This window comes from Hesperophylax consimilis, chromosome 1 (assembly GCF_061612785.1).
Source record: "Hesperophylax consimilis isolate HC1 chromosome 1, BYU_Hcon_1.0, whole genome shotgun sequence".
NCBI classification, from domain to species: domain Eukaryota; kingdom Metazoa; phylum Arthropoda; class Insecta; order Trichoptera; family Limnephilidae; genus Hesperophylax; species Hesperophylax consimilis.
The window spans coordinates 16,786,485-16,849,613 of record NC_142836.1 but is presented as its reverse complement, the minus strand read 5'-3'; the positions used below and the strand labels follow the sequence as shown (position 1 = coordinate 16,849,613).

The following is a 63,129-nucleotide window of genomic DNA, read 5'->3' as shown; positions in this document are numbered from 1 at the left end:
TAATTAAAAGAAACCAATAAATTATCAATCATACGAACATAATCTCTGAACAAATTTAAACATTGCATAATAATATTATCATTGTCTTTATTTTCTGAAAATAATAATATAATATCGTGATATATTTTTCTCCTTTGAGATAAGATTGGCGTGGCTAATTTGAATATATTTGATAAGTCTCTATCGTTAAACTCAGCAGAATATATTTTTACATCCCATGTACTTTTATCATTATCTGTTATAAGAAATAAGAGCCGCTGAAAGTTGTAACTCAATCCACTATTATCAATATACAAATCAGTATTGATTCCATGCTTAGTAATATATTTAAATTTCTCTTTGGACATAGTGCAAGATGAGGTTTTATTTTTAGTATAAAAATTACAAACGCTGTCAAACATGAAATTTAACATGGAAAAGGGATTGAGGGGCAAACAGAATCCATACTCAGTTAATAATTTCAAATTGCCATGCTGTCCGTAGGAAATAAATATTTCATCAAATTTAGAATAACTAGACAAAGAAGCCAATCTAAATATCAATGATCCCTTCTCAGTAACAATATTTGGAACAGTTTTACTATGAAAATTAAATGAATAAATAAGTTTGGCATCAGTCCCAGCTTTCGATGAATGATTAAACATATCTAAAAAGGGAATTAAGCCTAAATTTGGCAAATCACTAAGCAAACTTTTGAAACGCATTGAATCGTTATTGTTAAATGGAAGGTTATTCATGATTTCTGGATCTAAATAAACACATCTGCTATTCACTGCAAAATATGCCCAAGTGTAAAGTTCCAGAGTAAATAAAGAAATCATATTTGAAAACACATTACTATGAGAAATCAATATTTTTTTGAAGTAGTGATAGGCTGTGTGGACAGACAGCCTTTGGGTTTCTACAATAGTTTGAATATCTTCATCTAAACATTTCAATTGTTTATCGGTGCAAAAGTATGGCACAGTGAAATTGGTAGGAATTGTGTCTATATAATATGACCAAAATGAAGATGAACTTGACATTTTCAAAAACGATACATAAAACGACAAGAAAGCTTGGCAACTTTGAGGTTGGTTTACATTATTGTTTAGCACATGAGTAAACAACAGTTTAAAGTTTTTATCGTTTTCTAACGTGTTCATATTAAGAATTAAATTAAAGGGAATCTCCATCAAAACATCGCCAGGATGAATCTTCTCGGCGGCCATCACGCCGCGTCCACTCTCTGTAAAATTGGCGAGTCGTATTTTCTTACATTTTTGGAATCCATTCAATTTTATCCATTTGTTAAGTGATATTATTTCTGCGGATTTCTCAATGACTGAGTTTTCTGTTTTCTTCAATAAAGATTTGCGATTCCGGTAAGTTCTTCCCATCGTGAATTAGTATTTTCAGATAATGCACAAATTTCAAGACACACATTTTCAAAAATGCAAGTAAAGATAACCTAACAAGCCTAACATATTTGACATGACATTTGGCCATACCTTTGACATGATTTGACAGTTGACTCCAGTGTTGCCAACTTTAGTTTAAAAAGATCAACGCTGAAACCAAAATATTTTTTATTATTCTGGCAATACTCGGCTAATGTCACCACTGTCCACTCAGCCAAATTTAGTGAGTGGTTTATTTATGGTAAATGGTTTATTTAAGCTAGCTCTAAATTGAGGTCATCAGCTCCATAAAATTAGGTTCTCACTCCTTTTTCCAGATATTTTAGCTGTTTTTGAAAGAAGGTCAATACTTGTCGATAATATCTATTAAGACGTTTCAATTTTAGTTGATCAACTTTCTATCGAATCACATTTGAGAGCTTATCGACAAGTTTAGTGAGAACCCCTCTCAACAGAGTTGAGAGTTTTTCAAACTAAAGTTGAAAGCCCGTCTACTTTTATTTTCACGTATAAGCCATCGTCCGATTTTCACGCCAAATCAACACGTCTGCACACATGTTTCAACTCGCTTGCGATTTTTAGTTCCTTGCGTCCCTTGGTGAAAGGCGATATCTATGTGGATCATGGCATCTTCGGGAAAAATGTCTGTAGTGGTCAAATAACATGATGTTCAGGTGTATCGACTTCTAATAAAACGGTGCCTGTGCCTGTCTTACTTCAAAATATTCGTGTCGGAGGAGATGGTAAAAGATGCATTGATGTTTCATTTTTTCTGAATTAATTTTGAAGGTTTGGAAATACGCTTCAATTCTTTAAATAATCCAAAAATAAACTACTTATGCACGTATTTCCATCTGTCCAACTCAAGTAGTGGTTTCCAGTAGTAATTAGTTGAAATAAAATTTTATTTATAAAAAATTGCGAATTATTGTTATTCCGAAATTCGTAAATGATTTCGATAGGTACCCTTCAGTATTTTCTAATATCCTAATGCTATCTCTCTCAAAATAATAAACCTTATTCAATTATTTTATAGTAACAATTTTCTAACCTTTTTCATGCTTTTTATGCACTCACATTGATCAACTAAAATCGAAACGTCTGAAAAACGGCTATTGATTATTTAAGCTAGGTATATCCATGGTTTTTTTACCATAGAAAAAGAAAACACTTTCTTCGTTTTCTGTCAATCTTGTCAAATTTGATGTTTCGTAACTAGCGACAAAATGAACGAAATTGTCCGCCAAATTACTAAATAACACTGACGAGATAAATGTAGGGAATATTTCCATTCACTTTAAATAATCATTATCACTCTTGTACAAAATGTCTTTTCAACTTACCGTGCATGGAGCCAGACGGTATATCTCTCGTGGTTTAAGACAAAATTACAATTTCGTAAATAAAAATAAATATTTAATGCCCTATATTTATTGTGGACATCCAGCTTGTTTCAACCACGTTTTACGGGTAAGAAATCAGTGTTATTTTCATCCTAAACAACAATCATCATGACATGTAATTAATTGAAACTTTTTAGAAATACTGTCAAGCCTCTTGTCAATGGTTGTAGGAAATGTTTTGTATGATCTTATTTCACTGTGTGAAAATCTCTTGTAGGGTAAAAGTACGACAGCACCTACACCTGCTAGTATTCCAGGAGTTGATTCAAAGTATGGAAATAGTGTTTTGGCAGCCGTTTTAGGAAAGAAAAGAACAGCCTTGAAAATTCCGTCAGGTAAATTAGGTCACAGTTCTTTAAATTTGTAACATATTCATTATGGATATTATTTATTAATTTACCTTCCGCCTCATTCGATTTTACTTTTTTTATTTCTATCATTTATATGAACTCCAAACAGTATTTTTAATTTAATAATGTTTATTCTTCTCTCTCAAATTATTGCCAATATATCAATTTAATCAATTAAACTTTTGCCGGAAAATGTGAGCACCGCATAAAAGGTATTCGTCATAATAATTTGTTACGAAGAGGCTGACATCTTATTTTTTCTTAGTTTACAATCGTAACTTGAGTTTTAATTTGCTCCAGCAACTAATTGATCATTAAATTTAAATAAATAAAACAAATTGTTGTTAATTTAAAATTTATATCTAGAAAATTTTGATTTGTGTTTTGGTATCATTGTTTCATTTATCCAATTATCATTCTATTCTGAATTGTTATTCACGTCGTTCATAATTAGTTTTCATTGCCCCTTGACATATATATATATTGTACCTATCAGTATCTACTTGAATTACTCTTGCTTGCTCGTGTTCTTCTTGGGTTCTTTTTATCTTTGCTTCTCACAAATCATATTACCTATATTCAAATCAAAATACATTATTTATTTTTCGGAATAACTTTATTGAGTAAAACCTCAAATTGTAATATTTAATTATAGAAGACAATATTAGCGATTTCTAAACGAAAATCTGAAACAGAAAAATCAGAAAAGGATACGGTCACATCTAGGACACGAACCCAGGACCCGTGTCTTTCCGGGACACCGGGAGTCCTAGGTGTGACCGTATCCTTTTCTGTTTTTTCTGTTTCAGATTTTCATTTAGAAATCGCTAATATTGTCTTCAATAATCAACAAAATACATTAGCATCAAGAGTGGAATTTGCAATACGCATAAAATGAAAGAATATGCTTGTACTGAATATATTTCTCTAAGAGATGGTACTCCTTGAATATTGTATAAACCTACTTCATGTTATAATCTCATTTGAAATGGATGATATTTTGAATGTCAATAATTATTTTTCTAATGCTTGTATAACTGTTTGTGTTGCTATATTTTTGTTTTAACAGTGGATGATTGCAGTGCTTTGTTCCCTCGTTTGTGTAGTCCTTCTCTCCTAGTCGCTTGCACACCCCCTCACCCTTACATCCTGTGTTCCGCTTCTATTCCTCCCACTAAGTTCTATCCCTTCGTTAGGAATCCATAAGCGAGACTGCTTTCATCCAGGTGCGTCTTTTTTATCTCGAGAAGAAGTCAACCTCGGGAAAGATGTGAAACCCGTAACTTCGACAGACATGCTGCGAGGGATGATGGCCTATATTTGGCCTAAGGTATGTGATACTATATTCCTTTAGTTATATTCTAGTTCAGAGGATTTTAGTTGGGTCTCTTAACTGGTTTAGTGCCAATCACACCCATGGGCGGACCAATCATATGTAACTTTAATGGTAGCAAAATCTCCTGGCAGCGAATGTAACAGGTTTTGATATATGCATTGCAGTCCAAAACTTTCTTGGCAGCAATATTTTTTAAACAGATGAATGTTTAACATACATAACTGCAAAACTGCACTACATATGGTTTAAATGCGGGTGCTAAACAGCAGTGTGAGGTTTATCTTTCAATGTAAGCATAAATTATCTGGGAACATTGCTTCTAAATAAGTTAAAAAAAATTTAATATGTATTATGTACTTATTTATGTGAGATTAAGTGACTTCATATATGATTCATAATTAATACCTTTCTCGACAATTCTAGGATGATGAATTCATAAGATCTCGTGTGAAACTAGCAATGTCTCTTCTGGTGGGTGCCAAGATGTTGAACGTTACCGTTCCATTCATATTCAAGTACGCTATTGATGGCATCAATGAGGCGGCAACAGTCAACGGAGAGGCCTTGATGGGAATGGCCACTGTTCCCCAAGCGCTGGGCACCGCTGCCTTCAGTCTTCTGATTGGATGTTAGTCAGAACGTTATTTATTTATCTTACTCATGTTATATTATTTTACCTAATTTTTTAAAGATTATCTGTTTTTAAAGATGGCATCGCAAGATCAGGAGCGGCAGGGTTGAATGAATTACGAAATGCTGTTTTCGCAAGAGTTGCTCAACATTCTATCAGGAAACTTGCTTGCAATGTTTTTACGCACATTCACAATTTGGATTTGAACTTTCATCTTTCGAAACAAACTGGTGCTCTCTCCAAGGTATTGTAATAAAATAAACACAATTAACAACATAAATATAAAACTGTATGTCTAAGTTATTGGGTACTTATGTTTTTATTTTTAGACCATTGATAGAGGCTCCCGCGCGATCAATTTTGTGCTTACGGCTATGGTGTTCAATGTTGTACCAACCATATTTGAACTTGCCCTGGTTTCTACAATACTTGGCTTGAAAGGTGGCTTGGCGTTTGCAGGTAGTTTAAAGATTAAATATTTATATTAATTTAATAAAGGAAATCAAATTTAATAATATTAAGAATTTTTTTTTCCAAAACAAGATATTTATTTATTTTTTATTTTATTATTATTATTTTAGTGTGTATTACAAATTAATGTAATCCTATTGTAGTACACATGAAACAGTTTGCATAACTTTTCAAATAAAAACACAAAAAAATTGAGTTCTTATCTAAAATGACTCTTGAAACTTTCGAAACCTTGTTTTGAAATGTCAAGAGACCTGAAGACATCATTTAGCAGCAATACATTCCGCCGTGCTATTCTGGGCCAGCATGAGGATTTACAACTACAGAATAAAGAAGAACATAAGAAATGCCATTTGGATGTATTTCATGATCAAAATATTTGGCCAATCGGGCCTTAAATTTCCAATACAAAACTGTGTTTCGCCATGATTATCAAATTCAAATGGGATTTAGATCCACAATGTTAGGCTAGTGTAAGTGAGACAGAGCATGTGTTAAATGGTATAGAACCAAAAGGTACCAAGTCAGCAATGACATTTTTTTCCATTAAAATTTTGTATGGAAGGCACTTCTAGTTTTTCTTTATTCTATATTTACAACTATGCATGCCTGATGAATGTTCCACGCTCATACTGCGAATCTTTGGGGGGTAATTTTATTCATGAAAATCAAAAAATGTTTTTTTTTTTCATTGCTGGTGCCAATAAATTTTTTTGTTAAATTTCTTATTTTTGTGCTTAGAATTTTGTTATTAGAGCTGCTGTGTTTAAAAAACTTTAATAAGATTTTTTTTAGATTGTCATGCATAAGTTACCCCTCAAAGTTTCACTGTACAAGCGTGAAACATGGTGTATACATAGTCAATTTAAGATTTATAACAATCTCGGCATTTAAAATAATTTCTGTAACAAAGTTCAAGTGTTTATCAGTTTTATATGAATACAAATTATGCATTGTTATGTAGATAATTTTAGAACATGATTCTTTTAAAAATATTTACATTAAAACACACTTTCAAGATGAGCATAATATTTATTATGATAATGTACTGAGTGTATTTTTAAATTTAGGTGTATCATTTGGCTGCGTTTTCATATATTCTGCGTACACTCTTGGAGTGACCCAATGGAGGACCAAATTCCGTGTTCACATGAATCAAGCTGAAAATGACGCTGGCAACAAGGCAATTGACTCTTTGATCAATTATGAAACCGTCAAGGTAAAATCATAAATCCACATGATAATCTTCAAAAAAATCCTATCAAAGTTTTTTAACAAAAAAATTTACACAATGAGTATTTCAATCAGTATCATTTATGATAATGAATGTATTTTTGCTTCAGTATTTCAATAATGAAAAATACGAACTGGCCAGGTACGATGAAAGTCTGAAGAAATATGAAGATGCGTCTCTTGAAACGTCCTCCAGCTTGGCCTTATTGAATTTTGGACAAAATGCTATTTTCAGTATTGCTCTTAGTACAATCATGATCATGTCTGCCAATCAAATTATTCAAGGTAAGAGAGTTCAATGTGTAGTTGTAATACTGAATTTGTATTTCATTAACTCTTTAACAGTCGTCTGAAAAATAGGATTTAACTAACTAACCATCATGCCGTCTCCGCAGGGGTAGGCGGTCATTCAGTCTTATCACACACTCCTTACCTCATTAACATCGTCTCATGTTATTCTAATGCTTGAAATGGCCCGAATTGAGTATTTAGTTCACTTGATAATGCCATGCCTTCCTCAGGCGTCCCCGACATCTTCTATCATCCACATTCCCGTCATATATTCTCCTTAAACTCCTTTCTTCATTCATTCATCAAACCATCTAAGTGTCTCTTTCTTAATCTTACTATTATGCTTCCATCAGCTTTGCATTCTGCTATCAAATACGTATCGGGATCATTGCATTTCAAAGGAAGAAATTAACCTTTTGAATAATAGTGAACTTGACAAATAATGACATCCATCCGATGACATTATAAAAATACAAAACACTTTATATTCATACTAATTGAACAAAACACGTAGCTCCGCTTATGAAAAGGATAGCCATTCAAAAAAATTATTGCGTGTACAAATTAAATAGCTGTATGAAAGGCCTGCTAAAACATGTCCACTGGACCTAGTTGAGTGAAACATGACGCCTTTGAACCAAAAAATGAAAATTTTACGAAAAATCTGTTTTAATTTTTAGCATAATATTTTGTATACATATAAGCAGTATAGTCCGCCGCTTTTACTAATTGGATGCTTGCCCGGTTTTTTGGTAGTGGTGAATTAGTGAGAATGTACTGTATTATTATTACTCTCTCTATTAAAAATGGACTGGTGTTCCTTATTGATCAATAACAGACATAGAAAAATTCTAAACATGGTATACATTCATAATATTTGTATTCACACAATAATACTTGCATATATGTATGTATTCGTTTTTTAGGATCTTTCTCAATAGTTTTTTCAAATGTAGATAGGCGGTTGAATTGGTAAGTTGACCGATGTTGTTTTTTTTAATTCTCCTCGATGACATGGCTTTCCAATTTTCAAATATGATGTATGATAGTATTTTGCATCCCCATTATTTTTTTGTTGCAGGACATATGACTGTGGGAGATCTGGTAATGGTGAATGGCCTACTTTTCCAGTTATCAGTTCCTTTAGGGTTCCTGGGTTCAGTCTACAGGGAAGTACGCCAAGCACTGATTGATATGCAAACTATGTTTACTCTAATGACAGTAAATAGTGCCATTCAGGTAATACTACTTAAATATTATGAATACATTACCGTATGTATGACTTCTGGAAATTGAACTAATCTTTAGGAACTAGATTTCTTTAGGTTGCCAGGTTGTCTAGCACTGAGAAATCGATAACTTTACAATGTCAGATCGATTGGCCTAACTACCAATCCCTATAGCCCTATGTCAAAATATTGACGAAATCTGTCATCTATGGTCAGTTAGCGTTGTTCACGAACACAGTCAAAATATGATTCCGACAGTCGGTAGACAAAAATCACTGCTTTTAGCGAGGTATTCATGTATCGGATAAGCTTTCAATATGCAGGACTTTTTGGATACTGTTTTTCGTTATGCAAAATAACTGGCCAATTAATGAATGGAGGTGAACTAACTAAGCTTTTAGGATTGAAAGATATCATATACACAATCCATGGACGGTCGAGACGCGATCAATTGACTCCGTTCCGACTTGGAGGAACAATAGTTATGTGAACAAATTTCGTTTCTGCAAGCTCAAACAAATATAGTATCATTGGCCCAAACTGAATATCGCCGAGTATACAAATTCTTTTAATTCTAAGGGCTCCATTCGTTAATAAGCCAGTAATTTTGCGTAATGAACGACATTAAATAAGATGTGTATATTGACAGCTAACCGAAGCTTATCTCAACTATGGAGGCCGTGCTAAAATTTGTATATAGTCAGTTGTAATATTTCTTATCAATCGTTGACTGTGCTCACAAGTATAGCAACTGAACATAGATGACGGATACTCACAAGTATAGCTAACTGACCATAGATGACGAATTTCATCTCGATTTCGTGCCGAGATTCCCAGAATATTTATAATGATGGTACACGGTTGAACTATAATAATGGTTTATTGTACTTATTATGTAGTTCTTAACTGCAAGCTGCGAACAGAGAGCCTTACTATCTACTACAAAAGCTTATATAGTTGCTTCTGTCTCCCTCATCCTCTGTCTCTGTCATATACTGCGGGAGTCCATGTAGACGCTAAAAAACCTATCTCACAATCATATTGATAAAGAGCTTTGTCGATCGTCCATGCAAGACCTCCAGGACTCTTAAGAATTGTAGTTATGTTGATAATAATGATAAGAGCAAAATCAATACATATATGTATTACATTTACCTAGTAAAATAATATGAATAATTGGTTATTCGGAACATTTGTCAACAACTTGAATTAGCATGGTGTATGTACAGTTGATTCCGCTTAATTAGTACACCGGTTTATTGTGACAGTCAATGGGTCAAAATTCAAGAAACAGAAACCAAATAACTAGAAACCAAGGAACTAATACTAATTTACTTTAATGGTTATCTGGGACACCATTCTGTTTAATCAGGACAAATTCCGAACTAAAGTCATTGCAAAATGTGTCTCGGTAAACGAATTTTAGTTAAGAACAGTGGCGGTTCGTGGTCTTTTTAACAGGGGGTTCAGAAATTCAAGAGAAGATAAACATATCTAATTAAAATTTACTTACTGTTGTCCTTCGTCAAATAGTCGAATACGGCAGCAGTCACACAACTTAAATAAAGTTAGTGGGAGGGGTACCTACATATTATTGTTTTTAAATCACTTTACACTAGACACAAATATTAGATAATGAGAAAAGTTTTATAGGAATTAAATTGTTTAATGTTTTTATAGCACTCAATGTATGTTGCTAATTATTATTGTTTTTTCGAGAAGAATAATTTCGTAGAATATATAATAGATATTTAAAACATTAAAAAAAAAACAAATAAAGGTGGCACGAAATAAATTTACTAAGTCTACTTCAATAGGTAGTAGATTTGCAAATGCCATAAGCAAACGGTTGGAGAAATGCAGAAACAAGAAAACAAAAATATGTACAAAAATGACTACAAAGTTAAATACCATAATATAACATAAAAAATAACACTTGCTTCCCTATGGTTCAAAGTTCAAACGTCGACCGCGAAGTTCTCGGGTTTCTTCGGTTACATTCGTCAATGTTCGGAGGTCACGTGATAACATAACGCGTGTTCGGCGCACACAATTTGTCTTACTTTTGCAAAGAAAGACCAAATTTTGTATATGTCACCGTCATAGGGTATGTACCGGCTAAAATTCTTTTGTATGAAGAGTTTGGCGCGGATTACAACTCGCACAAAGTTGGAATATGTATCGTATTTTTCGGTGGCGCGGGTTTTGAAGGCGAAATTTTAATAGCGTGCTATCTATAATGTGCTTATATTATTATAAAACAAGTTTGTTTTATTTTCTCATCTTTTTAATGGGGGTTCGCCGCACAAACGCACTTTAGAGAAAACCGCCACTGGTTAAGAAGGAAGGGCAGATGGAATGTGGTGCGGGTGAGGGGAGGGGATACTCTACGGGAGTTCCAACTTCATTCGGCAGTAATTCGGTAGACTTCGCCTTCCGCCGACGTTCCGATGTTCTTCAGTTACAGTATTATTATTATTTGTCAGTTTAGTTCAGTACATTGCCGTGCGTCAGAAAAAAAAGACATTTTTGGGTTAATGTTATTATAATATGTAATTGATCGTTCATGATTTTTTTTCTTCTTATCTTATTTTTTTTTCATGTTCATTATGTACATAATTATTTTTCTGTAATTAAAATTTTATTTAAAAATTTTTATGAAGTGTAAAAATATATTCGAGAGAACTAAATAAATGTAATATGAATAGCTCAATAACATTTTTAATTAGCTTGAACTTCGCTTATTTGGAACAGCCGCTTGTTTGGGACAAAATGATTGGGCCTGATGTGTCCCAATTAAGCAGAATCAACTGTATTTTGTAAAAAGTCAAATTATTCTCTGTATTTTTTCGAGAACCATACAAAACTGAGATTATTATAGGTTGTTGGGTTATTTTTAATTTTCTTTATTCATTGCAGAGCCTCCCCAAATCACCATTGCTGGCGATTGATAGAAGCAATGCATCAATCACCTTCAAAGATGTCAATTTTCAATATGAAACTGGCAAACCAATATTTAAGAATTTGAATTTTTCTATAACTCCTGGGAAAAAAGTTGCCTTTGTCGGAGGGTCAGGTTCAGGGTTAGTATATTCATTATTAATTATTACCATATTCATGAATATTGTTTTTTTTTGTTTGTTTATCATCTGCCATTATGTATTATTAAAGGGTTGGCAGATTACGCTATAAGTTCAAAGCGTTTTGTGTAACTCCATATTGCTCTCCATACAATCCCATACAGACCTATCACACCTTAAAATAGGATGTGTTATAAGTGTGGGCGTGGCGACAATATGCGCTGTGATCTGCTAGCCAGGCTATATTTGAAAATTATGCGACTGGAGCGAATGGAGAGGCTGCCTTCTTTCTATCAAACTGGCTGGTCAGGGGTGGATATAAGTTCTGGTTTTCAGTGTGGTGTTTGTTAGGTGCAGTCAATAAAATAGGGTATGTTGACAGATAGCACGAGATAGCTGGCACAATGGTACATAAACAACAGTTCCTAATTAGGGGTAGAAGCTCAAAAAACTACAAATAATACCTTAAGAATACAAACGCTAGATAATGAACGTATGTTAATACCGAATGTATGTTAATATCAATGTATGATGAAAGATGACAGGTCGTGGGGCTTAAGCCCTTATTTGGTACCATTGTGAGCAAGGTAAGAGTGCTGCTGTTGCGGCTTGCGCTCCTCGGGATCCTGAAAACTTTGTTCATCCAAGCAAAAATACACCATTAGCGGGAGTTGGAGCTAGTGGTATGAGCTATCGGGTGGTTCATCATTGTAGTGAGGCGACGGAGGGTGATCTCCAAAATTCTTGTCAGAACTTGTCCAGGAAGGTACTGACTGATATTGTTTTTTTTGTAGAAATTGCCGAAATGGACCATAAGAGTATAATGCATAGCAAGTTTTATGTATTTTATTTTACTTTTGTCTTTTTCTTTTAGTAAATCTTCCATGGTTCGATTGCTGTATCGATTTTATGAACCACAATCGGGAGAAATTTTTGTTGGGGACCAGAACATAAAAGATGTTGACATGGAAAGTTTAAGAAAAGCAGTTGCAATTGTACCACAGGTAAAATTTTTGACAGATTGATGTTAATCACAAGCTATTAACTTGAAGTATTAAAAAAATTATCTATTTTTGCAGCTATTTGAAGATGATTGTTAAAACTTTTGTATAATATCTCATTAAAGGACTTTGCAAAATTTGCTGTTTTAAAAATTGATTCCTAATAAAATGTGTGCTTCCAGGATTCAGTACTCTTCCATGAAACCATCTTGTATAACCTCCATTACGGCGATCTATTGAAAACAAAAGATGATGTTGAAGTTGCAGCTAAAATGGCAGAGTTGCATGAATCAATACTCAAATGGCCTCTCGGTTATCAAACCAAAGTTGGCGAAAGAGGCCTTAAGTTATCAGGAGGTGAAAAGCAAAGAGTAGCGATTGCGAGGGCCATCTTGAAAAATTCTCCCATCTTAGTATTTGATGAAGCCACCTCTAGTCTTGACTCAATCACTGAACATGTAAGTTTACTGAACAAATATAGCTCCTTTTTCAATCACAAAAATGATTTAAATTTAATCTCCGTAAGGACCGATGTTCAAACATCAAGGGGATGAAAGTCATTCTTTGCTATCTTCTATCTGATATATATGTTTACCTATGTGTAAACATCTGTGTTCTGTTTAAGTTGCATCTGATCATGACGCATGATAATCTATAGATTTTTTTATGTACATTGATGCAATATGGCGTATTAAAATCACATAAAAAACTTTCATTGTTTATCAGAATACTAATTAGTGCATTTGCTTGCTTACCATTTTAATAAAACTCGCATTTGACTGATATATACGAGTGATTGTTTATGTTCTAAGATTATTAAATAATAATATGTACGTAATGATTTGTTGATTTCGACTTTGATATGAAACTTTTATTTCCAGAATATTTTACAAGCTTTAAACAGAGCTACCGAAGGCAGGACGTCAATATGTATAGCACACCGGCTCTCGACGGTAATGGATGCTGATGAAATATTTGTTCTGGAACGTGGATCCATTAGTGAGCGAGGAACTCATTCCGAATTAATTGCAAATAAAAATTCTCTGTATGCGAAAATGTGGAATAGACAAAATCAAGTTGACCGACCTATAAGTAAAAAGAGCTGATGCCTACGAAACTAGTGATAAAAATTATACCAAATGTTGAATATTATTGTAATAAGTTATCGAATATTGTTGTTATTGTGAAAATATATATTTTATTTAAAAAAAAATCTTTTTTTTCTATTGTCAGGAAAATTCAGTTTTTTAGGTACCTACCCCAAAAATATTTATTCCATGTCTCCCCCTCTCTTTATTTTTCTTTATGGCATACATTTATTGACCAATTTTGTAAGCCCGAGCAACGGTTGCTAAGGAATGCCAAACATTTCAACTCAAATGTGTGAGATCCATTACAAGGTGATGTAATTTGTTTACTCATCATAACAGTGTGCACATTTTTCTACAGTTTTACCGTTATTTGGAGAGATTTTAAAGTTATACAGTTTTCAATATTTTATGAATTGTTCGAGATGTCTGTTTTGAGTTTGATTCCCGAGGAAAAAAAGAAATGCAGTCAAAGGTATGCAAATAAGCTACAATGTAACATATTCATGATTATTGGTGTTTAATGTCACACAAATGGATGAATATGGAACTGAGATCCATCAGACTGATCCACAGCATATAATGACGCAAAAGTTCCTGTTAAGTAGAGATAATATTTGTAAAATAATTTTAACACCATTGTTTTCTTTCTAAATATCTTGCTCTTGGACGAAGTACTGTCAGCAGACAGTTTAATCTCAAGGTACATACTTTACAATTATCATTGGAGTGAACCCTTGCTTAGGAGAGCGTGATCTGTCATAATATTATTTGGTTCCCATTCAGTGAATGTTGTACACGCTAGCCAACAACATAGCTATCAACAACAATCAACATAAATATGTTTAAAAGATTCCTACATTACAGTGTAGTTCCTTCTGACAATATTAATAAATAATATGCATGTATTATATATATATATATATATAAACCTTCCCAAAGAAATTCTATAAATGATAGTGAAAACCCTATCAAAATCTGTTGCGTAGTTCAGAAGAACTAAGCGCACAAACAGACGGACGCATATAGCGACATTATTTTAGTATAATAGAGATTTACATATTTCTTTTAAATAATTATCTTAAATTATCACATGATGTTACTTAACCGGATGATGTGAAATAAAATTATCAGTAAAAAAACATTTGATAAACTTTTCGAATTCTTCCGCACGCTTAATAGGCAAATAATTATAAATAGCACTTTGTTTTAAATTAATTACTACAAGAAATAACTATTTAATGTTAAGAAATGGTAAAAGATGCATTAAAAATCCCTTTTTTCTCAATCAAAGATGAGTTTGAATTTTAGGAAATGTGCATAAATTAATAAAATAACCCAAACTAACACCCTATAAACCTATTTTGTGCATGTTTACTTTAACCCCTTACTTAGACCCCAAATAGTTGTCTCTATTAGATATTTATGTTGAAATTGTTTTGTTTTTCAAAGAGCCTTGGCATGCAGCGGAATTCAACAAGCTTACCAAAACTTTCTAAGTTGTATGTAATTGGATCACCTCTTGAGATACTTTAAATATTGAATTACGTATTGTATCTTCTATTTCCTGCAGCTCTGAAAGTGTCTACAATTCTGGTTCTTTGAAATTTCCATGTGCTTTGCACAAAAGAAAGATTCTTCATCCGTTACTCAGTTCAACAACAATGTTATCAATGGCTAACAATAACTCCAATAATAAAAATGCTGACAAATTTATCACAAAGAGAGTTTTGTCAGCTAAAGAACACAGAGTCAAGCAGTTACAGAATCAATTAGCTGATGCACACTTCCATTTAAGTGTAAGACAACCGCTCATTATCTTTTAAATAAAACATTAACGAATTATAAGTGACTTTATTTGCTGAACATTCTTATTATTACAGGAATTATCAAATGAAAATCGCCTTCTACGAACTTTACAAAAGCGTCAGGATTCTGCTCTTCAAAGGTTTGTTGTAGTGGCAAGAATTGAATAAAATTCCACTATCTAGTTAAAAGAAGTTTTTGTTAAAGGGATGACCCTATATAATAAAATTAATATTTTTTTTTAGGTATGAAAATGCGAATGGTGATATACCTAAAATGATAAATAGTCACACGGAAGAACTTCGTTCCTGGCAAGTGCGGTACAAACAGCTGAAGCTTCAGTTTAGGGAAGTCACACAAAGACTAAAAGACAAAGACTTTGAGCTTACACAATTAAGCGATGAACATAAACATCTTCTTTCTTTGAGTAAAGATAAGTAGGTATCTTTTGGAACAAATTATAATTTAACATAACAAACATTATTTACAAAAATAATAACATATCAACTTTTGAAATTCCAGTAATCTCATTGAACGCGAAAAACTCCAAAATCAAGTAGCAGATTTAAATGACAAAATACAGAAACAGAATGACATGATTAGCACTCTCCAGCGGCGGATCAGTTTGGAAGCCAAAAATTACAAACATCAATTGAACGCAGAAATGTTGAAGCACAGAGAGACGCAGCAGCATCTGAATGAAGCTATCAACCATTCCGATCAGCTTTCTTCAGTTATAGAGGTAGGAATAATGATAATTTGAATTAAATCATTAAAACACTATTTAGTACAGAAAAGCTTTGTGCCCTACCCACCAAATTTTCAGTATCCTTCTAATACCTGGTTTCTTTAATTTTCACCATTTCATTTAACAAATTAATGGACACTTGCCGTCAAACAGACGTTCGTGATATGACACATTCTGTATTTTGTATAAGAGGAACAAAATTTTGTTAATTGTGAAGTTCATGAAAATCAGTAGGTAATAATTTTTTTAATCGCCTTTGATCTTCTTTGTGTTTTAACCTATCAAGTATATAAGTGTTTGCGTCGTAACACAAAGAGGCAGGCTACTTACAAAATCGTACTTCCCTGTCCACTCCGGCGTATTCACTGGATCACTGACTAAAAGACGTATAATGTACTTTGTGCAATATGACATGTCCTCTAAAGTTTTCTTTAGTCTTGTCTAAAACTATGTCTGTATACATTGTGTCCGTGAATGTGTTAAGTTGTGACATCATTAGTAGGCATTTGCGATTTCCAGTTTAAATATACAATTATAACAATTACAATAGTATGCAGATACTCATCATATCTTTGTTTATAAAATTTTCATGCATGCATTATTTTAGATGAAAGAAAAGACGATTTCTGCAAATATGCCAAAGAAAATTTTCCCAAAAATAAATGTGGGAAGTTCGACTAGCAAAGCATCCTTGAGTATGTTTAATCTAGATTCTAGAAGTAAACACAATATGCTGCCCATTCAGTTATCTGCCAAGGGAAATTCTTCATCAGATAGTCAGGTTTGTTATTGTTGCGCTTTTATTTCTGTTACATATTAACCACCCAAGCGGTGGCTATCCAAATTTAGGTAGGTGATTTTAATGAATTATAAATTTAACGATTTTTTAAATTTTCTTATAAAACCTAAAAATATGGGATTAGTGGTGAAATCCAGGTGGATGCAATAGCTTTAATATGAAGGGGTCGACAAGAAACTACACAAAATAAAAAGGTTTTTTTTTAAAGCCGACACGTGGACTGTACCATACTTGATAAAGTGACATTTGTATTTTTGTCTTTAACTAACACCACAGTAGAGGTAATATCCGAAGGCAAAATGAATGTACAAGGACGACACTGCAATTGCAGTGCTTTGTACCGTGCTTGGGCACGATTCTTCAACACTGCAAATGCAGGACTCCGGCCCCTAGGGTTAAACCGCAGTAAGCAGTTCATATGCTTCCATATTAATATTTGGAGGTATGATATTAATTGAATCGTATACCCGCAGCGAAAACCGAACACCTGGAAATCTCCATTGCTCCAATTGTTATACATATATGTGCAATATTTTTACGTATTAATGTATAATGTAAATACATACTTTTTGTAGGCCTCTATGGAGAGTAGCAAATCCAGCCGAAGCTCTAAATCACTCTTTTCTGTTGTTGGGAAGTCTGTGAAGAATCAAGAATCCTTAGAGTCAAATTATGCCACTAAAAACACTGATAACCAAGTTAATACTAAAAAGTACTATTCCAAAGCAGAAAATAATCTTTCAGATAGATCAAATGTCTTAGATAATGCCTCTTCAGGCTATGATATAGTTGAAGCTATCAAAAATGGAATGCCCAATATGAAAATATTTGAAAGTGATACTGAAGCTCCAAGGAGTTCCGACGATGAAGTCAGAGAAAGAGTTGAAGATATGAAAAACCAGATGAGAAAACAATCTTACGATTCAGTTATGTCTTTTGAGAGACATGAGAAAAGTGTTACTTATAGAGAAGGGAAAAAAAACAGCATCGGAAACATAAGTTCAACATCCGAAGATTCACTTCCAGAAGTAGATACTTTCAATCCTGAAACACAGCGACTCAATGTTAACCTTGCACCGAGGGGATCGATAATAGATTTATTCCATTCAAAGAATCAGACAAACCTCCAGAGTGATAATATTTCTGAGAATGAATTGAATTTAGACCTATACAACCAAACTCTAGGTGAGATTGATGCAAATGAAGGTTCTGTTCATAAAATAAATGAAACTTTATCTATCAATGCTAGTACTGCTGATATCTTTAGCGAAGTAACAGCTGAGGATTCCGTCAGCAACGTTGATGTGGGAAATTTAAGTATTGCAGGTTATTCTGCTCATAAATTGACACCTGAGTTGAACAATAATTCCCTTACAACTCGTAAGGTTTCTACAGAGTTGAACAGCGAAAAGAAAAAGAAACTGTTGGCCGCTTTGAAAGCTATTGACAGAGGCGAAGATGATGGCATTCACTTTGAGGGATCAAAGCAGTCGAAACCTCGCAACAAATCCCTTTTTGTGAACTCTGCCAAAAATGGTTTGAATTGATTTTCTTTTATTAGATAATGATAAAAATAATTGTGATAGCGGGACCACCTTGCGAGCTAAATAAATATTTTATTTTTTGTATTTACCCATACAATATTAAGGACGAATTTTGAACTTTCAGCATTCATTTTCTTTCTCAAATAATATATCTAAACTATTCAAAAATCTTTTGATGAATTAATATTGCTTTTATCATTTTAATGTTGTTTGTTAAATAAATAAAAACAATATTCTGTATTTTTTATGTTTTACTATTTTCCCCTATTGCTGTAAATGTTGTTTGAATTTATTTATCCCCCGAGATTTAAAAAATAAATAATTGGCTTGGAAACATGTCGATTCTTGATTAAATAGTGGTGTATATGATGTTATTTATTGTTTATTTAAAACTAGCTGGTACCCTGCACGCTTTCAGTCTCTCTGTGCATAAAGAGAAACAATAGATGAAAAAGCATGTTTGTCCAAAAGATGGCGCTGTTTTTCAAAAAGCATGTTTTTACCTGTCACAGGTGACATCTATATAATATGGGTATGTAAAAACACATACCCATATTATATAGATGTCACCTGTGACATGAATGCAACGTTGTGCCAAAATTTAAAAGTAATCGGTGAAGAACTGAAGAGTATTTTCTTTAGTCATTTGTATCCGCTCTCTCCTTCATTTGAAGTGCGATAGATGTCACCACCAAGTATTTCTGCCAAGAAGATTTGAATATAATATTTCCCTGTAGGTACGGCGATGTACCTACCATTGAAACCTCGGGAATCGGGGGACGTGTAAACATTTTTAGTGTGTTGACCAATTAAACACACTGGTAAAATTTTCCGAAAATGTAAAAATGGTTATCAAGTAAAATAAAATGATTATTTTAAAATAATATATTTTTACAGATTGATATTATTTTAGCGAACAATAGATTATACATAGAATTTAAAAGCTTGAATTCTTTGAATAGAATTTCAATTTCTGTACCTGAAGAAGACCCCGATAATTTTTTTTTTTTTTTTTATTTTTTTTTTTAACAAATCGACGAAATTTGCACCAATTGCAACAGCTCCAGATAACGATGAATAGTAAGCCCATGTGACTTTTTTTCCCAACAAACGTCTGTAATGGCATTAATTACAAAAGTAAAGAAAGCTAAAAATTTTAGTAGGGAAATATTTTTTTTATTGTTATGGTGGGTAAAGAAAAGGTTAAATACTAGATTTTAAAAATGTTAAAATATTATACCTAAATGAAATTTACAAAAAAAAAATCATTTCGTTCCAAACATCCTTTATCTAGCTGCATCACTCTCTTCAGCAGCAGTGTTCGCCTTAAACATATACACAAGTATCTTCCCAGTGTGTATAATTAGATTGTAAAATTGCTAGAATAAATAAATAAACAATAAAAAAATATAAGACGATTGTTACATATTTACAATCTTATATTTAATTGTTTTTATTATTGATTCTATGACAAAAGGGTCACTGCTCAGCTATACATTCCAGATATCTTTTAATATATATCTTATCCTGCATATATATATGCAGGATCTAGTAGCGCAGGTTTCGATATGATGTAGATTCACCAGTTTCCCGCTTGTACTATGAGTTTCTGGATACCGTTTATCCGACACACATTTTTTAAAATTGCTTCAGCAAATGAGTCCTCAATTCAAATTTTATCTTGGCATTCGGAACACAAGACTGATTTTTTATGAGCATTATTATTGCACTCGGAACATGCGAATGGTTTCCTTTGAGTTTAGAAACATATGGTTTGGAACTAGGATTTTATAATTATAGGTACTCGTAATTATTCCCTCGGAATTATTTCCCACAAAATTCACCGAATAGCGATGAATCAACAGCTCGAATTTTATAATTGCATTGGGAACTCGAGACTGGTTTTAACAAGAGAGAATTTGCACGTGAGGTCAAAAGCTCAAATTATTATTGCACTAGAAAGACGCAAATGCTTTCGTCTGAATTTTTCAGTATTTGCATTTGCAACTAGAATTTTTTTCGTTCGGAACAGTCAGATGCTTCTAACTTTAGAGTTGGACTGCATCTGCATGTGAGTTCACACCCACAGGCTAAATAATAATAATAACTAATACATTAGAGGCACGAAAAAGGTTTTCATCCGAATTTTATATTTATTCGTACTTTTATTAATTTGCCACTCGAATTTTACAATCACGCTCGGAACACGAGGGTGGTTTATATTTATGTAACCATTAAATGGACAGTATTTTGATATTATAGTTAAAAGGGTAGATAATATTTTAACACAAAGCACGTTTCTCTACATTTATCACAATTATGTTTTTTTCACAAATCTTCATCAACCAAATTCACCCTCCTCCTTGCGATGTCCCTGCTTTAATTTGTAAAACTGCACGGTACCTACTGCACTTGCCGTAATAAAAAAATCCATATTCAATTGAAAATTTTCCAATAATTACTTTCCACATTTTTTGTAAATACATTAATGTGCATATTTTTTACCTTGTCATTATTTTATCATATACAGGGTGTTAAGGGACGTACTTGACTTACTTTAACCAGTGATTCATGACATTATTTGGGGTAAAAAATGTAAATGAAATTTTGGAATCCTGTAACGCTTTTTAAAAAATTTTATTTTCAAAACCATGCAATTTTTATTACCATACATAAATATACGTATACATATACCCCGCACTATCTTATATGTATATGAAAGATAGTGCTGGCCACCTACACTATTGTCTTTGGAAATTTCGCTTTTAGGAGTAACACAATTCAAGAAACTAATAATTGAAAAAGGATAAATATCACCAAACATTCTAATTTCAGTTGTCTATGCGTTATTCCTGCGTGAAATTATTCACGTTCGGTGAACTAAAATTTGTTTTGAATTTAAGGTTCATTCTCACGATTGGAACAACTTATGTGATGAATAGTTTAGACAAGCGATAGTATTTATCTATTATATATATAATATTTTAACAGAAAATTATTGTAACTGTCCTCAAAATTGGAATAATTTTAATATCCCGTGATTTTTCACAGGTCTGCGCTAGTATTACGTGTAAATTGTAACAGTTATACCTACCTATCATAAAATAAAATAAATTTAGTAGAAAATGAATATGGTTAGATTTGTCTTACATTTACCTACTTAAAAATAACCAAAACACAAAATATTACATTTGAATAAACATTAAATTAAAACATGTTCTTTGATAGTAGTATTTTTCATTGAAAAAATTCTTACTGTTTTTCTGAGGTTTGCACGAGTGAATCAAGAAATATTTTTGATTTGAAAAGCAGCCAGACAGCGCAATAAACATAATTACTATGTGAAGAATTTTCGTGCTCAGTTTGTATTTTCAGTTTGAAATATTGTGAATTGTTTGCAATGAGCCCGAGAAAATATCTTGCCAGTACCGTGTCAAAGACCTCTGCTCTTTTGTCTATGTGTTCCACGCTACTGGTTCAACCAATGCTCCCACACATTACACTCTATGAGAATTTATGCTCTTATGTCCATGTCCATGTGCTTTACGCTACTGGTTCAACCAATCCCTACACACATTACACTCTACATCTATGTGCTCCACGCTATTGGTTCAACCAATGCTTACACACATTATACTCTATGTCTGTGTTCCACCCTACGGGTTCAACCAATGCCTGCAGACATTACACTCTATGAGAACCTATGTTCTTATGTCCATGTGCTCTACGCTACTGGTTCAACCAATGCCTACACACATTACACTCTATATCTATGTGATCCACGCTAGACCTATGCTCTTTTGTCTATGTGTTCCACGCTAATGGTTCAACCAATGCCCCCACACATTACCCTCTATGAGAACCTATGCTCTTATGTCTATGTTCTATACGCTACTGGTTCAAACAATGCCTACACACATTACACTCTATATCTATGTGCTCCACGCTATTGGTTCAAACCAGAGATGTGCAAAATGGGTACCCAAAACCATTTGAAATGCAAAATGGAAATGGGTCAAAACTTTTCCATTTGAAAATGCAAAATGCAAAATGGTTTTTAGAAAAGCATTTCAAATGCAAAATGCAAAATACCTATTTTCAAAATGCATTGAAAATGCAAAATGGTTTCTCAGGTTCAAAATAATTATAGAATTTTTAAACAACTTTGTCATTTAATAATGGACATCAATGTAGAACAACTTTTGGAATAACAAATCATACATACTGATATGTCCTGTGTAAAAAACAATTGTATTTGAGTGGAATATAATAGAATCTATTATTAACTAAATATTGTCATTTTTAATGAGTTTTTCTTAGGGCCATCATCATTTGTGTAGTAACTCTCTAGTGAGGGGACATCACCAGTGAACTATAAAGAAATACAGGACAGTGAGACAATCAGACAATATAAAATGTTGTTTTCTAGTGCGCACCCATTATTTGACCATAGATTGTCACAAAAAACTCCAAGCAGGCGCACTAGAAAACCCACAGATAATATAATACAACTTTGAGAAAACCAATATATATTCTATATTATGTAGGTATTATATAGCCTTAGCCATTATTAGATTTTAGAAGAACGAGCTTCTCAAAAACATCATCACTCATCTTTCTTCTATGAGGTCTCATGATTATACCTCCATTTGAAAAGAGACATTCAACTGGTGCTGAACTAGGAAGACAAGTATTGCATTTCATGAACATGTGCCTAACAGTAGAGTAAAAAATTTGCTCGAGACTAATATTGGCAACGTAAAAAATAGAAACTGCTATCTAAAATTTAATATTATAGCATCATGGCCCCGTGTTCACTATTTGAATCTGTATTTTTTAATGGTAGCCAGGGCTCCTACCAAGTAGCAACTTGACAGACGTAAATTATCTCCCATAGCGAGGTTGAGGACTGACTGATATTCGGGGCCTATGATAAAAAGATGAGTGGAGATAACAGGAAGAATCTTGCAAAAAAGCATTTAAAATGGAAAATGCATTGAGAAAAGCATTTAAAATGCAAAATGCAAAATGGTTTTTAGAAAAGCATTTAAAATGCAAAATGCAAAATACCCATTTTGCATTTTGCATTTCCATTTGAAATGGATTTATTTGAAATAAAGCACATCTCTGGTTCAAACTATGCTTACACACATTATACTCTATGTCTATGTAATAGATTAGATTAATATTATAATTAGATTGGTAATCAAAGTAATTTTGAAAAAACCGTCAAAATTTTCTACTGAAATTCTTTTTTCAATTTTCAAAGTACCTACAATATTCAAATTTTCAAAGAAATACAGTCAAATACTCATAACTTGCAATTCAATACATCAGCAAGATACCAGAAAACTATTAAAATCCCAAAATTTAACACTAAGCTTATTCAAAATACCTATCTTTATCTAGGCATAATTTATTTTAATAACCTTCCATTAAATTTAAAAAATATCGAAAATATTCAGGAATTTCACCTTAAATTAAAAAAATACCTTAAACTATTATAAGTCCAAAATATGTTCACTACTTACATCTAAAAGTAATATTGTTTAAATCTTGTGTTGTTTCTTAATAATTTATTTACCTTAATATTAACATATATATAATTGAACTAGAATTCCCTCACCAAACACAAGAGCATTGTCTCTTTATGGTGAGGAAAGGCTACTTTAATTTCTATTGTTTTATATCTTGTTTATATCCTGTATACTTATCTATGTAAAAAAATATTTTTTTTAAATATTAAATAAAAAAAAAAAAAAAAAAAAAATGTGCTCCACGCTACGGGTTCAACCGATGCCTACACACTTTACACTCTATGAGAACCTACGTTCTTATGCCTATGTGCTCTACGATCTACGCTACTGGTGCAACCAATGCATACACACATTACACTCTATGAGAACATATGCTATTATGTCTATGTGCTCCACTTCTGGTTCGACCAATGCCTACACACATCACACTCTATGATTTTTACTTTATTTTTAAATATTATTATATGATTTTCACTATGCTTTACTAGAACTTACACAGAGGTAATAAAAAGCTTGGACGTGTGCATTTCAAACGGGGTTATTAATTAATCATGCACCACCTGTATTATGTTTGGCTGCTACTCGGTTTATTACTTCCGCTTCCCCATGGAATATTATTATGACGTGGGTACCTGTTTAATTCAAAGACAACTCGTATAAAAGTATCTCCATTAACAAATTTAATGTTGGAAATTAAAATTCATTTTTCCGAGTATTGGACTCCTTTGGACAAACGATGTTAACTTTTCGAACTTCATTAAAAGTTTTGATGCGTGGTCTAATATTCTTGTTTGACAAGAGGCCTTAAATTTTATGAATTTTCTACTGGTATGTTAGTAAATATTTATAAGGTTTAGAGGGCTTTCATCCCATCTCGTCTTTTGGCAGTTGGCAACACTAAATACGGTAATCCCCGACTGTTCCCGAGAAATGCCGCAAATACTCAAATCGCGAATGATTAATAAGGGTAAGTCCATAGTTACACAGGGCTACTTAAACAGGTTATATTATGTAGGTATATTAATATTATAAAATAAGGTTTTTCTACACTTTGACCCTTCGCAATGTTTGAGCAAATCTTTATTTGATTGAGATCGAGTCGTATGTCAACCAAATATAATTATTCAACCAATTAATAAATCAGTTAAATAATTAACCGACAAAAAATTGTAATTAATCAATCATATAAATAACCAATAATTATTAATCAATCAAATAAATAATCAATAATGATTACCGAAATGATTTTTCGAATAATTTATTTTTAATTGATTCTTTATGAATTAAATTTATTCGTTTTTTGATTGTTTCCTTTATAATAAATTGTTTGTTTGATTGATTGAAGTCTATACAAATAATATTTTTTCCAACAAGTAAAATGTGCTAAATATATTCTGTTGTTCCTGGCTCGACCCAGTGTCAATAGTGATAGTGGAATGGATGTACGTTTAGTGAGTACATTTAAATGCCCTTTATCTTATCCTCTCCCTTTTACTGTAGTCAAATATCAAAAAATCGATCTTTTACAGGAAACTTTCAATTTTCAAAAAATTAAGAATTTAATATTGTCAGTGTCAAATGTGGCGGAGATTGGAACACCCTAACCTAAAAGTATAATCCCTCAAATGAAACATATGTTTTAACATTATTAAAACGATTTGTACAAATGGTGTGTAACAGACAATCTAATACTTAAATTTAACAAATGTAAATCAATAGCTTTCTGTCAAAACAAATCTCCAATATTGTTCAATTATATGATAGACCATTAGTGTTAAGGGACGTACTTGAGTTACCAGTAGACTTGAACCGGTGGTTCCTCAGATTATAAAAATATTCTTCCATATTCCGTCACTGGTCACTCAGCCGAGTAACCGCCCAACGCCTCGCATGGACCCTAGCTGTCCAATACCTATGTATTTAGAAAAAAAGACGGCAATACTGTAACCTGAGACCAAATTTTATTTAATTTTTTAATCTCTAGTTAAAGTAAGTCAAGTACGTCTCTTAACATCCGTATGTAAACTTTATGCAACTGGGGATATTATTTGTTAATATGATGATGATCTCGGAGTTAAAGAATTTATACACCACGTAACACCCTGTTTGCAACTGAAGAAATTAGATGTTAATATTATGATGATGATCTCGGAGTTATATAATTTGTACACCACATAACACCCTGTATGCAACTGGAGATATTAGATGTTAATATGATGATGATCTCGGAGTTAAAGAATTTATACACCACGTAACATCCTGTTTGCAACTGGAGATATTAGATGTTAATATTATGATGATGATCTCGGAGTTATATAATTTGTAGACCACATAACACCCTTTATGCAACTGGAGATATTAGATGTTAATATGATGATGAACTCGGAGTTAAAGAATTTATACACCACGTAACACCCTGTTTGCAACTGAAGATATTAGATGTTAATATTATGATGATGATCTCGGAGTTATATAATTTGTACACCACATAACACCCTGTATGCAACTGGAAATATTAGATGTTAATATGATGATGATCTCGGAGTTAAATAATTTATACACCACATAACACCCTGTTTGCAACTGGAGATATTAGATGTTAATATTATGATGATGATCTCGGAGTTAAAGAATTTATACACCACGTAACACCCTGTTTGCAACTGAAGATATTAGATGTTAATATTATGATGATGATCTCGGAGTTATATAATTTGTACACCACATAACACCCTGTATGCAACTGGAGATATTAGATGTTAATATGATGATGAACTCGGAGTTAAAGAATTTATACACCACATAACACCCTGTTTGCAACTGGAGATATTAGATGTTAATATTATGATGATGATCTCGGAGTTATATAATTTGTACACCACATAACACCCTGTATGCAACTGGAGATATTAGATGTTAATATTATGATGATGATCTCGGAGTTATATAATTTGTAGACCACATAACACCCTTTATGCAACTGGAGATATTAGATGTTAATATGATAATGATCTCGGAGTTAAATAATTTATACACCACATAACACCCTGTTTGCAACTGGAGATATTAGATATTAATATTATGATGATGATCTCGGAGTTATAGAATTTGTACACCTCATAAAACACATTTTAAACATTAATATGAATAAATTGGGATATTTGCATAGAACAATTAAAAACGTTAATTCACTTACTGTAATATAAATTGTCTCGTAAGTTCGTAGCCATTTAGAGAATAAATTCCATTATTTGGTCACCTCGCCATAAAATTCACATTAAAAATATCAAATAATTCAGCGAATGTTTTACGATTTATTAATTTTATGTTGAATCTCGCTTTCGAACAAATTAACTACACGTTTTTTCAAAAATACCTTAAAAATACACACACTTGAGGATTGGAGTAGAATAAGCGACCTATGCTTCATTTTAAAAATTGTAAATTCCGATCTCGACTGCTTATGAGTCTAGTCAATTTAAGAGTACCTACTCAACACGCCAGGCACAAGGACCTATTTAAATCTCACTATTCACAAAACAAATTAATCATGTATCAAACTCGTCGATTCCTCGCCAACATGGTTTAGCATATGAATATACCTACCAATGATATTGATATTTTTGGATGTTTAAAACATATCTACTTGAACTTTTTTTTTAGGTCAAGATATTATTTCTGATAATTTTAATTTATCATTATTACCGTAATTTTATTCAATTGTAAAGCACTGTATGGAAGAAATTATTTTTCGCAACTATTTTATGTAAAAAATTGTTATCATTTCAATGTACCCAATGTAAAAGCCCCATGGACTTATAAAACGAGTAAATAAAATAAAATAAAATTGCTACAGAGAATAACAAAATCTGCGAAATCAAGACCACGAACTGCGAGAGATACGAAATAATAATTTCTCGTAATACTCGACGTTGGTACATTGTCAGACTAAAGTACTTTGATTGTAATTAGACCTTTAGTTTCAAGTGCCTTTACACCGATTTTTTACTGGAACAAGTTAGTAAACCCACGCGTTTTAGCTAACATAATTATTTGAATATTTTTTCAGTATGCGACATGATATCCAGTAAGTATAATAATGTACTGAGAGATATTTTCAAATTTTCAATGTAAAATTAGGATTCAAATGTTAACATGTGAACATTTTCACAAAAGGGTTCAATTTATTTATTTTTTAGTATGTGTTTGGTGTAGCCCTTAGGCTAATTTTCCCGAAAACATTCTACTATGGAAGTAGGTACAAATGTTAACTATTGGCGTCCTTACTCTGTCAGGGTAAACGGCTTCCGTGGTTGAGGGGTAAGGCTCTCGACTACGAATCCGGAGGTGGCTGTCAAATCCTGGTCATTTAAAAAAAGTGTTATTTCTCTAATAATTCAATTAAAATATTTTATATTGGTATATTTGTTCCAGGGTGGATGATACTCTCAGTTGTTTTGTCTTGGTGAAAGACCACCATTTAGAATTAAAACGTTGTTTGAAAAAGTACTGTTCTTGTCCAGATCTGAATATCCAAGCACTTCAACACCTCCCCCCCTTCTCCTTCCCACTATCTTGAGCCTCACAAGAAACCACAATTATTGGAGATTCCACAGTCTTATTGCCGGCTATTGGAGCAGTCCGCTCCTGGCGCCGACTTGTCAAGGCGCTGATAAAACCAAACACCCAATACAGCGCTCATATGGGATTTTTACCAGCGCTCAGTGCTCGACCCTGCATATTCTCACTAGCTCCGGACGGCTGGGAGAAGTTGGGACTCTTGTGTGGCATTCACATAAAAAAGGATTGTAACTTGTAACAGCATTTAGAATAAAATCGTTCTCTTACAAACGTGAAATAAAAATACATATTTAGGCGTTTCTTAAAAAAATCGTTAAAACTCGGTATCAAATTACTTAGAGACGATCTTTTTCCGGTGCTTTCTCTTTTCTGAGGTTGGCTATTATTATTTATTTATTTGTAACATTTACGTCTTTCGGCTTTAACACACTATAATTTATTAATTTATAATATGAGAAATGAGAATACGTAAGTAATAAAGAACCCCTATGAGCGTGTAAAATAGCAAAGGATAGTAAATGGAATTTAAGAACACGAACTAATGATGCAGCTGTGTAATTAATGATGGATATATAGTGGTACATAGTGAATGCATATGGGTAGGTATATAATAAATAAACTTTATTATTATAAGTTGAAATGATATCAAAATGAGAATTGTGAAATATAAGTTAAGAACATGGATAAATACAATGAGATCCGGCAATAATACAAAAATATATGTTTATATATTTATACATATTATATATATTTAAAAATAATTAATCATGAGTACAGTACAACCACGCATACAGAGCACTATTTGGCCTCCCCTGGCGATGCAGCGCCTCACAGATGTTCACCGAAGGAAGGGTGCATGGGTTCGCTGCTTTGATGCGCCACAGAATAGCCGGGACGAGTCAGCGCTACCAGAGATCGGACAACACTCTTGTCCAGGCCGTTGCCCAGTGGCAGGGAGCGCCTCTACACCGGAGATGGAGAATTTCACTCAAGCCACCATAAAGTCCTAATGTGCTCATCAATGTATTCATTTTTTATTTACTATTTTTATTTATTTCTTTATTCATTTTCTTTTTATGTATTAGCTTAAATGTAAACTTTTATGGCAGGCAGAGCATTGAACACACCGCTCTGTCCAGCTGAAATAAACATTATTATTATTATTATAATAAAATGCAATAAATAAGATTTTTTTAAATATTAAAATACATGGTATTAAAATATTTTTTTAATAGCAACACTTGTGTAAAAAAGGCAAAGAAACTTGGTAAAATAAAGTTTAAGGACGGGTTGTTTCAGTTTATTTTCAAGTTTTGTGAAGGTTTTATTCAAGTTCTGTCATATCGAAATTGTTACACGAAATTATGAGTTGTTACACGAAACTGAAACTGAAAACAGAACTTGAATAAAACTTTCACGGAACCTGAAAATCAACATTGAAAATTGTTGAATTGTTCAAATTTTTTGAAAGAACCCTACCTTAACATTCATGTTTTCCAAAATGAATTAACTAGGAGGATTTCAAAAAAACAAATAAAGATAGAAAATAATATTATTGAAGGTGAGAAGAGAAAAAGAATGCGTTACGTAAGTACATCTAATATTATTTGTTTTGAAATAACTTACTAAAACCTCAAATTGTAATATTTAATTATTGAAGACAATAATATTCAACGAAAACTTAATCGAATACGAATATGGTCAAATCGCTAAAATCTAATCAAATATAAAAATAAAATCTAATATTATTATTGAAAAATATTATAAAGAATCATAAAACATATTGAGAAATATTATCGGTAAAGTTTTCTAATTCAAATTTTATTTTGAATAATTGTTTTCTTATCTAGTATTAAAATGTAATTGTATAAACCATATAACTCCAATATATTTATAAAATTGTTGGTCTGTGGTAGTGTTACAGAACGGGATAGTTATCGAGCCAATAGTATTTTGTTTATCGCTGTTCGAATATGTTGTGTTTTCATTATTGAAATAATCTGTGTGAATTTGAAATATATCTATTTTGATGAATGAGCTATGTAACTCACTGAAGATGTGATAGAGCTATTTTATCGAACGAGCTATGTAACTCACTGATGATGTGATATAGCTATTTTAACAAACGAGCTATGTAACTCACTGATGATGTGATATAGCTATTTTGACGAACGAGCTATGTAACTCACTGAAGATGATGTACCTAGTATCTACGTAGTAAATGCTTATGACAATATTCACTGCTCGGAAGTGTACTCCGGTACATGTACCATTCTCACAGGTTTCTAAGCGATGATATGCGATTTATTTCAGTTGGGTAGGTCTTCTATTTGCCACTACATGTGGTGAGTTCAATATTTCGTACATTTATTTTATTTGTATCTAGAACATCTGAATTATCTCGCATTGATTGATCAGTAAATTCTAAATAAGTAACCCCATGTGTCCAGTACGGTTAACATAATATATGCTTTGATATCTACTTTGTTTCAAAGACGTCGATCTTCATTCAAATAGAAAAATGATACTAAACAAGTATTTGAAACCTTTCATCTGAGAACTACTTTGCAGCAGAGCCCTGCCGTGGTGACCTCGCACATTGCCATAAAGATATTTGTGCAGATGTAAATAGAGTGAGAATGTTTACAATTGCATTTTTTAAGACTTTTCACATATTTTAAGCAAAAATCTTGAGATGTTTCTCGAAAACAATAGCGTAACATTTAAAAACCTATTAAATAAAAGTCTCCTTGTGAATTTAACGAATGATTTGTAATTTTAGTTATTCACTTATATGAAGGTAGTAATAATTAATACCTACAGCATCCGCATTAAAAACTTTCGCATCATTTTGCATTTAAAATAGTTTTAACATTTTAATACTAAAGATAAGTTGTTTTACTCGAAACATTATAAGCGATATTATATTTGTAGCACGTTTCAAACAGCCCAACTAATTTCAGAATTCCAGAAAAGCTGACGTTAACATTTAACGTAGATTAAAACTTTAGTCATTTAACAATGTCATGTGTGTTTATTGTTCATCCATCTTCTGTCTGTTCTGAAATAATTCAATGTACTTCTCAGTTACTGTAAATGGGGTGGAATTTAGGTATAAAAATAATAATACATATTCTGGAGTCTGTTAATATTTTTGCGTTGAGCGTGGCTGAAAAAACTGTCTACGTTGCTCACGATACCTTCAAGATCAATGCGGGATGTGCGGAATTGTTTTTTCTACTGTCTATTTATTTTAGTCGAAGAATTCGAGGGAAATAATAACTCTTCTTCCTATTATCGTAATTTAGAATTATGGGAAAGGAATGAAGCAACCGCAAGCGGCGTTTCGGGCCATTTGCTGTTGCTTCGTTCCTTTCCCTAAATTCGAGGTTAAGCTCGCGATTACAGGGCAGATATGTAACCCTATAGGATATGGTTATAAGAAGGCTATAATAACACACCTCAAGATAATTTAAATAGCAAATTTTATTTCACGATTACTGAATCATGTTTTAAATAGGTGCATACCACATGTTTGTAGAAGCCCGTATGGGCGTATAATATAAATAAATTAGTATAAAAATATCATAATAAATAAATACACAAGATGTGGTTTACACATAATTGTCCGTGTAATCGTTAATAATTTTGGACGTGAAAATCTCAAATCATGTCCAATCTTCTCCCATATCTACCAATATGGGGAAACAACTATGTTTTCTTGTAAAAGGTCTGCGTAGCGAAATGTTCTATTAGTCCGTTGCTTGACCGTATTACAAAAAAGGCATTTTAGTTGCCGTAAGGATTATCAGTAAATCCTTTCTGCCCAGTGGCGTACCGTGACTTTCTTCGAATTTTAGCGCTTTTTCAGTAGATACCTACTCAAAGTTTACGTATGGAAATTTTTTTTTTTTTAAATACACCATCCATAATATTTTTGATCCGGCTTTACATACACTAGTTCAGTAGCGTGGGCGTACCGTGATTTTTCCTGGTGGATATTTTTAGGGCTACCACATTGAAAAAAAATCGCTTTGTATTTAATAATTCTGTTATTCCGCTTTGTGTTTAAGTAATTCTGGGCTGTCAGAACATAATCCTAACTAACAAACAAACCAACACGCCGTTTTCCGCAGGGGTTTGCAGAGGACGGATCACCAAACAACTCGGCATTGGCACACACTGCTCTCTTCATTCACATTCATACATCGTACCATACATACTCTTCTGTTAGTCCGACACTCGACATGGCCCGATTAAAGTATATGGTTCACTTGGCGTTCCTACGATTTCAATACTCAAGACTAGGTCTGAAATTCCCTTCCCTCAGAAATTATAAATAAATTTGTAAATAGTTTACGGTTATAGTATATTAGGTTATAGTGTCCGAAATTTTATTTCTTGATGAAATTGATGAAAAGTTTTCAAGTCTAAAAGTCAAAAGGTCTTATTTAAAATGGCGACATCATTTTCGTATTGTTTTAGATTACACTAAATTTCTGATCACAAGACAGTACGACTAACCTCTAATATGTAAGAGAAGGCACGAGAGAAGAAAGGGCTGTAAAATAGTTTGAACCGTTACCCTACGTCACTTGTTCACCACCTGTTACTCGAGATAATACAGTGTGTAAATTAGTCTTTGCTGCACGTTACAGAGTGGAAGATATTCTCAGTATAGCACTCGTGTAAGACCACCATTCGGAATTGCTCTAAATGGATTTGGCTGTATTTGGTGACAACATCTGAATAGCCAGGTACTTCCCCACCTTCCTCTTTCCCATCTAATCTCCCTCACCACTACCTTCAGCCTCACAACATACCTCAATTGGGTATGCCATGGTATCACTGGCTCCAGACGGTTGGGAGCACCTTGCAGCATCAAATCTTGTGCAGTTTCACATGAAAAAGACTTTGTAGAAGTAATGTTAAAATACTGGTATAATAAGTAAGATAGCTAGGTCAAAAGTCTAATCATCATCATATTTATTTGGGATACAGATATGTATGTATATTATTATGTTTGCGGTTTCTAGTTGTTGCAAGTAAACACGGGTATCTCCACGGAAGTAGACAAGCAGTAACTTAGTTTTTAATCTCAAATTGTTTCCCTAAAAATATGCGTTAGATAAGTTGAAGGGTTTATCGCTTCAGGCAAACTTAAGGAAATTGGAGCGGCAGTTCAAACGAAGATTTTATGAACATTAATTTTGCAAATAAACAGCCTTGATACTTTCAACTTTTGCGGAGTTGATGAAACGTGATACAGCGCTGCTCTCAGAACTTTCGTACGACTGGATATTATACGATATAATATAAATATATATGCAAGCTTTTTATATTCCGCGCTCGCACCGAGATACTTCTAACATAGAATGAACAAATTTTCAAAGATTTTCATCTTAATTACAATACTTGCTTATCTTATGCGCGATATCGGTCATCTAAGTATCGCATTAAAATATCTGATTCCGAATTACAGACACATTAATATCCACTGGCAATTTAGAGAAATTGTTTATCTTGAAAGTTTTTATTTAGTTTGTTTTAATACAATACTAACAAAGTATATCAAAGATATTAGAAGAACTCTTTGAAGTATATATTTAGTTAGTAATACTGAAAAGAGGAGAACCGTGCCTTCTTCAAAGCATATTCGAGTACCCATATAATATATCAGCAGATGAGCTCTGTCCTCATAAAATGTACAAAGATTTCTAAAAACGTTTTCTATGTTCTTTTTAAAATTTGTTGTAAAATATTAATATATTTAAAAACATTATCTGATAAGGGAGGCTTACTGGGTGCTTTGCCGGTGTTGAAGTTATTGCAACTATTTTCGCATGGAACGCCGTTTCCACCAAGTGCTATGGAGTTTTGAAATATCCATTTAACTGTTTAAAATAAGGTGTACCACCATATTTGTTTTATTTCATATATTATTTATTGATCTACACCTCGTATAAAGCCGGGTAGCAAAGCAAATAAAAATTAATTTGACGGAATCGCAAATCGAAAGGAGGACATACGAAGCACTTGTTCGCAGTATCCTGAAATATAGCTCCATTATTTGGGACCCTTCTGTACAAAACGATATCCTAGAAATAGAAAAAGTACAAAAGTGATTTATGCATTACCTGTATACTAGGGAATATACATTCTATACATTCCTATATCCATCTTTGTTTTTAACAGGAATGCTTGATTTCAAGATCTCAGAAGCCCTTCGAAATATATTAAAAAAATACTTTAATAAACATTCACGTTAAAATATATATTCCCTCGTATACAGGAAATACATACATCTCTTTTGTAAGTTTTCTATTTCTAGGATATCGTTTAATCTCTGGAATCCACCTATTTTGAAAAAGGTTAACTTACACGTGCCTAACACATACTCGTGGAAGATGTACATTTTTATGAAAACGAGAACTCTTGCCTATCAGAAGGCGCCAATGAACAGAGCGAATCAACTGCATTCTGTATTTTTGCGATTATGCATTTGACCATCGACATTTTCAACTTCATTTACAGACAGTTTAGCAACCTTTTGACACTTGTCACAAAATAGTAAAACTGCCCCCAAGACCTTTTTATAAATACACGTACCTCAAATTTATAATCTTTTCTTTGATACATTGGTATATAATGATTTTACAAAGAACATGAAATAAATAATATAAAATGTATTTTTCATAGACATTTTATTTAATCTAGTCGAGCTTTCGACATCCACTAAATTAACGGTAGTCGAGTGATCACGATATTTTATTTTAATCATAATTTAACTACTGCCTAAGTTCGAGCAGTGGCGGACTTGCCCGGCCGTTCCCGGGCACTTCAATAGGGCGATTCCGACTGGGCTGATATTATTAACGTGCAGAAAAAACTAATTATTTAAAATTTAATTTTTTTTTATAAAACCTTACATTTATTGTCTCTCTAATATTATGATTGTCAGTAGAGCATACAAAAACATTTCATAATTTATATTAAAGATTATTATGTTGTCGAAACGACTCACATTTAAGCTTCTAGCGAATTTCTCTGAGGAAGCTTACGTATTCCCTGAATTTTGTTTTTTATAAATTAAAATAATCCGAAAACTTAAATTGTTTTCAACCGTCACACATAAGGACGGCCAAAAGTAGGTAAAAATCTTTGTCTTCAAACTAATATCTGGGAAGGAAAAAAGGCATAAGGGGTGGGTAGGAATCTGGGGGTCTGTATGTTCATAAGTGACCCTACACCGCGGTGCAACGCGATGGGTCGAAAGAGTCCTATTGGAGTGATAAAAAATCTCCATCAATCAGTCTCTCCAAATCCGGCCTGCCACACAGTAGGTGGGCAGACACATCCGTCGGGCCCAGATAACCCTCACCCCATCAACCCGGGCACCACTTCTAAGTCACCAAACGCAGCGAACCACTTGGGGTGACCTATGGCAGAGGTGTTAGTTATCCAATTTACCTAGGCGGGTCCCCGCCTCCCAAATTGAGACAGTTATTGAGACAAATACAACATGACAACAACATGAAATAAGCAAAATTTTAACATGGATAAAGAAACAAGTATTTTTTTAACATTAATTCCACACAAAAGGACCTGCGAAAATAATTTTAATCAGGGTCTATGGCATCTTTGGGGAAGCTGTGTGGAGAGTCTTTTTGAGAAGGCGAATTTGTAAAGATGGGTTTTGAAGAGGCCAACTGGGTGTAGTTTTAAAGTAGAAGGAATTGAAAAAGTTTATATTTTAAATATTGGTTTCACTCGATCGCACAATGTCTTCCTCGAGCGTCTTCTACAATTCACTCCTACGTCATATATTCTCCTTGTACCCCTTTCATCATTCATCACATACGCCACTTTAAATTTTACTACATAGAAGTATTTGATCCACTTGATAGTGCCATGTCTTCCTTGGGTGAAGGTGTTAAAAAAACTCCATTATATCGACTTCAATTCGACTTCGTATATCATTCCGTCAGAGATAACGCGTTAAGTCTTCCTCGGGTATCCCCGACATTTTCTACGATTCACTACTGTATACCAAAATTTTACTGTTAAAAAACAACAATTTATCGACTTATATGTACAAACATAAGTGTTAACAAATAATATTACGTAGCTGGTGAAAAGTGATCTCGTTTTTTTCGGACTACAACTAGACTTCGCGCCACGTCACGAGGTTTTTCCGTAAGAGCCTGTATGAGCAAACCTTGTTAAGTATATAATATTTTCTACAAACCTTGGTACCTATGTTCAATTTTATTAAAAATAAATTAATTTTTTTGCAGAACCACTAAAACAGCCGCCATCTTAAAACGGAATGTTTAAACAAATTTGAAGACATGAAACAAAATCTAAAACGGTAGATTTAAAACAGTAATTCAATAATAACATTATGTATGTACACGTACCTTTACGTATACACAGAAAAACATCATGAGTGAGAGTAGGTGTCCGTAATAGTACCTTCTTTAGTAAAATTAAATACGTTTAATTTAATTTGATACATTTTACCCACATCGTACATGAAGAAAATCATTTTTTAAAATTATTATTTTTTTATATCAGCGCCGCTTCAAGTATTTGGATAATATTTCCGAAATATGCGTCTAATTATGTTTGAAAATCAGTTGTTGTTATTTCTTCGGCGTAAAATTAGCCGAGAACTTTGCAAAGTCTGAAATTAAACCGTCGATCCAAAAAGCCTTTCCAAACCACTCGGAATTAATCTTGATGAATTTTTCTTTAAACATTTTCCGCGATATAATCTGACATCGATTAATTAGGCCAATATCACGGGCAGATTTAATTAACTTGTAATAAGCAATAAGCAATACAGGGCGAAAGACTGCGGAAGCCGTGTAATCTAGGAATAATTGATTCGGTTATATAAAAAAAACATCCAAAAAAAGGACCGCAAGTTAACCGTAATTGAGTTAGGGCCTGTCAAAAATACTCTTTTGAAAATTAGTTTTATATTCCAATTACGATCGTCTCCCGCTGTGTTTTCTCCGCCCATTGAGCAATTTTTTGCTGGGCAAATTCCACATACAACTGATGAACCTGTAGGTACAGATTGTAATAATTTTTCGCTGGGTATTCCAGATACAACTGATGAACCTGTGGGTACAGATTGTAATAATTTTTCGCTTTATTAGCTGAACCCCTTGTTATGAAACGAACTTTCTTAAAATTAAAACATTCAACCCCGTAATATTTTCTTAAAATCAAGTACTTTGTATTTTTAAATTCTTTCATATGGTAACCCCTTGGGGGCGTTGACCATTATCGGGAGAGGCGGGGAGAACGAGCGGTCCTCAGCTCGGTTGGAAGAGACACCGGTCTCTTTGGATTCCAGCGCTGTTTGCGAGAGGTTGTTACGTGCTCCACCTTGAATTCGAGACTTGCTTTGCTACCCAGTGTTTGTTAATTAATTACTTATATATTTCGATTCATTCTTTCTACAGTGTTTGTCAATTGATTACTAGTATATTTCAATTCACTTTTTCTACTGCCTGCTCCCTGGACGTCTACAAAACTACGAAAACCGCGGTATCGTTCCATGCCTTTTTATTTATTAATTTCTGTTTCTGTTTTCTTCCCACTAATTTAACTTCATTTTTTCATTCTTTTAACCGTCCACAAAGAGATTTAAGCTTTTCCTACGCGTAGATTCCTGTGCTGTAATTATATAGTCTTTTTGAAGGCATTTAAAGGCACCACAATAATAGTGTTTTATTTCCAAGATACCCTTTGTTCTACCCACTTCTAGAAGGCGTATGTTCTCTCTTAATACCAACGAACTGAAAACACGGTACCTGCTCGAGCTAGCCAGGTATTCTTGAAGATATAATACATTTCTATACGCGGTACGATTCCGTAGAAACTCTTTATCTAACACGCGGTTCGATTCCGTGGAAACGCATTATCTAACACTGGACCCAGAAACGTGGGGCTTTATTTGAGAGAATCGCTTTCCTGTTGTAACTTTTTATTGTTGTCGTGATGTTCATATATGTGTGTAAATAATTGTTTTTCCTACATCTAGGTACCCCTGTGTTTAAAGTCAACGCGTGTTTTGCATTCTTCGCCATTTTTTTTTACTCATAGCGTCAGTGTGTTTAAAAGCCACATGTTTTCCGTAATAACCGCCATTTAATATAAACGTTCGTGAACTGGTGTTTAAATTCAACGCGTGTTTTGCATTCTTCGCCATTTTTTTTACTCATAGCGTCAGTGTTTTTAAAAGCCACGTGTTTTCCGTAATAACCGCCATTTAATATAAACGTTCGTGAACTGGTGTTTAAATTCAACGCGTGTTTTGCATTCTTCGCCATTTTTTTTACTCATAGCGTCAGTGTTTTTAAAGGCCACGTGTGTTCCGTAATAACCGCCATTTAATAAACGTTCGTGAACTGGTTTTTAAATTCGACACGTGTTTTGCATTCTTCGCCATTTTTTTTTAGTCATAGCGTCAGTGTGTTTAAAGCCCACATGTGGTTGGCAGTCACCATTTTGTAAACGCTTGCGCCGTTTTGTTTAGCCCACACGTGTTCGGCACGCATCGCCATAGAATCATAGTGTCCTTTAAAAAAAAATAAGAAGAGTTTCGATAAATACTTAAATCTTGCGACAGTGTGCGTTCAAAAAAAAAAAAAAAAATTTCGCGTGTTTTCCTAACAATTTATAATTTCCTTCCTACACTTCTGTGTATATTTTGTCGCGGATTCATTCGAGTAATATAAAGTTAGGTTATAGAATAAACTCAAAGCGTAATAATACAGATACCTACTTGTGCGGTTATATTCGTGTAATATTTAAAGACAAAAGATTTTAAAGGTTTCTTTCTCATTTCAATATTGCTAAATTGGGTTTTGGAAGTATAATTACTTCCCAGAAATACGTCCAAGGTGGGCCGGTAGCCTTTTGTGATACCTGGGAAAAACCTAAAATACGTTAGTAACAGATTTTATAGGTCGTGTTCATTTTAATATTGCAAAATTGGGTTTTGGTAAAAATAATTACTTCCCAGAAATACGTCTTGAGCCGGTAGCCTTTTATGATAACTAGAAAAACCGCGGACAATAATAAAGGGAAAGGGCGTACCTGGAATCTATTCACTACTTAGTTTTGTCTCAATAGTACACAAGTAATTTTAAGAAATCAAGTCGGCTAATTTAAATAAAATTAATAAAATGGACGCCTTAATTCGCTTTAAGGAAGGCATTATCGTCCACGTTGATTCTTCAAGCGTTCCGCAACTAAAGAGGGCATTGAGAAAACGTGGTATTGTCGGGAGTAAAGATTTGCCAGCTTTACAAAAACAAGCCCGCCAGTTTAACAAGGCTTTCGTTCGGCGAATAAAACCCGCAAACGACAAGGTTGATCCTATGCCGTGCGCTGATACGGAAGTCCGGGAGCGGCCAGTAGAGATTAGATATATTCTGAAGGAAACAAAGGTGACGAATTTCGCTTCATGGAACCTTAAATTTAACGGAACGACCGATGTCAGAGAATTCGTAAGCCGTGTGGAGTTATTAACCATATCCCGGGGTGTTAATTCTGAGGAAGTTGCTAAATGTTTCAACGAACTTTTAACGGGAATGGCGCTGCTATGGTTTCTCTCCTTACCGAGAGAGAGTTTATCCTGGTCCGAACTTAAAAAGCTCCTTCTCAGCAAATTTGAACCGCCTAATTCTAAATGGGAACGTAAACTCGAAGTTTACGTATCCAAACAAGCGCATGGGAAGACGGCTAGAGATTTTTTTATCGAAACGCGTCATAAAAATCACATGTTAGAATCGCCCATGTCGGAAGAGGAGCTGGTGGAAACTCTCAAACGTGGCCTCCTCCCCCAATACGCTAGTATGTTGACCATGCATAGCAGTAGCTCTATCGAAGATTTAGAAACCGCGTGCACGATATTCGAGAGCTACCAGAAACAAGCATCGCGCCCGCCCCGTGAGGCGAGATCGGGAGGAAATAGTTACCTCAATAGCGTGGCTTCATCAAGCCCTGCAGCTCTACCGGCAGACCCCGGGAAAAATAGCTCAGACAGCGGTTTTCGCAATACTCGCGAACAATATAAACATATGAGGGCGGGCGGTGGCCGCCGTTACGAAAATAAGCGTAATAACATATCCGACCATCCGTCACCTCAGTCAAGTTTTCTCCCCGCGGGAATAGATTTAACCCGACCACCGCCCAGAATACCGAATTCAAAAAACTAATTTCCAGCCACTCAAATAGCCCCCTTCCACGACAAGGTGACGCTGGCCGTGGACGTATTGAGTGGCTAGATGACCAAAAATTCTTAGAAGAAACGGCACATCTTATGGAAATTGAATGCATTGAAGCCGTAGACGGTCGCCCTTACGCGCAGTTTACTATAAATAATGTGCCCTTTACGGGATTATTAGACTCGGGGGCAAATGTTAGTTGCCTAGGAGGAAATTCGTACGCGTCATTCATTAGTATGGGAGTACCAATGAAACCGTATAGGTCTCCGGTGGTCACGGCTGATGCAAGTCACCAAACCGTGTTTGGTGTGTTATCTCTGCCCGTCACATGCAGTGGATACACCGCTACTATAGATTTTTTAGTCATACCGTCATTATCACCTAAATTTATCCTTGGTACCGATTTTTGGAGATCCTTTAACGTGGCCCCGAAGATCATCACTCCGACGGCGAGAAGAGTTCTTTTATCGCCTCCGAAAATAGACGAGATCAGAACCCTTATCCCGGTTGAAAATCTTACTGCCTCGCAGGCCGATAGCTTACAAAATATCACGAATAAATTTCAAGATATCTCCTTTGAAAAATGCGGCCTCGGGCTGACTCACCTTGTCGAACATAGCATTGAAACCACGGGACCGCCAATCAAACAAAGGTACTATCCTCTTTCACCGATCAGGCAGCAGCAATTGGAGCGAGAATTAGACGAAATGTTAGCACTAGGCGTCGTGCGTCCGAGTCGTAGCCCCTGGACGAACCCTACTCTGATTGTGACCAAAAAGAACGGCTCGGCCCGCTTTTGCCTCGACAGCCGCAAGCTCAACTCGGTGACCAAGGCTGACGCTTATCCTCTGCCATTCATTCACCGCATTTTAGACCGATTGAGAAATGCGCGGTACATCTCCTCAGTAGATTTAAGTAAGGCTTTTTGGCAGATACCGTTGGCTAAAGCCTCGTGCGAAAAGACAGCGTTCGTGATACCAAACCGCGGAATGTTTGAATTTACCCGCCTACCCTTCGGGTTGCGTAACGCGCCGGCCGAGCTTCAGAGATTAGCCGACAAACTTTTTGGACCCGAGTTAGACGAGCAACTTTTTTGCTACTTGGACGACCTTATAATAGTGAGCGATACCTTTGAAAAGCATATAGCCACTCTCCACTTGGTGCAGGAACGATAAAAGTCGGCCGGGTTAACGATAAATTACGAAAAATCTGAATTTTGTAAGTCTCGCCTCTGCTAATTAGGGTTTGTCATAGACAACGCAGGGCTCCGCACCGACCCAGCCAAAGTAGAAGCAATAGAGAATTTTCCCCGTCCTGTAAATTCCAAGCAAATCAAATCATTCATTGGGTTGGCTGGATATTACCGGCGCTTCATAAAAGGTTTCTCTGACATAGCCGAACCACTGACTAAACTCACCGGTTGTAGAAAAGGCATAAGCAACTTTAAGTGGTCCGATGAAGCCGAGCGGGCCTTTGTAACTCTCAAAGCCGCCTTAGTATCAGCACCGGTGCTAAACTGTCCGGATTTCAATCTCGATTTCTGTGTACACACAGACGCTTCAAATGTAGGCATTGGGGGAGTACTTACGCAAAATTTTTCCGATGGCGAACACCCCGTTGCATATTTTTCTCGTTGCTTAAATAAAAATGAACGAAACTATGGTGTCACGGAAAAAGAACTTTTGGCGGTACTGGAGTCGGTACGTTATTTCCGCGGATACATAGAAGGCGGAAAATTTACTATAATAACGGACCACTCGAGCTTAAAATGGTTACACTCTCTAGATAACCCTTCTGGGAGACTGGCCCGCTGGGCCACACGTCTTTCGCAATACTCTTTCGATATTGTTCACCGACGAGGAGCACTTAACGTGGTACCGGACGTTCTTTCCCGCGTAGAACACGGCAAAATATCAGCTGTCAGCACGCCACCGGCTACCTCCGATACCTGGTACCTAAGCACTTATAACAACTGCCTAGAATCCCCGCAGAAATACGCGAACTACACTATCCGCGAAGGGCAGCTATTTCGACACTGCCCTGCCGCGCTCTCTGTACGGGAGGATTATTCGTGGAAACTCGTTGTACCATCCGAACAGCGGCAAGCTCTAATAGTAGAAAATCACAATTCTGATAAAGCTATTCACCCCGGCATATATCGCACTTATAAAAGGCTTAGCCTAAGACACTTTTGGCCGGGACTGTATCGCCAGGTGAGCGCATATATATCGAAGTGCGGGATATGCAAAGCATACAAGCATAGCACGTCCGCCCCTCTGGGACATATGAGCACCCAGAAACGTGTGGACAGACCTCTACAGGTGTTATCCGTGGATTTAATAGGCCCTTTTCCGAAAAGTTTCGCCGGGAATATGCATATTCTTAGTGTCGTAGATACGTTCACCAAATTTTGTTGGATATTTCCATTAAAAGTCGCCAAGGCCACAGTTATAATCAAACTTTTAGAAACACGTATTTTTTTACTGCATGGTGTGCCTCGTACCGTGATATTAGATAACGGGAAAGTATTTATTTCACGAATATTTAAGAACTTTTTGAGTAGTTACGGAGTGCCCGACATATTTTACAACAGCTATTATACCCCGATGAATAACGTTGTGGAACGGTATAACCAAACGATTGGCACGGCCCTGGCCATAGTGGTAGAGAAAAATCAACGGACATGGTGTAAACATCTGGATAAAATTCAGGCGGCTTTAAATAATTCCGTAAATCTAACCACTGGATACACGCAATTTTTCTTGGATCATGGCTATGAGCAGGTACCCCTCGGTGGCCTTCATAAAACTCCATTCCCCAGAACCACGCTAACAACGAACGAATACGCCGACCGGCTAGAAGAACTATCCGCCGTTTACGGCGATGTCGGTGACGCTTTGTTCCTGGCGTATCAAAAGAGCTCCGAAAGATACAATCTTAGAAAAAAACGCGTGACGTATTCCGTCGGTGATACGGTTTGGAGGAAAAATTTCGCTCAGTCAAATTCCGCTGCTTACTTTTCTACCAAACTCGCCCCGCGCTTTGTGAAGACTAAGGTGATTAAAAAGGTTTCCGACGTCATATATGTGTTGGCAGATGAGTCAGGAAAAATCTTGGGTAGATACCATGTAAAAGATATGGTTAAATTAGGTAGCTCCGCGGAAAACCAGACCGATTCTCCTATACCCTAACTGTGACCCCTTAGGAATTTAAAAACAACAATTGGCAACCTACCCCAATTGGATTCTTGCAAAAATCTGTTTGAAATCTGGTTAATGCGATGAATATTGGAAAGCCAGTTTTGTTGACTGCCCGGATGGGAAAATATTCTATTTTAAAGGGAAAATATTCTATTTTAAAATTCGCAAGGAAAGATAAATAAGGTACAAGTACTCATTGAACATGCACATCCACACAATACACGGTACTGTCTTCGAGGGGGCCCCTTCGAAGGCAGTGTATACAGACTCTAACATTACAGTCACTCCGGAGTAATTAACCGGAGGCGGCTAAATACACAACACTATCTTTGAACATTCCTACACGCAGTACGACATTCACATTGTGTCTGATTCGTACCCAGTTCCTACTTGCTATTAATTTGGTGCAAACTTCACCAACTTTATTAAAACACTGAAAAAATTATAAAATAATTATTTGTGACTTCGATCCTATGGTTGCTTGTTAGCCATAAACAAGATGGCGCCCATATCGGTATATATATTATTATGTAATAAATTCTAACCCATTATAATCCATCGTATACGAAAACTTCAAAGTGCAATGACTTGCGACAAAATATTTTTAATTTGTTTTCTTGTTCTTGTGTTGTTCATTTTGGGAGGTTTTTTTGTATGGATGCAATGATTTTGCACACAAATAAATAAGGTCCACAGCACTTAGTATTTGAAAGATACGTCTTGTATTATACCTATGTCAGCAATTCTTACAAGATTTCTGGCGATATGTAGGTCACTAAAGGAGGACGATTTTGATTTTACTCGTATGTTGTGCTATCTTCAAAAAGCTATCTGGACCATTAAAAGGTAGATATGCTGATTACAAAAAAAAAACTAAAACGTTGAAGCCGATTGCACCGAAACAAATCCGTACCATTAAAAGGTGGATATTGATTTTCGTGTGTGTTTTTCAACTTATATTGTTTGTTTTGTGTTATTTCTTTTCAGCCATTCTTCAAACCGCTATCTGGACCATTAAAAGGTAGATATGCTGATTAAAAAAAAAAAAAAAAAAAAAACTAAAACGTTGAAGCCGATTGCACCGAAACAAATCCGTACCATTAAAAGGTGGATATTGATTCTCGTGTGTGTTTTTCAATGTATATTGTTCATTTTGTTTTTATTTCTTTTCAGCAATGACCATACGGAAGCATATTCGAACCGTTAAAAGGTGGATACTGATTCTCGTGTGTGTTTTTCAGCATATAATGATTATTTAGTGCTAATTAATGATTTTAGTATGTTTTTTGCCTTATGTATAAAATATAAACATATGTGTGTGCGTCACGATATACAATGGGAAGTTCTGCCTGTATACTGCCCCCCTGTGCAACTATATTTACTATTCAATATTAGTTTCTCACTCCTTATGTGAACGCGATTTTTTAATTATTTTTTTGGTTCATTGCCCACTGCTTATTTGCATTTTTTAATATTTTCTTATGTTTCGCTTTCATGTTAACGCCTCTCCTTGAATCGTTCCCGCCGGGGATCGAGACATCTACGCCATGACGAACGAGTTTACGCTACTGCTTGCGGCCCTTTGTAGAGAGAGCCGATGCCATCACTTGAGAGCCGATGCCATCACTTGCTGCTGTTGCTCTTACGATTGTCCCCATCACTTGCTGCTGTTGCTCTTACGATTATCACCATCACTTGCTGCTGTTGCTCTTACGATTATGTGCACCGTATTACCAAAAAAAAATGTATATATATATAAATAATAATTTGAAATAATAATATGTAAATTTTGGGCGTAGGTTTTTAATGCTGAATCTCTATGTGGATGACTCCTTTGTAGCTTTGGTCAAAGGGATTTTAAGCGATTTAGAGTCAAAAACTTTCATTCCCACGGCAGTTTTTTCGTTGTGTTTTCGGGGAAGTGTTATGAAACGAACTTTCTTAAAATTAAAACATTCAACCCCGTAATATTTTCTTAAAATCAAGTACTTTGTATTTTTAAATTCTTTCATATGGTAACCCCTTGGGGGCGTTGACCATTATCGGGAGAGGCGGGGAGAACGAGCGGTCCTCAGCTCGGTTGGAAGAGACACCGGTCTCTTTGGATTCCAGCGCTGTTTGCGAGAGGTTGTTACGTGCTCCACCTTGAATTCGAGACTTGCTTTGCTACCCAGTGTTTGTTAATTAATTACTTATATATTTCGATTCATTCTTTCTACAGTGTTTGTCAATTGATTACTAGTATATTTCAATTCATTTTTTCTACTGCCTGCTCCCTGGACGTCTACAAAACTACGAAAACCGCGGTATCGTTCCATGCCTTTTTATTTATTAATTTCTGTTTCTGTTTTCTTCCCACTAATTTAACTTCATTTTTTCATTCTTTTAACCGTCCACAAAGAGATTTAAGCTTTTCCTACGCGTAGATTCCTGTGCTGTAATTATATAGTCTTTTTGAAGGCATTTAAAGGCACCACAATAATAGTGTTTTATTTCCAAGATACCCTTTGTTCTACCCACTTCTAGAAGGCGTATGTTCTCTCTTAATACCAACGAACTGAAAACACGGTACCTGCTCGAGCTAGCCAGGTATTCTTGAAGATATAATACATTTCTATACGCGGTACGATTCCGTAGAAACTCTTTATCTAACACGCGGTTCGATTCCGTGGAAACGCATTATCTAACACCCTAGGCAAATTAAGGCAATCTGTTTAGAGATTTCCCCATCTGTAAAAATAAAAGTTTAGACTGTTTTAAAGCATAGACGAGAGACGGAAATACTATGTTTGCTCTTCAATTATTTTAATGGAAGGTGTTCTGAAAAACTTAGATCATTAATCCCTTTGCCGTCGGTTCATAGCCAGGAGACATGCCAAACTCATTTTCACCGTGGTTAATATTTGCGACCCGAGAACGGGTTTTTGAATAGTTTTATTTTAAATTATTTTAATTTTTCATCCCTCCTGCGACACATTCAAGACCTTCATAGGTTGGTTTTCTCTCCGCCATAAAAATACTATCAGCAGCCCAAAAATGACAAACACACCCTGGTAGAGATAGTCTGAAAATAAAATATCGTTACGGAATCTATTGGCACGCACATGACATATTCGTCTATGACATTTGGTAATTATGAAAAACACACCTGGGTGGAGATAATGTGAAAATAAAATATCGTTACGGAATCTATTGGCACGCATATGACATATTCGTCTATGACACATGGTAATTATGACAAAAACACCTAGGTGGAGATAACGTTAAAATATAATGCCATTACGGAATCTATTCGCACACATATGACATATTCGTCTACGACACATGGTAATTATTTATTTATTTTAATATCAACGATATTAAAATATTCAGTAAATTATAAACAGTGACATCAGAAAATATACAATTAACAGAAACTCTAGATGGATATAAAAAGTTAGAGATACAAGTACCTGCAAAACTTATAGGTAGACTAAGTTAGATAAGTATTGATTGAAATATATGATACTATAGATACATGATATAATAATATATTAAAATAGCTAAAATGAATGCATTTATTTTCGGGTTTTGGTTGAAAGTAGGTAAGTGCCAATCAAGCTGTTGGTTCACCATATTGACTTTTATTATTGACCCAAGTTTCCTCAGTTGCCCCAGGCAGTTCATTTTATATACATATTTATTTGACTTTTTACGTAAGTATGAGTAGCCTTACATTTTATTGGTCATGATTTAAAAGATATGATATTAAAGCCTTTTTGTACCTAGCTTTTGTGCAGTCAAACAGATCCGCTACATCTGCGTACCTATTACTAATTTCATGTAATCTAGGTACAAGCGAGTGTTTGAAATGTTCAGTCTTTTTTTCAGAATTGTTAGAAAGAGGGTTTTACAACGAGTAACTCTTATGGGTACATGAAATTCAAAAAGGTTAATTAAATCAAGGCTGTCTACACTACCATTTACAATTTTGAACATAAATATTAAGTCGGATATAATTCTTCGATCTTAGAGTTTTAGTAAATTTAATTTTTTTTACAAAGTAATTATAGTTTATACTTTCAATGGGAATACAGCTTTTAAAGTTAATGTGTCTTAAGAATTTGTGTTGATTTTTTTCTATTGAATCTGAATGTATTTTATAATGGGGGGACCAGATCGAGGAGTTATATTCGACTTGACTTCGAACTAAGGATGAATACAAAATTTTCAAGGTTGAAATATTTATGAAGCCTCTGGAGTTTCGAAGAATGAATCCAAGCATTTTCATTCCTTTATTGTTAAATGAGTTTATGTGAGATATAAAGTTTAATTTAGAGTCGAAAATGATGCCCAAGTCATTAATTTCTTCGACAAAGGTAAGGGTTGAGTTATTAAGTTCATATGAATAAATAATTCGTTGACTTATTTTGTAAAATTTTATTGAATGGCACGTATTTCTATTCAGATATAGTTTATTTAGACTGCACCCAGAGGCGGATTTGCCCTTAAGCCTATGTAGGCCCGGGCCTAGGGCGGCCAGATATTAGGGGCGGCCAATCGTGACAAAAAAGTCACAGATGATAACAAGAAATTACTTCCTAAGTACCTAAATATTCTACGTACAAAATAGCGTTATGCAAGAACATGTTCACACACAGCACACAGCGCGTTATATAATATATAAACAGCGTTATAACATAAAGCGTTAGTCTCGATCGAAAATGACACAGAACAGAAGAAAGCCGTTATATGTAAAGCAAGAGGTATTCGTTTAAAACTGGAACGCTTTGAAACGGCCATCATGACTGTGTTTTGGGGATTTTTTACTGAATCGTATTAACGCCACAAGTAAAAAACTTCAGAGTGTGGAAATTGACATCAGCATTGCCATAGAACTGTATGAGGTACTTATACATTTTGATTGGCGAAATGCGAGATAATTTCGATGATTTCGAAAACCAAGCCAAAAAACTGTCCTTTTTACAGGAAAATGAAAGAGATTTTCGACGCAATTGAAAACCTAAGCTACTTCCTGGCGAGAATAATACATGTGAAGAGATGCAACAAAAAAACGGCCGCGAAAATTTCAGAATCACTACTTTTTTAGTAATAATCGATTCCTTATAAGCAGAACTAAAAAAACGACTGGGTGCTTACAAATCACTTTATAATAAATTTAATTTTGTTACTCAATTGACAAAACTAAGCCCGTCTGAAGTCGAAGAAAAGGCAAAATCATTGCAAATGATTTATTCTAGTGATTTAGAAGCCCATTTTTCAGAAGAATGTCTCCATTTTCATGCTCACTGCAGTGTAAAAAATAATATAATAATAATAATATTGGACAATTTTTATAGCGCCGCTTTTGTGAGTTATCACCTCAGGGGCGCTTTACAGTTGATGCAGGTATTACGAAAAATATAAATATTACCAAAATAAAGTGAAGTTAAGTAAAGTCAAATGAAGAACAGGAACAAGTGACATGAAGACAGAAGATTCTGAGCAAGAATCCTAGGTGGTGAAGAGGCTGGACCAGCTGCTGCAGCGAGAGAGACTACCGCGTCCACCAACAGTGCCAGCACGAGGTTCGTCATCCGTTCAGGTATGTGTCTGCTACTAATAAAGCGCTGACATGTGTCTGCTGCTATTAAAGCGCTGATACAATATCCTCACATAGATAACGGACCTTGGCAGCACCGCTGTGACGTTCGACGAAGATAGAAAATGGAGACTCTGCAGCAAGAATCCTAGGTGGTGAAGAAACTGGACCAGCTATTGCAGGGAGAGAGTCTTCCGCGTCCACCAACAGTACCAGCACGAGGTATCGAAACAATGCTGTCAGTTTGTTAAAATGGTTACGAACTGAAGATCTTCAAACCATTTATCCAAACGTGGATATTGCTCTTCGAATGTGTGTGTGTACTCCCGCCAGTAACGGTTCTGGAGAACGATCGTTTTCTTGTTTACGACGTGTAAAAAAATATTTACGCACAACAATGGCGGAGCAAAGGCTGAACAATCTTGCTTTGCTTAACATAGAAGCAGATTTTTTAAGGAAATTGGATTGCGAAGATCTAATTAATGATTTTGCTGCACTTAAGTGCAGACGAGAATTGTAACTGCCAGATTTTTGTTTTGAGTTCAGTTTTTTTTTTAATGTTAGATAATGCTATACGTAAATTTTTTTACCAACGTTTTAATTTGTATTTTAAGTTTAGTTATTATATTCGAATATGTACCTTAAGTTGATTTTTATTTAAAAGAGGTGCTGATTTCTTTTATTTGTTTGGAGACTTAATAATAACTTTTTATCCAGCCCGTATCTGGCAACCCTAATTCGGCCCCTTAGAGTCAAAAAAACGTAACTCAATTTTTTATCGATTCTGAGTTACGGATGGTAAAATGAATTACTATTTTATATTTAAAAGATGTTCACAAGCACAAAATACCATCCTTTAACTAAATGAGCAGACATTATTAATATGCTTCGTTTGTTTAAAAGTATACAACACTGATTAATTGAGAACTATGTTTTCTTGCTCTCCTGTAAAGTAGAGAAAAATGAGATACGTTTTTTTGACCCTAAGGGGCCGAATTGTAACTGTGAAACACTTATATATTATTGTATGAGAATAAACCTAAAACTAGTTAAATAAATTAAACCTAAAACTGTTTTAAATGTTTTATTCAAATCCTTGAAACCTTAGAAAGTATTACAAACTAGCAGCTATTATAGTTAACTAAATTTCTGAATCGATTTCGATAAAAGTTGTCAATAAAGTAAATTCATTATGTAGTCTATATCAGGGGTCTCCAAACAACGGCCCACCAATGTTATCAATCCGGCCTGCGAAAATCGACAATTATACAGTAATTGAACTAGCGAATTTAGCAAGCGTATTTTTTTACATTAATTCCACACAGGAGGCTTTGAGGAAAATATTTTCCCTCACGACCTATGGCATCTTAGGTGATGCTGTGTGGAGGGTCTTTTTAAGGAAGGGAAGAATAGGAAGTTCTTAGAAGGAAAATGTACGAGGGGTGGGTAGGAATCTGGGGATTAGTGTGTCCAGGAGTGACATACGTATGAATACATCCCTCCAACTGCGGTGCAAGGCGATGGATCAAGATAGTCCGGCTGGAAAGGTCAAAAGGCCTCCCTCACCCAGTCTTTCTCGATCCGGCCCGCCACGCAGCAAGCAGGTGGGCAGACGTATCCGCCGCCAAGACCTGGACAAATCTCACCCCATGAACCATGAATGATAATGGCAGGAAAATTAAAACGGTTTTGACCCTAGGAACTTACTGAAAAGTTTGGATACTCCTGGTCAATATGATGGGTATTGAGAAAGGGGCGGCTACATGGTCTGGGGCCTAGGGCAGCCAAGACTGCAAATCCGCCTCTGACTGCACCAATTAACTAACCTGTTATTTTGTAGACTGATACAATCTTCAAGGGTTTTTAATTTTTACAATATTTTTAAATCGTCTGCAAAAAGTAATACATTCATATCGTTGTCAAATATATTGACAATATCGTTTATAAACAGTAGGGTGGATCGATTTTTTGTTTTTATGTTTTTCTTAGTAGCGGGGTGTGGAATGGATGCTCTATGGGGATACTTTTAAAAGTCATTATGACAGCATTAAGATATTTCGAGTGCAAGTCCTGCCCCAAGTCAATTCAAATTAAAAAAAAAACAGCGAATAACTAGAAAAAGAAGGGTTTAATCTTTGCTTAATAAAAGTAGTTAAAATATTAAAAAAATAATATTTCATTTTCTAATAATATTATCTACTAATCAAGAAACAATAAAAGTACCATTGCTACACAAAAAATCAAAAAACAATGTTAAAAAATAAAGTCAAAAATCATAAAAGTTATTGTGTTTTATAGTCCTTCTTCGAATTGAATACTGGCATTATACGAAAAGATTCTAGCTTGTTTTGTATCCACCCTTCACGTCTTTCAGGGCCGCAAACAGCAAAGCGTGATGCCGTTACCACTTTGATGCATCTTTTCGTTGCTTGCGTGTGACTGGGCATAAATCGGAACTTACACAAAATGTTGGATTCGATAATTTCGTGGTCTGCAATGGCATCAATTATTCTCTCGCTAGATATCAGTTTTGTAAGAGGTGGTTCTGATGGTTTTTCCCAGTAAATCAAGTCAACATAGTGTGCTGCGTTGAAATTATAAGTGAGTAGCTTAAATACTCGTATTGGAGAGAACCGTGACGTACGTTCTCAGATACTTAGAATACGTCTTAGAGCCAACTCTCTAATTTGTCTTCCTTCTTCGTTTAACATACTAATAAGTGTATTTGAATTACGGGATCTACCACCTTTTTCAAATGCTCTGGAAGGTAACGAAACAATTTTATGGTTTCGTGGAGGTTTCTCGTCCCGTAAACACATGAGGGTTGTGTTTTTATTTTAAACCACATCGGAGCATACACTCTTAGCACAAATTCAGTCAACATCACCTGATTTTCTGATGGATTCTTGGTTGAAATGTAAAGTCAATGATTAGAATTGGCTGTTGTTAATCAACGCGAATGACAGATTTTACTCGGGTTTCTTTGCGCTAAGTTTTCGTTACATTGTCCTTCGGCGATTGCTCGGCACATTTCCAATAAATAAAGCTGGTCTGTACTAAGGTCGTCACGGAATTTTGTAATGTCCGGTAAGTTGCATTCTATTGCTTGAAATTCTATCACAGGAAGATGTTCACAATTCTTGAGTAACTTTCCTAGTTGGCTGCTGAAGTTTCTAGGACCTGTTGTCGTTCCATCAAAATATTAGAAAAGGGGTCTTAAACTTAAATCGTTAGCATGTAACTGACAGACCAACCACAGTGGACGATGGAGCTTTCCTTCGAGAAGTCGAATAATGCCAGACTTAGTTCCAGTATTAACTGCTCTTCCGTCACATCCGATAGCCGCGATGCACGCTAAATCAATGGATTTTGAAACAAAATATACAAACAATTTGTGAGCTATTGTTTTAGCATCGTCGTGGCCAATGTATTGTGAGCCAGGTTCTTTCAAAAGACTGATATGTTCTTCTATCACAACATTTCTGCGTCCATCCTCCATGATTAATGTTTTATCCTTTCGACCGTCAAACGATATGCAAATGCACGAATCAAAATGGGGCTGATTGATGGCAGTCAGTGTGGTCCTAGTTTTGGCACAAGCACGTCGAATCTAATAACGATCGATCACGTTTGTTAGATTATCTGTTGTCACTAATCCAATATCTTGTTATGTGGCGCAGACGATGGCAGCACCTGCCCGATCAGAAATACTGTATCAATCCAATGTTCTGAATACAACAGATCCACCGTCTGTTGGATTTATTACATAAGAAGAAGAAGTAGATGAAGCAAAGTATTGTTGGTCAGTTGGAAAATCAACGTTAGTAAAACTTGAAACTGTACTGCGAGATGTGGACGGTTGATTTAAAGATGTTTGTTGTGTTTCTTGGTAAAGTTTGCGCTTTAATTTTCTTAACAAATTGCTCTCATTTTGCTCAGTAGGTTTTCTATCTAAAGAACCAATCATCATTTTTCTGTCACCTCTTTGATCTATTAAAAAATGTCTTTCTTTAATAGGTACTTTGTGATCTTGCGCACAAAAACAATTTTTGAACGAAGAACATTTGCAAGCAGCGATATCAAATAACGTCTGGGTGCGTCTTTTGAAATCATCCAGTTTTTAAGGTAACTCTAAGGCTCACTATGCTTTCTACCTTTGCATGGTTTAAGAATCGCCCGATATTTTTCATGGTAGTCCTTTATTCGCGCCAAAATTGTGCGATGCTCCACGATCGGTAGAGACGGTCGTTTCCATATATTTTCTATTTTAGTAGCAACAATTTCACTAGTTTCTCTTACCAAATCCTGGAATCGTTTTTCTGTGCTTTGCGAGACGTGAATAAAATATTTCATCATTCATAACACTAGCTGCTAATTACAATTGTTTACTGATGATTGCAATAACGCATGCAACACCCCCTCGGCCCCGCGTCACTGCGCGCGGGAATGCGCGGTGCGCGAGCGAGGCGCGAAATTGGACTCAGCGATTTGTCAAATTTTCGCGGGAAAATAAATATTATCACATTTTTTAATATTATTATTTAAGGCGGGGCAATTTTTATTCATTATGATTTGTAAAAGTAAAAATTGAAGTATTAATATTGACACAAAACTGTTTTATAAGGGGACATTTTTTCACCAGATTTTAAATAATTCAACTGCTTTGGGGCAGTACTTCCTATCAAAATTTTAAATTGATATTTTGTATGCTTAATTGTATATACCTAGAGCATCTATTCCGCACCCGCGAAAACTGATTTATAAAAAATAAAAAAATTCCATACAATGGCGATCCACCCTCATAAACAGTAAAAACAATATTGGGTCTAAATGAGACCCCTGTGGTACACCACTTGTATCTATAAATTGGTTGGAAAAGAACGAATTGATTTTTACTAGTAGAACTCTATCAGTTAGATTGCTTGTGAACCAGTCTAAAAGTTTTCCATCGATACCGAGCTTACATAGTTTGACGAGGAGAATTTTATGGCAAACTTTGTCAAATGCCTTAATAAAGTCTGTATATATGGAATCGACTTGAGTTCTATTAGCTAATGCGTTCGATATATAGTTTTCATATAATGAGAGATTTGTCAAAGTTGATCTGCCCGACAAAAATCCACGTTGATTCGGAACAATGAGGTGGTTAATATAAGGTGAAATTTTATCAAGAAATAGTTTTTCAAAAAGTTTCGTCATTACGGATAGCTTACATATTGGTCTATAGTTGGTTATAAAACATTTATTACCCTTTTTGAATATAGGTGTCAGATAACAACGTTTCCAAATATTAGGTAAGCAACCTGTATCAAGGGAATGATTAAACAATAAGCAAATCGGCTCAGCCAGTTTTTTTTTTCTTTATTCATAAAATATATAGTGAATCAATACAATTTATAAGGATACTGGGATGCACATTATCAGGTCCGGCCTTCTTGTTTTTGTCTAGGGATTTAATCATAGTTTTAACGTCGTTTATATGTATATACATATGTTAACGTCGTTTATATATAATATATATAAGGTCGTTTATATATATATATACATATGTTAACGTCGTTTATATATATATAATATATATAAGGCAGGGATATGTATGGTCTCGTTAATGGATGAAGGTGGGATGTAATTGTCTGGTATATCTAGCCATAAACACTTTTGAAGTAGTCGGCAAAATAGTTAACCTTTACTTTCATATCAGTAGGTACTACTCTTTTCTTTGAAATGCATTGAGATGGGTAAGCCTTGTTTGTTTTTTTTAGAGAGTTAACATGATTGAAAAAGTTCTGAATGTTAGAAGGTATAGAATTTTCGATTCCATTTATGTAATTAATATACGATATTTTAGACATTTTTTTACATTGAGATCTGTAGTTTTGAAATATCTTGTAGTCGCTTAGGGATTTCGATTCTTTAAAGTTTTTGTGGGCAATTTTTTACATATTACTATGTTAATTAACTCTACAGTGAACCATTTTGGGAACTTTGCTTCTTTGAAGTGTGAAAGTGGTACATATTTTTAATTGGCCCTAATAATAATTATGGCAAAATTTGTAACACATTTGTACTGTTCACCCTGTATGAGTTTCTGTTAGCTAGGATCGAGATCGACTGCACAAACCGGCGCTAATTATAATCAGCAGCAATGTACTGTTTGGATTGCGAAATAAATTTCCTCTATATTTGCATAACACTGTAAACCGTGAAGGACACTTCGACATTCTGATCAATAATTAGTACATTTCTCGTGCCTGGAGTATATATATATCATTGAAAAGTTGGTATTAGTGAAATCATTGTGGAATGTGTTGATTGTAGAAAAGTTGGTTAAATCTATAAACAGGAGTAGTTGTAATTAATGTTACAATGTTATTTTTAAAATTAGACAAACTGGGGTAATGGTTATAAATGTCGATGTAGATGGAGAGCATAGCTTGCAGAATAATGAAACCCCGATGTCTGAGAAACTACGCATTGGATCATTCGGCTACTAACTATATTGATGATGTATAGATTAGTACTACACAAACATATTATGAGTTCATGTAACTATGCTATTTTGTATTCAAGTATTATATTCATTTAAGAAAATTCATTTTAGTACTCGTAGGAAGTTGGTTAGGTCCTTACCGACTATAATTTTTTTACAACAAGTAAGTAAATCAAAATTACAATTTTAATTTGATAATTATTTTATCCTTATCACGTGCCAACTCCATGCTAGAGCTGGGAGACTGGTAATCTGAATTCCTTTTCGTCATCTGTGGCACGCTTGAACATCTCCTTTGCATGTTGATTAATTCCTTGATGTCGTTCATTCGTATTCTACGTTGCCTTCTTGGTGATCTTTTTTCAGATACATTTTCATCCGAAATCAATCTGGACACTATCGGTCATCCCCTACTTCACTGGAAAAATTGTGAAGAAGACAGTTTTATATTTTAGTATGAATAGCTTCGGTTTCCGTGTACAATTATAATTGTCCTGCCGAAAAATTAATGTTAGCTGTGAGGAATCCAATTTTTTCACAAAACATTTTTTCACCCACTGGCATACCATTTTTAAGTTCTCGGAGTGTGATGACAGACTTCTTTCTTAAAACCAAGGTTCAAAAGGAGAATATAATGTGGCATTCGACTACATAACTTATATTAATGACGATTAATTGCTCATTTCCATTTTCAAATTAAAGAAACCTACTAGGGTAATCCTATTTAGGTTTTAGATTCTTTGCGAGCAAAATTATAAATTCATTTTAATGTAGAATAGTTTTCTACTTGTTGAATACGACGTGTTAAAAATTCCAAAGGCTGCCTAAGGAACGATCAACATGAATTTTTTTAACCTTTACACTAAGGCGACTATAGGTAGGTACTGAGGTACGCTATTTTACAGTACACTCGAACTCAAAACCTCTACTCTGTCCGGGGGTAACATCTCTCCAATTACGAGACATTATTGTATTGCGTCGTTTTTATAAATCTCAGACTCTCCTGCAGTTATTTTCAATATTTTGAACCACTCGTAAAAAATAGTACAAACAAGCTATCCGGGAACTAAGCCCTTAACTGTTGAAGATATACGGTGAGAAGTATTGCATATCCCGTACATATGTAATTCTCTTTATGCTTATAACATGTAAATACATTTGTTTTTAATCTTTCTGTGAATAAAATGTACCTATCCCTTGAGTTTTCATGTTGACTAGCCACTCACTTTTCGAGTTTTGAAAACAGGTATTAGTTTAAAAATTATATTTTGGAGTTAAGAAAAATGCATCCATCGAATCAAAGAAGGAAGAGCGTTTGCATTGAAAACTGAAATTTTATTTATTTACTATTTTTCACGCCCAAGTGACTTTTACATTGGGAACATATGGTTACGTTTTTTTACAGAAAGATTAGCAATAAACAATGGTTTCGTATGGTTTACAATTGGTTACAATTAAAAATAATTCAATAATCTTTACATTTTTAGAAATAATATTTTGAAATGAAAGATTTGTTTTTTTTAATTTTTTTATAATTTTTTTTTTTATAGTGAATACCTCACAAGAGTCCCAACCAGTGGCGGCCAGCTAATATGTGCTCCCGAGCGCCGAACAACCAACAAGATTTCCGACATGACTAATCACAATACGAAACTCGGTTCGGTTATAATATCTCATTCAAAAGGTACCTACTTATTAAGCGCGCTTAACTTGCAGACCGACTTTGACTTGTGCCTATGTTCGTAGCAGTTCGTTTTCGATTGCGATCCAAAATTTAACTGCTTTGTCGCATATTCTGTGGAACAGTCGAAAGCGTGGGTACATACCAGTTCATACTATTCTTTGCAAATAATACCATATCATGGACGGCGTTCGGGGTTTTACCACCACATCAGAAGGAACGGTTTATTCAGTAGAAAGTTAAACTAAAACGCGTATGTTTAATGTTATTGTCGATATCGTGGTTTCAATTTACCATCTGCTATTTTCAGCGAATGTTTCGCTTCTTCGATACAAGCATTTAAGATAAAATTTGTCATTAAGAGATGAGTGATGGTCAGATTACTTATTATCAGTTTAGTCAGTAGGTACTCGCCGTTGCCGGGCGCGGTCTGTTGAATTAAAAAATGTTCTTACTCTGCGAAAGTTTTTAAGTTTAATTGCAGGTTATATCGATCTTGTATATCAATTATTAATAGGGTTATCAATTGCAGGTTATACTAATTTATGATTACTTTTGTGTTTGTTCAAAGTATAAATTAAGAATGAGTTTGAATGTGGAATACATTAAGAACAATAGGTCGAGTTTTCAAAACAAAGTGATAATAAAAAATGCCTGTCCACCTAAAATCTGAACTGATAATAAAACAAGAGTGAAAATCTGGATCGAAGAAGTTTACTCGATCATTTAACAAAACAATGTATAACAAAGCTTCGTAGCTCTGTGCATGTGATCAATTGAATAGTTTATTTTGTTTTACGTGTTTAATTTACGATGTTGATTCAGTTTGGACAATCAGCGGTGTTACTGATGTAACTCATCTTTCTTAAAAAATCAAAAAACATAATTCTTGTCATTTACATTTACAAAAAGTTTTGAGCTTAAAGGTTTTAGGAAAAGTTGACATCAGAATGCAGTTGGATTCTGGCTACCGTGCCTAAGTTAAACACCATAATGAGCTATTTAATAAAAATCGATACAGGTCAAATTTCCCAGAACTTGATTTCAATGTTACGTTTAAAACGTATGACTTCCTAAATAAAGTTCAGTAAAAGTGAACTCTGTGCAATTTACGCCCGCGACGATTTTTCAAAAGCTAACGGCCCTTTATCAATTTTACAAATTTTTTATAGTACTTGTTTATTAGAAGACTTTCCCGAGACTGTGAAATTACTAAAACTTTTGTGCACCATTCATGACCTTTGGAATGACCTCAGTTGAAAGCTAAAGATGTTTCTCAACGTTAAAAAGAATAAAATCTTTTTTAAACACGTTGAGCCAGGACAGACTGAACGCACTATCAGTGTTGCATTGATAGAGGTCTTCGCTAAACAAAAGGAGCAGAGAATAGAACTTCTTTATAAATAGGTATGTACCTTTATTTAATTTATTTTATGACTTAATGTTGTAATCCGGTGAACCCCCATATATTTTGACCACCGGCCGCCACTGGTCCCAACTGCTCCCGTCTGGAGCCAGTGAGACTATGGCATCCCCAATTGGGGGATGTTGTGAGGCTGAAGGTAAGTGGGGAAGGGAAAGAGGAAGGTAGGGAAGTACCTGGCTATTCAGATCTAGTCACTAAACACGGCTAAAGCCATTTGGAGCAACGTTTCAATTCTGAATGGTGGTCTTACACCAGGGCGATACTGGTAGTATCTTCCACTCTGGAACGTGCCGCAAATATACTATATATTATTTTAATTAATTAATTGTGAAATAACACAAATTAATCAAATAAAATTTATTTGCGCACGCCGGGTTCGAACCCGCGACCTTCGGAATGGCAGTCCAATGCGTTACCACTGGACTATGCCGGCCGTCGAATGTTTAGGTATGTTTAAACATCGAATTTGTTATGTTAAAATGTCGATATTATTTGTACATTCATCTAAATACATACATTCTTCTTAAGCTAAATGTCTAAAGCCGTATGCCCAAGCGGTTGGTGCTCTATTGCCTATTTCTGAGTCAAAATTATCCGGTGTTTTCCTACAAAAAAATAAATACCTACTTATATAAATACGCATTCGCGATATTACTAGTTTAAAATTGCATCGTATTTCCGATGAAATGGTAGGAAATTAAAAAAAAATAAGGATATTTTTGGCTTGAACTTACGCTTCATTACATTGGTTTTTACCGGAGTGCTGGACTTGGCTGAGTAGCTTGTATCTGTTGGCCTTTGTAGCTCAGATATGTTACTTTATGCCCTTTCTCACCAAGAAGATTTTCACGGAAAGCATTAAGAATTTTGGTCCTCCTAATAATTATTTATTTATCATACATTATGATACATTACCACAGACCGTGTTGGCTTATGAGGTAGGTCCATTATACTATACTAATATTCTAGAACTCCACGTAATGCCTAGTGCTTAACGGTACACGAGACTTCTTTTCTTATTTTTTCTCCATTGCCTTATTAATGTTTATGAGTCCGAACTTATCATATAACCCTACTCAAATTTAAACTTGTCTGAATAATATATAAAGATTTCAATCTTACTACAGTACCAAAATATCAATAATCAACTGATCCAACAATTGATTTACGCAGATCAATGTAGGTATTGATTACATATATTTGTGTTTTTAAGATAATGGTTACTACGCATTATATTTCTAAACAAATTGTTTAAAATTAAAATCGAAACTCTCGCATTTAACATCCACAATTTTTATCATCCGGTACACCATTAGCCATTTGCAATCTAACAGAGTAGCTTCCTAAGATACCATCAAACATGAAAGTTGAAAAGGGCCATGAATTTTTCGCTAAGGGCCATGAGCGTTTTTTAAAAATGTCGCTGCTGAAAAATGTGTAAATGCGATGGTTATAATAAACCCGTGGCACATTTTTCACTCGCTCCGTGGTAACATTATTTAGCGGCATATGTTGTGTAGTTAATGTGATATAACAACTCAGCGAGTCTACTGTTTATCGTATGGGTGACCATTGCAGCTAAAAGCCGGGCCCGGGTGTCACGGGTCAAAATGTCGAATGTTTCAGTTGTCCTCAAAACTGATGTCGAGGTTCTACGACCGCTTGTTCAGGGCTGCTTTATTTAGGCTTCTCCCAAGAACCGGGGGTGATTGCCGTGATATCGAATAAATACTTTTCAATTTAGTTCTAAAGTGCTTTTATCGAGTGCTCTCTCTTACAATTGTGTGCGGTTGGTTTTTTTCCACAGCTTGTTGTTTCAACCTATTAACTGTGTTTACTTACTCAGAGCTTTTATTGTTAGTAGGCAGACTATCTACCTAGGCGCTATGGGAGATATGTATTTAACTCCATAAGTTTGTATCAACAGCCTTGAAAACCTATCAAATTTCAGTTTTTATAAGTATATTATAAACGATGGTATCGCCGTGTTATGATATTTTACATTCAAGCTAGTCAAATAGGCATCTTATGTTCATGTAAAACATACAAGTATACTGTGCGTTTTATCTCAGAACTTATAATGAAATTGGCCCAAGCAGTACCATGTTGTTACCAAATTCTAGTCATGTATCTAATATTTCTAAATGAGTTGTGTATTTTAAAGATAAAATATTTTTCCTTGGCTACATAAGTTTGGCAATATCTTGGTAAGTTTAGCATATTTGAGGAGGGTTAAAGCATTTGACCGTTTGCTCGGATCACTTTCCGAACCGTCCGAAAGTAATACACTCACATATTGGCCGTATAATATTGCCCAGTGCCTACCAGTAAATGGGATGACCAAAAGTTACCCTTTTTGATGTTGATTGGAGCGTTACAAAATATATACATTGCCGCACACCCTATTCATTAAAACTCCAAGAACCGAGAGCGGTATGGACGGAAAAGAGACCAATATAAATGGTAATCACCCTGTAGTTAAGTCAAAGTACTTTCATCAACACCATCCACGTACACAGGCCCACACAGCTACAGGGTGTACCTACGCTGTACAGTGAAGTACAGCGTGGGTACAGAGGGTACAGGGTGGGTACAGCGGGTACAGGATGGGTACGGCGGGTACTACAGTTCTTTTCTGACAGCGCTGTAGCTGTGGTTTGACCTCGTCTTGGATGTGTGTGAATGTTCCCTTTGACTCGGAATACGTATTTAAAACGTACTCCAACTTGGCCACGAGGTATCTTAAATTAAAAGCGCTTCATCTCTTAGTCTGTTAATTGATTGCTCATTATTATTACCCTAATGATTTGTTCTTATAAATTTATTTACGAGACCCTTAAAAATGACTAAAAATTGAGTTGATATTTTATTCAGTACTAGACCACCAAACTCAAGTTTAAACACGTATTGAAATATCATGTATTTTGGAAAGAAACATCCATGAATGGAAATAATATAAAGTCCTTCACGTCCCGGTACGTCGTTGAATACTTCGTTGAATATGTTATCTAAACATAATATAGTTATTTTTTACCCCTCCTGCACTCATAAAAAACGTGATTTTTTCACATATATATTTGAAAGTATGTACTAATTCTAATTTATTATTCTTTTTCTTGTTTTTTTTTGATAATTTTTCAATAAAAACACTTAGTTTCCTAAAGTTGAACTATAAACATTTGTTCAGTTGCCTATTCGAACACATTCCGTAGTTGTCTTTATTTCTAAATAAATAATTACTATTTGAACATATCTTTTTGTATTCGATAGTCATCTCGGAAAAATGTCTTATCTTATCCCCCTTTTTTAAAAGCCATTTGAATCAATAAATTAACCTCAACCAATAGTACAAAATGTTTTCAATACGAAATAAATAATATCTAAATACATTTCGTAGAGGATACATTTAATATTATCGGGCGAGGTCAATTTCAATGGCAAAAAAATAGGACATGTTGCCAGTTACCATCGATACACCTAGTGGTTATTTGCTGATATTATGACTGATATGCAATGATTGATTTTAAAATTAACCGCTTTTCCACATTGTTATCAATGCATGCAATAACCTTTTTATATTTCATATCTCACTTTAAACAACATTTTTTCAACGTTACATAATAAAACATTTGTAATTTTTCAAAAGGATCTCACAAAAAACCTTAATACAATTAAGTCTAAGAGTTTTAGTTATTCTTCAAAAATCTTCAAGCTACCCACAGTATTGTAACCTATTGCAGCCACAAGCCAAACATAAAATGGATTCAACATGCAAATATTGCGTTAAGCAGCTGAAAGTGGCTGAGTGTATAAAGTGTTCAACCTGCAAATGCACCATCCATTTCGAATGCGCTGATATTCCGGCAAGTGTTTTTAAACGCATGTCGCAAGGTAAAAAGGATGCGTGGGAGTGCAATAATTGTACCCAAACCCTGGACAATTTGGATACCCAATCCTGCTCCTCAGATCAAAGCA

General features: G+C 34.6%; 3 protein-coding genes across 5 annotated transcripts in view; 2 read left to right on the top strand and 1 right to left on the bottom strand.

The window, feature by feature from the left end:
• Positions 1–1,480, bottom strand: part of LOC149426366 (SET domain-containing protein 4) — a 1,481-nt gene extending 1 nt beyond the window's left edge. The window contains exon 1 of the mRNA XM_089639803.1: positions 1–1,480. This exon is cut by the window's left edge and continues 1 nt beyond it. Coding sequence (XP_089495929.1) covers positions 1–1,379 — 1,379 coding nt within the window. The 5' untranslated portion in view covers positions 1,380–1,480.
• Positions 1,481–2,590: 1,110 nt separating this feature from the next.
• On the top strand, positions 2,591–13,627 carry LOC149426365 (iron-sulfur clusters transporter ABCB7, mitochondrial-like). Of its 3 annotated transcripts, none has more exons than XM_089636583.1 (13): positions 2,591–2,870; positions 3,021–3,138; positions 4,380–4,483; positions 4,913–5,117; positions 5,198–5,364; positions 5,450–5,579; positions 6,662–6,810; positions 6,935–7,109; positions 8,197–8,354; positions 11,264–11,427; positions 12,299–12,428; positions 12,608–12,883; positions 13,307–13,627. In XM_089636583.1, exons 1-13 carry the CDS (start codon positions 2,727–2,729, stop codon positions 13,529–13,531), a joined length of 2,145 nt encoding a protein of 714 aa, XP_089492709.1. In that variant the 5' UTR covers positions 2,591–2,726; the 3' UTR covers positions 13,532–13,627. The 3 variants fall into 3 exon arrangements, with proteins under 3 accessions (XP_089492709.1, XP_089492718.1, XP_089492700.1); XM_089636592.1 differs by having other exon boundaries at positions 4,404–4,483; positions 13,307–13,626; XM_089636574.1 differs by having other exon boundaries at positions 4,350–4,483; positions 13,307–13,626.
• Positions 13,628–13,938: 311 nt separating this feature from the next.
• Positions 13,939–18,529, top strand: LOC149426364 (uncharacterized). Its single transcript, XM_089636563.1, has 7 exons — positions 13,939–13,988; positions 15,087–15,312; positions 15,397–15,461; positions 15,565–15,756; positions 15,842–16,061; positions 16,675–16,848; positions 17,442–18,529. Exons 1-7 carry the CDS (start codon positions 13,939–13,941, stop codon positions 18,411–18,413), a joined length of 1,899 nt encoding a protein of 632 aa, XP_089492689.1. The 3' UTR covers positions 18,414–18,529.
• The last annotated feature ends 44,600 nt before the right edge of the window (positions 18,530–63,129 follow it).

Excerpts from the sequence above, each read along its gene's own strand:
- LOC149426365 (XM_089636574.1), top strand. The coding sequence starts at position 2,727 with ATGTCTTTTCAACTTACCGTGCATGGAGCCAGACGGTATATCTCTCGT. Across the intron at positions 6,811-6,934 it reads TCAATTATGAAACCGTCAAG|TATTTCAATAATGAAAAATA; the intron begins GTAAAATCATAA and ends TTTTTGCTTCAG. Across the intron at positions 12,884-13,306 it reads TTGACTCAATCACTGAACAT|AATATTTTACAAGCTTTAAA; the intron begins GTAAGTTTACTG and ends TTTTATTTCCAG.
- LOC149426364 (XM_089636563.1), top strand. The coding sequence starts at position 13,939 with ATGTCTGTTTTGAGTTTGATTCCCGAGGAAAAAAAGAAATGCAGTCAA. Across the intron at positions 15,313-15,396 it reads ATGCACACTTCCATTTAAGT|GAATTATCAAATGAAAATCG; the intron begins GTAAGACAACCG and ends TTATTATTACAG. Across the intron at positions 15,757-15,841 it reads CTTTCTTTGAGTAAAGATAA|TAATCTCATTGAACGCGAAA; the intron begins GTAGGTATCTTT and ends TTGAAATTCCAG.